This window comes from Miscanthus floridulus, chromosome 18 (genome assembly GCF_019320115.1).
Source record: "Miscanthus floridulus cultivar M001 chromosome 18, ASM1932011v1, whole genome shotgun sequence".
Taxonomy (NCBI): Eukaryota; Viridiplantae; Streptophyta; class Magnoliopsida; order Poales; family Poaceae; genus Miscanthus; species Miscanthus floridulus.
The window spans coordinates 66,904,736-66,976,824 of NC_089597.1; the positions used below are offsets into that span (position 1 = coordinate 66,904,736).

General features: G+C 41.3%; 1 protein-coding gene and 1 long non-coding RNA gene across 8 annotated transcripts; one reads left to right on the forward strand and one right to left on the reverse strand.

The window, feature by feature from the left end:
• Window positions 1-13,664: 13,664 nt before the first annotated feature.
• Window positions 13,665-18,183, reverse strand: LOC136522595 (uncharacterized). 5 transcript variants are annotated; one of them, XR_010775937.1, is made up of 8 exons: window positions 17,868-18,182; window positions 17,657-17,771; window positions 16,933-16,988; window positions 16,079-16,130; window positions 15,933-15,998; window positions 15,532-15,822; window positions 15,312-15,448; window positions 13,665-13,898 (listed from the first exon to the last, which is right to left on the reverse strand). It is a non-coding gene; the product is annotated as an uncharacterized lncRNA (long non-coding RNA). The 5 variants fall into 5 exon arrangements; XR_010775936.1 differs by having other exon boundaries at window positions 15,532-15,998; XR_010775939.1 differs by lacking the exon at window positions 16,933-16,988 and having other exon boundaries at window positions 15,532-15,998.
• A 17,487-nt stretch (window positions 18,184-35,670) lies between these two features.
• Window positions 35,671-43,579, forward strand: LOC136522321 (uncharacterized). Of its 3 annotated transcripts, none has more exons than XR_010775857.1 (5): window positions 35,671-36,052; window positions 36,129-36,221; window positions 42,327-42,397; window positions 42,861-42,962; window positions 43,386-43,579. XR_010775857.1 is itself a non-coding variant. In XM_066516153.1 (4 exons), exon 3 carries the CDS (start codon window positions 38,401-38,403, stop codon window positions 39,463-39,465), a length of 1,065 nt encoding a protein of 354 aa, XP_066372250.1. In that variant the 5' UTR covers window positions 35,671-36,052; window positions 36,149-36,221; window positions 38,341-38,400; the 3' UTR covers window positions 39,466-40,032; window positions 40,106-40,379. The 3 variants fall into 3 exon arrangements, 1 of the variants encoding a protein (XP_066372250.1); XR_010775856.1 differs by having other exon boundaries at window positions 36,149-36,221; XM_066516153.1 differs by lacking the exons at window positions 42,327-42,397; window positions 42,861-42,962; window positions 43,386-43,579 and adding exons at window positions 38,341-40,032; window positions 40,106-40,379 and having other exon boundaries at window positions 36,149-36,221.
• The last annotated feature ends 28,510 nt before the right edge of the window (window positions 43,580-72,089 follow it).

The window sequence follows — 72,089 nt, forward strand, 5'->3', positions numbered from 1 at the left end:
GGGCTCATGATGGACGCTCTGGCCTATATATATCAGCCCCTACCCCCTCCCCTCAGCAGATCCCTGAAACCCTAATTCATATCTTCAGGATCAGAGCCAGCAATCAAGAGAAGATTAGTCCTCTATAGGATCTAGTCTTATAAATAGAATAGTGAGATAGAGAGTGAGGGAATGGTTTGGAGGAGGTGTCGGCCTGTCGGTGCTCACTCTATGGCTTCTACCTTAGTAGATCCAAGTTCTACTAGAGCTTGCCTTTGAGATCTCTCTAGTAATCAACTTCTAATTCAAGTAAGCATCGTGTTTATATTGCTCATCAGGTTCACAACTCTTTGAGTGCTTTAATCTATAGGACTCTCTAGGTTAAAGTAGTAATTGTAGGTGTAAGCGTGGTGCTTAGACCGGGTTACTTGTGGATTTACCCTACATTCTAGATCGGTAGTACCTCATGAGGGTGACTCTTATAGCTTCGTTGAATCCTCTGTAGTCCACCTCCTGTTTGTAGGCCTAGCAGGATTTAGTTACTATAGGAAACATACTCTGTTTATGCTTCCCATAGTAATATCCCCAGTTGAACAATAGAAGACATAGTTTACCCAAGTCAGAACTAGAGAACCTTACTTATCCTCTCTACACTCCTATTTTCTCCTAACCTTGTTGCTACCCCTAGTTAAGTTAGACCGTAGTTAGTCTCGCATGTTTCCCTATGGATACGATACTTGGAATACCTCTGGGTGAAAGCTACAGTGGTATCTGTGCGCTTGCGGATTTATCTGTGTGCGTTAAAATATACCAACAAGCTTTCTGACGCCATTGCCAGGGAAATAGTTACTGAATTAACTTCGAGCCTAGCTTAACATTTTATCTTTTGTTCTTTGTTTTGTTTTACTTTTTCATTTAGCATGGATTCCACTCCTATGTATCAATATGCTAAACCCACAAGCGCAAGCCTAAAACCACTAGAATCTTCAGAGCCTATCATAACACCAGGTTATGAGCTGCTCCTGAGTTTAATAAAATTGATTTGGGATCAATCCTTCTCGGGAGAAGGTAATGAAAACCCATACTGATACCTACAGGAGTTTGAACAGACCTGTGCATGCTTGTGTATCACTGGCAAGTATGACAAAACCTTAAGATGGAAGTTGTTCCCATTCTCTTTGACCAGAAGAGCTAAACAATGGTATAGTCTAACCATAGGAAGTATGCGAGGAGATTGGGAAACGTTATGCTCTAAATTTTGTTTACGTTTCTTTCTCATCTCTAAAGTAGTTAGCCTTCGAAGAGAGGTTCTAAATTTTAGACAACTAGAAGAAGAATCTCTTGGTACATCGTGGGATCATTTTAATGAACTCATCATCCCTGGTCCAGACCTTGCATTCAAGACCCTATACTTCTTCAACATTTTTACATGGGTCTTAGCAAGGATTCCAAGGAATCCCTTAATGCAGCCACTAGAGGAGCTTTCCTTCATTTGTCTACTAGTGAAGCAAGGGCTATGCTTGATAGAATTAGTGGAAAGACTCCCTACACTAGCATTCATTATGAACTCCTCAAAGAAGAAAAGGAATCATCTCCCGAACAGGAAGAGAAAGTTTTGATAGCCAAATCACAACCACTCTGATTCCAAGATTTAGCTATCAATTCTGAACCACCAATACCCCTAAATCCCCCAAAAGAATAATGAATTCCACCTTTGGAAATCCCTATTAAAATTAAGGACCTCTTTGGTGCTAATTTTGGGAGAGCATTAAATTCTCAAAAGAAACCTTCAAGCGAATATAATTCAAATCCTCTCAAGAAGGGATCTCTTAGAAAGCGTCATTATTCCCATGTGGGACATTGGGAAGAATTCAAGGATGGCATGTCTAGTAATGCCATAGAAGGAGAGCCAAGCCATTTAGAAGTCAATCCTATCTTCTCCCCTTCTATACCCACATTAGATGTCTTATTTGAACCCATCTCTCAACCCATCCTTGACCCCGATGATCCCTCTTATGCTCTTTCTCCTAAGTCTCATGATGACCCTAGAAATCCATTAAGACAACCAAAGAATAGGAATCATGAAGACCACAAGGATGACCAAGAAGAGCAACGACAATGGATGGAATGTATTAAGAATTGGCTACAATGTATTAAGAATTCATATGCCATTGCTAAAGATTGGATGGACAAGGATGAAGCCTTATGGGTAGAATCCAAACTTGGCTTAGATCCAAACGGTGAGCTTAAATCAACCTCTTTAATAAACATGACTCATCCAAGTTTGGAGAAGGCTTTAGAGAAGATCACCCCAAGAGTCTCCAATCCAAGGAAAATATTGCACATTCAAGAAGAAACATCCTTCGAGCTTAAAAAGGAAGATGACATCGATGAGCATGGAAGTTATTTCATGAAAACCTCATCAAATCCATGCTCACATGAGAAATCTCCTAAATTAATTAGTCTCTCCAACATTGCCACACACAAGATCTTCAACCCCGTCATCCTTCTTGTTCATAAAGACTTTGAAAGAGTGGTTGTAGATGCATATGTTTATCATAAGTATTGCAAATCTCGTTGGCATGAATCTTGAGACAAGTACACGAAGATTGGTGTTGGAGGGGAAACCACTTCACCAATTAGAAGCGCAATTAGAAGGTTTCCCGAGGATGAGCTTTTTGTCCTAAAGCAAGAACTTTCAGAAGAAAATATGAGTTTTCACCTTCTGCTGTGATACCCTTGTGAAATGAGCATAGAATATAATTGTGAAAATATTCCTTTGGGTATTTTTATCACTAACCATTTTAGGTTTGAAGCAAAAAATGAAGGATGATGACGTAAGGTACGTCCAACCAATTATCATGCAACATTGAATCATATTCACACATGAGAGTTCTATCCATCCAAACTTGATTCTGCCTTGCAAAATTCAAGTGTGGGGGATGAACTTCTCTGAAAATCTTATGCCATACTGCTAATTTTGGTTGTCTCTACCTTTAATCCATGCTCAATTTGCTAAACAACAACCATACTCTTTCATCTCTATTTGAATAAATCTCTACAATACTTTCATGCTACTTTTTTACGGTAGTATGCATAGGTTTTGAAGTATTTTCATACACCTTTTAATTTAGGCATGGTGCTTAGTTTAAACTATTTTCCTAAATCAGATTAGATGAGGTGTTTAGTTTGATTTTTGAACCAAGAGGTGTGTTGATCTTACTTCTAAAGGCTTTTTAAATTAAGCTTGGTGCTTAGATTAAAATGCCTTCCTAAATCAAATTAGATGTGGTGTCTAGGTTGATTTTTGAGCCGATAAGTATGTTGTAGTAGATACTGGTTATTTTGTTGGACTAACCCCTATAGGAAACTCTCAATTCAATTTGGGTAAATCACGAGATGAATTCAAATCAGAGATGAAGCAAGGCACATGACGAACTTCAATATGCACAAGAAAACATAGCTCATTCATCATAGATATTAAAGAGTAGAAAGATGGCATGATAAAAGGATGAGAAACAAAGGGTGCAATCTAGGAGACAAGAAGCTCATGAACAGCTCAAGATGCGAGGCTAGCCAAAAAAAGGAAAACTTCAAGCAAAAAGGGAAGGACCATCATGAGTCATCTACCCTTCGTCATATGGTGTCTTCACACTCCAATGACAAAGGTAACATCCTAAGGTAAATGGTCATTATTTAAAAAGCTTTTCCTTGATTCTGGTAGGCACATAAATAAGAAACAAAATATGTGAGTTACAATTTATTTGATCAAACCTGACTAGATCAACATGTTTTGTTCTTTAAGCTTGTTCCTAGCACTACTTTCTTGATCCCATAGTCTTAACCAAATAAACTAAAAAATGCACATCCTATCTCTAGAAGCTAATAGTCATAATCATGTAAAGATTGATACATTATGCACAGATAGACAATCCTTCCATGGGTTAAGCAACTCAATCTTTTGTGCCAAATGAACTTAAATGCTACATTCATGCTCAACCTTCTGATCTTACCACCTATATTATAATTGAACACAGCACTTAACATCAACTTCATCTTGTTCAATGTGCCTAAGGTTAGAGAAGAATAAGTAAAGTTTTGGTTTCTGTTGGTGTTTTTCCACCAACAGAGCACATGCACTTGATCTCTACCTTGTTCTATAGCATGCCACACTTCAAGCAAAATGTGGAGGAGTTAGTCAATTCCCTAATTTCTACAAGTGAAGGTCCTGAACCTGTCAAACCAAAATCAAAACTCCAAACCAAGACAGGTTTGGTGGAAGAAGGTGGCATCACCATTAGAGGCATCATCATAAGAATCTTCGTCTTCAGACAAACCGAGGTATCAATGAACTTCACAAGGAGAAGTCTAGTTTGAAGGACTTACAATACCGAACCCTCACTGAAAGAGCTAGCCTTGGGGGAGAAGCACTCCCATGTATCCAGGTAAGTATTCTTTCTCCTTTTGTTTTAGATTTTAGTTTCTTTTCAATAGTTAAAAAATGATGAATGAAACAAAATCAAAAGTTATCTTTATAATAAATATATATAGCTATAGTAATAATGCATGATCTAGTAAAATTAAAAACAAAATAAAAGGTGTGTCTAGTTTGCTTTAATTTATTTTTAAGAGTTTAATAAAAACAGAGTACTCAAAATAATCTCTTGAATGGAAATGATGAATAGTTGCTCTGTTGTAACTCCTTTCAAGTACCTAGCTTTCAGCCTTGAATTCTCCTGAATTTTGGATAAGATTGTTTTGATATAAGGATTTGCTCTGAACTTGAAACTCATGGGTAGCATATGCTTGATCTAAGTCTAGGTAATTAATGGATATGATATGAGAAGGTCTAAGCTGATGTTTATCTTGTTCCAAGTGACACTAAAGTTCTAGAGATTTATCTTTTGAAAAACACAAAAATACTACATGATGAGTTCTTATATGATAAAGCTTGAATTCCCACCAGAGCCATACATGTTATTTAGGCTAGGAAAACATCCACATATATGATGCTTGCTTTTGCATTGAGTTTTGTCAAGCTTTATTGACCCTTATGAGAGGTTTGTCATACTCTTAAAATCAAGATCACGTACACGCCACCCACATATGCATTACTCCTACAATGGGGGTAGGCGCAAAAACATGCCTTCCATCTAGATCCATCCAAAAATGTTCTACTCCTACAATGGGGGCGAACACAAAAACATGTTTATTAGGTTTTCCATCCACCAAATAAATGCTCCAAATTTTTGTTGCTTTATCTCAAAAGTTTTGTTGCAGAAAAGAGGCATGGGCTATGCAAAAGTTATTCATAAAAACAAAAAGAGAAAAAAAAAGTATTGAAAAAAATTAGACAAGTGTCCAAGATATCTAAAACAATGGGTACTTAGATGCCTGCCTAAAAAGATGAATAAGATAGCCCCTGCTCTCTTGCAAGTGTTTCCACATTTCAAAAGAGAGATAAGTTTTCAAGGAGCAAAGTAGAATTAGGATTAGCCACCATATATTCCACACACATGCACATCTTGATTTGATTGTATGACTCAACTCTCTTTGGATCCATTGTTTAACTTTACAATATGCATTACAAGTATGCTCTAGTTTTCTCCCTACCTATGAACTCCACATAAGCCTTAGTTGTAGGAAGAGAAAAAGGCATAACATCTTCATTGCCTTGGTGAGGATCCACAAATACCACATATATTAAGAGACTTGAGAGTGTCATACAAAGGAATCTCAGAGTTTTATTTTAAAAACTTATAAAAACTCTAGAATAATAGTTGAGCAAAGAACTTGAGACATAGTGCTTGACTTAATCGTTCTGTCTTTCAATTGCTCAAGACCCAAGTGAAGGCTAAGAAGCCCCATGGTTGAAGGTAATATGGGTAAGTTTGAAGTCCGATCGGTTCATTCTAATCCAGAGGAGAATTCTTGTTTGAACGCATGTGTACTTTTGAGTGAAAAGCATCATAGCAACTCCTAATCCATTTCTGTTGAGTTTAGCTTTGCTAAGGGACTAGCAAAGGTTAAGCTTAGGGGAGCTTGTTGACTGTAGTTAACAACCATTATAAACCATCAATAAAACATGTATAAGGGCACAATTGTGATCACCAACAAAAATCTAAGGGTTTAAACTAACAAATTCTATGAGTTTTGGTGAATCTGTATTTTCTACAGGGTTTATCTAGAAAACCGTCAAGGCAAACCTACATGTCAGAATTAATCGTGCTTATCCACTGTGAAACAGGCACCAAAAGGTTCTAGAGGACTCCAGAGGACACCACACCAAAGCGGGAGCTGAGGGGCTACCATGTGGGGCTGCCATGTGAGGCCTAGCAAGATTTAGTTACAATAGGAAACATACTCTGTTTGTGCTTCCCTTAGTAATATCCCTAGTTGAACAATAGAAGACATAGCTAACCCAAGTTAGAACTAGAGAACCTTAGTTATCCTCTCTATACTCCTATTTATCCTAACCTTGTTGCTACACCTAGTTAAGTTAGACTGTAGTTCGTCTCGCACATTTCCCTGTGGATACGATACTTGGAATACCTCCGGGTGAAAGCTACAGCGGTATTTGTGCACTTGCGGATTTATCTGTGTGCGTTAAAATATACCAACAACGGTCACTAACATCAATTATAAACCATCAACATAACCTACATATATACTTAATTCCATCACCAAACATAGGTCTAGAGGTTTAAACTAATAAATTCCACGAGTTTTGGTGAATCTGTGTTTATAGGAGGGTTTATCTAGAAAACCGTCAAGGTGGACCAAAACGTCAGATTTAATCACAATTATCCCTAATGAAAACAACTCCAGAAGGTTCTAGAAGACTCCAGGAGGCAACCCACCGAAGGAGACCCCGAGGGGCTACCATGTCGGGGCCGGCCGGCCCTAGGGCCCCTCCCGTCAGTCTCCACTTCGAATGTCAGTTCTCCACCGCCTCCTAGATCGCATCTACACCATTTATTCAAGTCAGATCATCCAACGGTGATCGAGGGAGTTGACGCGGATCGATGACGTGGTGATTCCTTGCCCTCTACTCCACCTCGATTCCTTGCCTCCTACTCCACCTTTGCCTATATATAGAAGCCCCTACCCCACCTCCCTGGAGCCATCCTAAAACCCTAATTCATATTCATCCTCATCTAGGATCAAAGCCAGCTATCAAGAAAAGATTAGTCCTCCATAGGATATAGTCTTATGAATAGAAATAGTGAGATAGAGAGTGAGGAAAGAGTTTGGAGGAAGTGCCAATCTATCGATGCTCTCTACGGCTTGTACCTTGGCGGATCCAAGTTCTATCTGAGCTTGCCTCTGAGATTTCTCTAGGTAATCACTTTTGATTCAAGTAAGCATCTTGTTTATATTGTTCTTCAGGTTCATGACTCTTTTGAGTGCTTTTATTCCTGTTCTAGAGGGAGTAAAGTATTAATTGTAAGTGTAAGCATGGTGCTTAGACTTAGGTTAATCATGGATGCACCCTGCATTCTAGATCGATGGTAGCTCACGAGGGAGACTCTTATAGCCTCGTTGAATCCTTTGTAGTCCTCCTCCCGTCTTTAGGCCAAGTAGGACCCGGTTATGAAGGAAAGAATCCTCTGTTGGTGTCATTCCTTAAGTAATGTCCCTGAGTTAAATAGTAGAAGACATAGCTTACCCAAGTCAGAACTAGAGAACCTTAGTTATCCTCTCTACACTCCTGTTTATCCTAACCTTGTTGCTACCCCGTGTTAAGTTAGACCGTAGTTAAGTCTCACACATTTCTCTGTGGATACAATACTTGGAATACTTCTAGATGAAAGCTACAGCGGTATCCAGTGCGCTTACAGATTTATCTATGTGCAGTTAAATATACCAACAAGCTTTTCTAGGTGCCATTGCTGGGGAAACAGGTTGCTAAATTAACTACAAACCTAGCTTAACTTTGTATCTTTTATCTTCTTTCTTTTATTCTTTTCCTTTCCACTATGGATTCCACTCCTATCTATCAATACGATGCACCTACTGAGCGCACGCCTAGAGCCACCAAAATCTATAGAGCCTATCCTAACACCCAGGCTATGAGCTGTGCTCATGTTTTATAAAATTGATTCGGGAACAATCCTTCTTGGGAGAAGGCGATGAAAACCCATACTCACACCTACGAGAGTTTGAACTGACCTGCGCATGCCTGCGTATCATGGGCATGTCTGATGAAACCTTAAGATAGAAGTTGTTTCTGTTCTCTTTGATGGGAAGAGCTAAACAATGGTATAGTCGAACCATAGGAAGTATGCAAGGAGATTGGGAAACGTTATGCTCTAAATTTTGTTTATGTTTCTTTCCCATCTCTAAAGTAGTCAACCTTTGGAAAGAGGTTCTAACTTTTAGACAACTAGAAGAAGAATCTCTTGCCACATCATGGGATTGTTTTAATGAACTCATCATCACTGGCCCGGACCTTGCCATTCAAGACCCAGTACTTCTTCAACATTTTTATATTGGTCTTAGCAAGGATTCCATGGAATCCCTCGATGAAGCCTCTAGAGGAGCTTTCCTTCATTTGTCTGCTAGTGAAGCAAGGTCTATGCTTGATAGAATTAGTGGAAAAACTCCCTACACTAGCATTCATAATGAACTCCTCGAGGAAGAGAAGAAATCATCTCCTGAGTCAGGAAGAAGAAGTTTCGATAGCCAAATCAGAACCACTCCAATCCCAAGATTTAGCTATCAACCCTGAACCATCTATACCCCAAAATCCTTCAAGAGAAGAAGAAATTCAACCTTTTGAAAATTCTTGTGAGGATGATCTTTTCGATGTTGATTTTGGGAAAAGCTTAAGCTTTCAACCTCACAAGAGACCTTTGAGCGAATATAATTCAAATCCTCTCAAGAAGGGATCTCTCAGAAAGCGTCCTTATTCCCATATAGGACATTGGGAAGAATTCAAGGATGGCATGTCTAGTGAACCCATAGAAGGAGAGCCAAGTCATTTAGAAGCAATTTCTATCTTCTTCCCTTCTATGCCCACATTAGATGTCTCATTCAAACCCATCCTTGACCCCGATGATTCCTCTTATGCTTTTTTGCCTAAAACTCATGATGATCCTAGATATCCACCAAGACACCCAAAGCATTGGAGTCATGAAGGGCACAAGGATGACCAAGAAGAGCAACAACAATGGTTGGAGGATATTAAGAACTTATGTGTCATTGCCATTGAATGGATGGACGAGGCCTTAGACGAGATCAACCCGAGAGTCACCGATCTATGGGAAATCCTGGACAATAAAATGTCCAATGAATGTCATAGGCATGAAATGATAGGAAACAATGTTTCTGCCTATAGACAATCATGAAGAAACAACCTTGGAGCCTAAAAAGGAAGATAACATCAATGAGCATGGAAGTTATTTCATAAACACCTCATCAAATCCATGCTCACATGAGAAATCTCCTGAATCAATTGGTCTCTCTAACATTGCCTCACATGAGATCTTAAACCCCCTCATGCTTCATGTTCACAAAACTTTTGAAAGGGTGGTTGTAGATGCATATGTTTATCATAAATATTATAAATCTCATTGGCATGAATCTTGAGATAGGTACACAAAGGTTGGTAGTTGGAGGGGAAACCACCTCACCAACTTAGCGCGATTCGAAGGTTTCCCAAGGATGAGCTTTTGTCCTAAAACAAGCACTTTCGGGAGACAATGCGAGCTTTCACCTTTTGCTGTTTGAAGTAAAAAGAATGAAGGATGACAACGCATGGATGTCCAACCCATCATCATGCAACATCGAATCACATCCATCCAAACTTGATTTTGCCTTGCAAAATTCAAGTATGGGGGATGAATTTCTCTAAAAAATCCTATGCCATGTTGCTAATTTTGGTTGTCTCTACCCTTAAGCCATGCTAATTTGCTAAACAACAATCATGCTCTTTCATCTCTATCTGAATAAATCTCTACAATACTTTCATGCTACCTTTGTTTACTATAGTATGTGTAGGTTTTGAAATATTTTCATACACCTTTTAAATTAGGCATGGTGCTTAGTTTAAACTGTTTTCCTGAATTAAATTAGACAAGGTGTCTAGTTCGATTCTTGAAAAAAAAAGGTGTGCTGATTTTACTTCCAAAGGCTTTTAAATTAAGCATGGTATTTAGGTCAAAATACCTTCCTAAATCAAATTAGACGTGGTGTCTAGGTTGATTTTTGAGACGATAGTATGCTTTAGTAGATATTGGATATTTTGTTGGACGAACCCCTGCAGGAAACTCTCAATTTAATTTGGATAAGTCACGAGATGAATTCAAATCGAAGATGAAGCAAGGCACATGATGAACTCCAATAACTTTGTAAAAAGAAGACACACTCATTCATCATGGGTGGAGGAACTCAAGTCTACAGCTCCAACTGAATAGCATCTCGTCAACCAAGAATCAACGAAAATCATAGAGAGGCTGACGAGAGAAGAACATGCAACTTGTTGCGTCCTCATCTCCTAGATTAGATGATGCAAAGAAAAGCTAAATGCAAGGAGAGGTCTTGATCAATGGACCTAATCAGCCCTCACCAATAGGAGATCATTTATGAAAACAAATCATTGAGGCATAAAACAAAGGGTGAGACAGGAAGACCCAACAAAATGTCAAAGATCAAAGAGCAAAAAGATGGCATGATAAAAGGTTGATAAAGAAAGGGTGCAAGCTAGGAAACAAGAAGCTCATGAACAACTCAAAATGCAAGGCTAGCCAAATAAGGAAAACTTCAAGCAAAAGGGAAGGACCATCACGAGTCATCTACCCTTCGTCACATGGTGTCATCACGCTCCAATGGCAAAGGTAACATCCAAAGGTAAATGGTCATTATTTAAAAGAGTTTTTCCTTGATCCTGGTAGGCACATAAATAAGAAATAAACATGTTTGGGTTACAACTCCATTACTTGATCCAACCTGACTAACTCAACATGTTTAGTTCTTTAAGCTTGTTCCTAGCACCACTTTCTTGAGTTAAAAGTTGCACATCTTATTTCTGGAAGATGACAGTCATAATCATGTAAAGATTGATATATTATGCACGACAATCCTTCCATAGGTTAAGAAACTCAACCCCTTTTTGCCAAATATACTTAAATACTACATTGATGCTCAATCTTCTGATCTTATCACCCATGATATAAATGAACAAAGCATATAATATCAACTTTATCTTGTTTGATGTGCTTAAGGTTAGAGAGGAATAAATAAAATTTTGGTTTTGTTGGTGTTTTTCCACCAACAGAGCCCATGCGCTTGATCTCTACCTTGTCTTTATGAGCAGAACACACATCAAGCAAAGTGTGGGAGAGTCAGTTAATTCCTCAATTTCTACAAGTGAAAGTTTTGAACCTGTCAACCTAAAATCAAATTCAAAACCCAAGACGGGTTTGGCAGAAGAAGGTGACATCACCATTAGAGGCGCCACCTCAAAAATCCTCATCTTTAGAATGAACCGAGGTACTTGATCAATGAACTTCACAAAGAGAAGTCCAGTTCAAAGAACTTATAATACCGAACCCTCACCGAAAGAGCTAGCTTGGGGGAGAAGCACTCTCGTGTATTGAGGTAAGTATTCTTTCCCTTTTATTTTTAGTTTCATTTAAATAGTTAAAAATGATGAATGGAAACAAAATAAAAATTTATCTTTGCTTTAGTCATTTATAGTAATAATGTGTGATCTAGTAAAATTGAAAACAAAATAAATGTGTGTCTAGTTTGCTTTAATTTGTTTTTAAGAGCAGAATAAAATAAAGAGGACTCAGAATAATCTCTTAAATGGAAATGATGAATAGTGCTCTGTTGTAATTCCTTTTACCTAGTTTTCAGCCTTGAATCCTACCGAGTTTTGGATAAGATTGTTTTTATATAAGGATTTACACTGAACTTGAAACTCGTGGGTAGCCTATGCTTGACCTAAGTCTAGGTAATTGACGGATATGATGAGAAGGTCTGAGCTATTGTTTATCTTGTTCCAAGTGACACTAAAGTTCTGGAGATTTACTTTTCGAAAAAACATAAAAATGCTACATGATGAGTTCCTGTATGATAAAGCTTGAAATCTCACCAAAGCCATACATGTTATTTAGGCTAGAAAAACTTCCACATATATGATGCTTGCTTTTGCATTGAGTTTTATCAAGCTTTATTGACCGTTATGAGAGGTCTGTCATACTCTTAAAATCAAGATCACGTACACACCACCCAAATATGCACTACTCCTACACTGGGGATAGGCGTAAAAACATGCATTCCATCTAGATCCACCCAAAAATCACTACTAGATTTTGACCCTATTGCCACTTGACGTCATTTACATCACCACAAATTGTGTTGTAATAGGGGTGTGTTTTGCAACGTTTATCCAAAAAGGTGGCAACAGGGGGACTGTGTTGCCACAGAAATAGTGCATTGCAATATTTACGTTCGGTATTGCAAGAGGTGAGATCTATAGCAACCCTTTTTTAAAAAGTATTGCTATAGGTTAAAAATATTGCCATGATGACATTATGTTGCATTAGTATTGATTGGCGTTGCAACTGTGTGGTGCTCATGCAACCATGTAGAACAGTGTTGGTATTGGTTGAAAGTATTTGCCACGGTGTTATTAGGTTGTAATGTTTCTCATGATCATTGCAATAAGTAGACCGTGTATTGCAACTAAATTTCCAAGGCGATGCAATAGTTTGTTGCTATTGCCACGTTTTGTTTGGTTGAAATATTTATCACCACCAGCAATAGATAGCTATTTATTGTAACTAAATATCTAAAGCGAGGCAATAGTATATTGCTTTTGCCACGAATATATTGTGTTGCTATAGAATATTGTGATTCGTTGCAATATGGTATTGTATTGCAACATGGACCTTTCAGTATGCAAGGACAAGGAAAATAGTATGTCACGTGATGTTAGGAGCTAAATGCGCATGAATAAGTCAACAATTGAGTGGCAAAAAGGATTCAATGTTTTTATTCAAAGTACATTTGGAGGCACATTTGCACAAAGCCAAAGATAACGATTCAATTTCCGTACATGAGATTTTCACATAGCAATAATAGATAACTATAAATAATAATTTCTTGCTTCTTGGTCAACCTCCAGCAACAATAACAACTCATGAAATAATAAAAGAATAAGCAACACCTCAACTAGAAAAAAATAGTACATTCCTTCATATGTTTGTTGTCTAAAGATCTTGAATCAACACTGGATCGACAGCCATGTTCTCAATTCAGGTTTTTACCAGGAAAATACTTGCCAGCCACAACACTACAGTGAACAGCATGGCAATCCCAATACTTCTGACTTCAGCAAGAAAAAATGCATATTTTCAGTTCATATATAGATATACATACAATTACTTCTTGTGCTACATCACTATATCCCTTTGTCTAGCTAAACTAGCAAATTATTTTACAAGAACAGATTATGCATCATTGCAGAAAGCATTTAGAGAAATCTGACTTCAGCCTGTTCGCTGGTTGGTTTCTGGACCGATAAGCCCGACTGGTGCTGGTTTGTTGTAAGAGAAAAACACTGTACCATGGCTGATAAGCCCTGGCTAAAACCAACAAGCGAATGACTGCATTGGCTAACACCACATGTGTAGCATCAGCCACCACTTTGCACAATATAAAAAGGCACAAGAATGTAAAATGAATATATTGCAACTGTAGAAAATTATTATTTATGCAACCGCTCAATACTTCAAGCGTATCTTTGCAACAGAGAATCAATCAGAGACATGAAACTAATAGTGTGACTAGACCATTCCTATTTTAAAGAACTAGCAGCAGTAAGTCTGCTTGAATGCATCGACGCATCATAGGCCTCCTCACGAACAATTCCCTTGCCATGCTTCTAACATTCTTCTCCATCCTGATTCCTACAGTATGAACTTTTTATATCAGTATACAAACAAACGAAAGAAAACAAACAGATCAAGTATGCATCAATCATCTTTTCGGGTGTACATGTCTAGAACTGATACCGTTGAAGCAATCTAGAGTAATAAAACTTAAGCACATTATGTATGAGCTGGTTAAATAGTTTGCACTCTAAATAGGAACACATTTCCAAATTTAGTTTGATTCCAAAGGATTACTCAATTAAGCTTCTATATCAATTATGAAATGTCACACCTTCATTGTAGATTAATTTTTTACAGAAAAATAAAATCAAATGAGTAAACCCATATTGTCATGGCTTTCATTCAGTTGATCTGATATGGAAATTACAGACAAGAGCCCTTCTAAAAAGAATTTAAAGAGCACAGAAGTAGCATCCCGTACTCCTAACTGTGACTTTTTATTGAGAAATTAGCCATGGATCAGATCTCAGTTGCAAGGGCAGAATTTCCAGTGATTCCTGACAAATGTTTTTGCAAATACGCATTTTAGGACGATAAATTTCCTAGTACCCTATCCAATACAGATCTATCAGTTATAGACTACATTATATTATGAATAATCCATGGATCAGATCCTTGAAGAAGATTTTTCACCTAAGGCATAGGAAAATATTCAGGTGCGAAATCAGAGTATGTGTGCATCAAAATTGCTTGTATTTTTTATATAGACTAGTATAGTGCCCGTGCTAACGCTACAGGAAACAATACTTACAATTGATTTGGTGATAAAAGCTACAAAGAGAAATTTACGCTTCCATTAATCAATGTTATATAAGAAGCCAACTAAACAGCTATTTAGGATTGGCTAATTCCATGCTGCAAACTCTTCACTTCAAGAAAAAAATTGCAAACACACACCCCAATTGTTAATAGAATTCAATATCAACTAATATCACTACATGAACATAGGCTTAACCAATGCTAACGCTACAGGCCACATTAAGTCCAAAGTTCACATGGCAAAGAAGGAAATGACATATTGATATGATTTGGCAGAGTTTCTCCTCGTTTCAGTTCTACAAACATATGCAGACAGTATCAACTGGTGAAGGGTTCATGATACAGATGTTGGGAATGATAAGCTCAATGAAAAGAAAATGGCTTTGCCATAATATCATCAATGATAATTAACATAAACTACAACATCAGAAAACACACAGGTAGTTGAACAATGAAATTGATTTATAATCATGTTTCATATTAAATAAATAAATTGCCATCAAAATAATTCTTTGATCAGGTTGTTGGATGTTGCTTGAACTCAGCACCCACATGCCAACCAGAATTATCTCAAAAAAGAAATGGAAGCATTTACTTTGGATAAGGCCCTATTTTGTACATACACTGGCCAGTGAACACATTACATATTGTCAAAAGGAAAGTACTTGCCAGAGGTGTAGCAAGCAGCGACAGTCGATGCAGCATATTCTCTGCTGACCTAGTTTCACCTGTTCAAGTTGCCCTTATATTTTGTGTAGAGTTCCTTCAAGCCCTTTTTCTCAGAATCTGACCCACTGGCTATAAATCTGAATGAGAGCCAAAAGGACATTCTTTTAGAGACGGAGCTCGCTGCATGAGAGCCAAAAGAATGGTAGATAACCATACTTACTCGTATCTTGTTACATCCATGCTCATTACAAGATCAAAAATGGCTTCGCATGTGGCTTCAACTACACCAACAGCCCTCATAGCTCGGCTGCAGCTTGGTGCCTACAGTATACTGCCACTTACGTGCTGTCATGATCTGAAAACAAAAACTGCCCTCCAAGTTCCATAAAGTTCAGATATAGTACTGGATAGTGGTCCATTGTAGGTGATTGCTCAATTGCATTCGTTTCTAAGAATTTGAGATAGGCCAGGGACCTCATTAAGAAGCACATAGCACATCCTAACTCTGTAGCTGAAAAGGATTATTGATGTTGAAACTCAGCTTTCTTCAAACATGTTTTACGTCTACTGCGTCATATTTGTAAAAATTTAAAACAGGTACAGCCCAGAGTTATACTACACCTCATCAATGATGAGTTCTTTCTTCTTTTTCCATGCCATTGCATCCTCGATATCATACGCACCCATCTGTTAATTCATTTTATTTGTCATCTGATGGTGGATGCACAAACAGGGAGAAATGTTGAAGGGTTGGCTATAGAACAAACTGTAATCCGGTGCTCCTTTTCTTTCTTGTTATAAATGCACGACATAAATCATCTGAAAGAACACAGAAAGAAGGGTATACCCAGAAATTAATTAATGTAAGCAAATAACTCCTCATCTGCAGGTGTTGTATCTCTTGCTAGTGATATCTGGTAATACAAATCAAAGAACCAAAGTATATATATTTTGCTGGTGCCCAAAAAAATGTATAGATTTTACAACAACAACAACAACAAAGCCTTTAAGTCCCAAACAAGTTGGGGTAAGGCTAGAGTTGAAACCCAGCAGAAGCAATCAAGGTTCAGGCACGTGAATAGCTGTTTTCCAAGCACTCCTATCTAAGGCTAAGTCTTTGGGTATATTCCATCCTTTCAAGTCTCCTTTTATTACCTCTACCCAAGTCAACTTCGGTCTTCCTCTGCCTCTCTTCACGTTACTATCCTGGCTTAGGATTCCACTACGCACCGGTGCCTCTGGAGGTTCTCCGTTGGACATGTCCAAACCATCTCAACCGATGTTGAACAAACTTTTCTTCAATTGGTGCTACCCCTAATCTATCACTGTATATCATCGTTCCAAACTCGATCCCTTCTTGTATGACCGCAAATCCAACGCAACATACGCATTTCCGCGACACTTATCTAAAAAATTGTATATATTTTAGATTATAAAAAATTTAGAGGTTAAGGTATTTAGATGATATTTGCATTCCTGTTCATAAAAAATAACTTTTGTAATTCAATTAAGTAATTTCTTATGCAATATATGTCCCAGAAGAGCTCAAGCATATTTGCATTTCTGTGCAGGGAAAAAAGATAGTTCTCAAATTCAACTTAGCAAAAGCAGAGGAGTCTACCGTTCCAGAAGCATCCCTTACCACCAGAAAGTAAAAGCATGCCATCGTCGCGTGCACTGCCATAGTGATTTAAATTAAAACCAGCTAAAAGGAAAACACTGTATACTTATAGAAACATTTGAAATTCGATGCAGACACGATAACTAACAGACCTTAATCTAAATTGATGGTCGTTCCATATTTCTTGGAGATGGTTCACACTGAGGGACACATTCCTAAACAAGCAAGCGACATAACAAGCACTAAATTATGGATGGAAAGCATACAATTCTATGTAATTTTGATCAGGGTTAAAATTACATACAAAGCTCACCACACTAAGCTGCAAGATCATTTTCATGAAAGAACTTGCCTTGGTTATCCATAACACTAAGAAAATTATTTCCCTTCGATGGATTCATGGCTAGAAGCTTTGCTGTAATACTGCTTATTTTTCTTTCTCACCTTTTTTGTTTCTTAGCTTCTTAACTATGCTTGTTTTGTTTTAATTGTAACATTGCCATTCTTTTCTCTAATAATTTAATGTTTCCTAACTTATCTGAAATGGTCAGTTCAGTTTAAAGAATAAACCACCGGTTCAAAGAACAAAACATATTGATATTAGAAGTAACAAATCAACTTGTAGTAAAGCAGATTTAGCTATTTGTATCAGCATTAACAATTGAAACAGTTCACTAAGAAGATTAAGAAAGGAATAATCGTTCAAAAAGAAAGCTGAACTAACCAGTTAGTGCTTCACAAAGATTTTAGGTCGGAAAGTTAGCACAATTTATCGCTCGGTCTCAGGTCGACGGTCGATACTCAAGAAATCTTATCTCGGACCATTTTCCTCTCTTCCACTGGTTCAGGCACATTACAAATCACAACCTACTTCAGAAAAAAAAAAAAGAAATACCCTAATACAAGCAAGATGACAAGCAAATGCTACAACTTACTCAAGGGAGGGAGAAGTGATTGTGTTCCTTCCTGGCGTTTGTGCAGCGATGACGACAAGCAGATGGGGCGGAGTACGTGCGACAGTGTAGGCTGGAGGCCGGACAATGGGATGGTGCGGAAGGGGCTGGGGGAGGGCTGCGCCGGCAGGGGTGGATGGACTGCAGGGGCGGCGGCGGCGGGTGGATGGCGTGCGGGGCTGGGCGGCGGCGGTGGGTGGATGGAGTGCGTCGGGTGCTGCAAGATGCGAAGACGAAGGAGGTGGATTTGGGGCGAGTAGATAGGTAGGCACGGGTGGTGGAAATTTCCAATTGCGCGCGCAGACTCTCTGCAGCAAGGGAATTGGTAAAACCAAATCTCCATTTGTGGTGGAGATGCGCGCGGCACGGCGGGAAAAAGAAAAAAACGGCTGCGACGTCTCCCAAAATTTAGTGCGGGTGGTTTATTACTTTATTAGTGTCGAATGAAGCATATGAATATCTTAGTTTAATCTTCTTGACTGAAGCTTTTTTTTAATGTCTCCGAGTGGAAAATCTATCACCACGGTAATCTTGTGGCTTTTAAAATAGTGGCGAAGCTTGCGTGAAGTGATTAGGAGGGCATAGAGTAGTTTTTGCATATGCGGGTACCAGGATTTTTGATTCTGACAGTACTTCGCTGACGTAGTATACGGGGCGTTGTACTTTATATATACGTCATTCTTCTTCTCAGTCTGTCTACCTAACAACCATGTGTTTTATGCAGTTTCAACACATGATTTTTTTTTGCACCATAGAATTAAGATCCAACAACCTCCATCCTCCTTCTACCTTCAGCTTTCTTCTACCTCTAGCCTTCTTCTACCTCCTAGACAATCATAAATCATAAGATCACAGATCCACAGATCACAAGAAATAAATTTTTTCTATAAAGAACAAATCACAGAGGAGGAGGAGGTACCTGGAGCCGGATCCCTTGGGTGGACCAACCAAGACATCTGACCATCTGGACCGCACCACCATGACCATGCAGTGCAGGACGACATGCATACTGTTCCAGCCATTGATGGCCTTTGGAGTTTGGTGGCAAGCCTGATGCTACTCCTCTGCGGTCTCTGGATTGCCCTGGTCCTGGGTGCATGCGTGACCGTGCTGGGAACGGCGAAGGACGAACGACGCAGCGGAGGAGGCCCACCGGGTGCGATCCGAAGTGCGGGCAGGCCCGACGCCGATTGCCGAGCACCTGGGAGCATCGGTGAAAAAGGAGAGAAAAAATCCATGCTGTTTTTTCTCCTAAAACACACGTGTGTTGTATAGTATTTCTGTTTTTTTTATCGGATGTCTCCGGAAGAGACTTGATGAAACTGTTTTGAGGATGTAACAATGATGTAGTTTCGCAGTTAACACGGTTTAGATTTTTTAAGAAAACTTAGGCACTGTTATATAAAATAATTAAGTAGGTAATAAAACTATATACCAAAATATGCAAGTAATTTTTTTTTCTTCTAAAATCCTATATGATCTTAAAATGGAGGTACGAAGTTCTCATATTTTGAATTTTGAATTTTTTAAATTATTTAAATAAACTCGGATAGCAAAATGATCAAAACTAAAGTTGTATAACTCGATGAGATATACAATTTCATAGTTGGTGTCATTCGAAAACATTTACGGACAAAAAATTCTTTTTGTAGTTCTTCACTATTACATAACTGACTTTCACTACCGGCCTTTCACTGTCGGCTATCACTGCCGGTTTTTTGCTTACCAGTAGTGATATTAGGTCATCACTGTCGGTTTTTCGCTTGAAGTGACAGTATAGGCTGCACGAAAAACTTTATAACTTTCTCATATGATGTTCGATGAAAATAAACTTTATACCAAAGTAGTTTATAGAGTTAATACCAAAATATGTATCGTAAGATTTTATAGAGTTAATAGCAAAGTAGTTTATATGCTCTAAAGTCATAAGTGAGTGTATAGCGGTAGAAAAGGATTTCAGATGGAGAAACAACCAAAACAAAAGTTGTAGATCTCAAAAAGTTATGCAACTTTGTAGTTTGTAACTTTTTTATTTGATGTTGTTTTGATGCTAAAATATTTTTCACAAGATTGTAGTTGATAACTTGTTTGAAAACATCTATCCAACGAAAATTATGTTTGACAACTTTTTTCAAACCATTTTTTGGGTTCCTTGGAAACCTCATCACTGGCAGTGACTGAGGTTTTGAACCTGCAGTGAAGGTTGATTCTGTAGTAGTGCTCATATTTTGAAATTCAATTTTTTTGAATTGTTTGGACGAGCTCAGATGGATAAAGAATACAAACCAAAGTTAAAGATCTCGTTGAGATATACAACTTTTTTTAGTGAACAACTATTTCATTTAAAATAACATCATTTTGGGTCTCAAAATTCTTTTTGAAGTTGTCATATTTTAAAATTAAAAAATTCGAATTGTTGGAACAAGGTTAGATGGGAAAATGACCCAATGAAAGTTGTAGGTCTTGCCGAGATAGATTATACTTTTAGATAAAATTGGTACCAATTTTCATATTTTTGTAATTTAAAAAGAATTGTTTATGATTTAGCGATTTACATGTTGTTTTATTGTTTTTAGAAAATACATAAATACTCAAAATTAGCTTTTAAACTAGGAAAGGGCTAAAGTTGTCTGGTTTTGATGGTTACAGGATAAGAGGACTATGCATATCTAGGTTTTGGAGTCCGAGAGCTAAATCTAGACATCCGCAAAAGTTTCTGGGCTAGAAATAGATTTTTTTCTAAATTAAAAGAGGGTATTTGTCTTATAACCTACGCTTGTATTTGGTTATTATTTTTGTTATGTTTGGTGTTTATAATAGGCCCTATCCATTTTAGAGCACGTCTCTTTAATTTTCCCTGTACTCACTACCATGTTTCGAGATCGCTCAGGTTTTGTGGGATTCAAAAACAAAATATTTAAATAAAAGTTACAAGAAAGTGTATACATGAGTACAAAAATTGTTTTAAGGCATACTCCTAGAGATCCAATTCACTCCTTCCCCGCTTGATGTGTTTGGCATTTAGGATGGTCATGGTCCTTTCATCTTTAAATTGCAAACAAATATATATATATATATATATATATATATATATATATATATATATGAGAGAATAGCACACTAATACGTTATTTAGCAACTTTGGCGTGACAAATCAAAAGTTTAAACCTCAACCCTATAGTTTTCTTAGTCACTTGTATAGTATTGATTGTTATCGGTCTTCCAAATATTCTTTTGTTAATAATATTTGTTACTTTTGTAGTAGTACTAGGTATTTTTAGAAAATTATAAATTTCGGTATGGAATCAAACTACAATCTAATTAAAACCCATCAATTTTTATAAGAAAATCAATATGAGGTGATTAACATAACAATAAACTCTACCATTTTTATTGAAAAGTGTAGTACTTCCTCTATTTCAAATTTTAAGACATTTTGGTTTTCTTGATACATAATTTTTGCTATGCACAAAGCGCGAGCGAGTGAAAAGCGATGGATGAAAGTGACGTATGTATTCTCTGATGAATAGTAAAAGGTATATACATAGTGTAGGATCTCTGATTGGCCTGGAGGGGGTTAATAGGCCTGTCAAAATAAACACTCAAACTTTTATCAAATTCACCCTGCGGCACTACCGCTCTGGAGGGCGGCACTGTCGCACCTGCAGACAACTTTGAGTCGCAGTTCAAAAACAGTGAACGAAAACTTAGTCGGAGAAATTTCTCAGCTTACTAGTCGGTATGATAGTCACAGATCAAGAGCTAGAATGAGTAGGAACACCCCACACAAGTAGATCAACTAGAAACCCTAGAAATCACCTCAACCAATAATATGAAATGCAAGTAATGTAAATCAAGCATAAGTGACACAATGATTTATCCCGTGGTTCAGCTCGCCACCAAGGCTTGCCTACCGCCACGTTGTTGAGGTTAGCCACTAAGGCTTAGGGCTTTCCAATCCTTCCTCGTTCTCAAGTCAAGAGACCTAACTCTTGGGATAAGGGGTGAGTTTACTAGCTTCAAGAGATGATTACAAACCTCTCGGGGCTGCCACACAAGTTGGCAAGCTCCACTGGATGACGCTCTAGTCGGCTAGGAGCCTAAGCTCCAAGAGTAACAAACACAACCGTCGGCCAAAACAGTGAACCAAGTGCTCTTTTGAGTTGAGGAATCAATGGAGCTGCTCTTTAATCGAGTTTTGGACCCTTTTTTCTCAAGGATTGATGGGAAAATCAATGGATTTGCTTGAGAGCTCAAGGTCACTAATAGGAGGAAGAGAGAGAGAGAGCTCCTTTCTATTTTGGATGAGCTGGAGTGAGGAAGAAGAGGCTAAGAGCCGTTGGGGAGGAAGGGGAAGGGTATAAATACCCCCAAGCCTCCAACGATCACTTAAGTCACGGCAGTGCCGCAGCTCAAGTGCGGCAGTGCCACACCACGCAAGATAGCAAGGGTAAGAATGAAGTGCAGACTGTCTTAGCTATGAATCTGAGGATACATGTGTATGTTTGAGCACTTGGTAGCACATATTAGCTTAAGCATTGTGTCCCCCTACGGTTTTTCCTATACTCAAATTCAAAATATAAAAGAATTTAAACCTCTTTTGAGTTTGAAGCCATCTATATTTATAATTGGGGACTCCTTCAGTTTCATGTAGCATCCTCGAAAATGAATTCCCTGCTTGTCATCTCGATAAATCCCAATAATTCTCTAATTGTGTGGTCATTATCACCAAAACCCCACAATTAGGGCTTGATTGCACTTTCCAATCTCTCCCTTTTTGGTGATTGATGATAACCCAATTATAGCTTACAAAAGATCTGAAATAAATACTGAGATTTTTGAGCCATCGGTGTAGAGCCTCCCCCTAAATGTGTGAATAGAGAATTGAATTCTCAAATTGGCATAATAAGCCAAGATCCACATTTTAGTGAAAGTGAATGGGGCTCTCCCTACATCCTATGCTCCTGTAGGATGCTGCTTACTGTGTCAGATATGTAAAACATGATGCGAATGATAGTTTATGCACAACATGGTTTGCTGTTATAGTTGGGTGCAGCACTGCCGCACTTACTGTAATAGCACAGATCAGAATAGACACCACACAGCAATGTGATACATATAAATATATACATTCTAGCACAATTATATCACAAGCGACATCATAGATTAATATATGTCCATATTCTACACATATAAAAAGTACTTAAGTAGTGTTATTACATAAATAGAGTTTCTAATGGACTCTCAAACTCTCACCTACGAAGACTACTCTAAACGGATACGAACATGACTCTAGCTACAGCAACCTCCTCTCCATGGCATCAAAAAAGTTATTGACCCCTCTAATTTTCTTCCCTTTAGCATAAAGCACCAAAAAGAGAAGAAAAGAAGAAAGACCAACACTCACTCCTCATCCTCTTGGATGATGTCTCAATCGACATCATCCCCATCAGCAGCTCTACTAGCACCTGCAACGTCCTCCTTTCCACCATATCATCGTCGTCGTCAGGAGGAGGAGGAAGAAGAAGACACCACCGCCCTCCCTTGGTGATGAGTGGTCGAAGTGTGGCGCTCACACTTGGTGCTCCTCCTCATAGGACTGCAATGTGCACCTCAAACTCGTGTGAGGATCAAGCTCTGGCTGCTCCTACTCCTACTCCTCCACATCCGAATTTGTCTCAGAAAGGCTAGGGAGGTCATCAAACCTCGGCGGTGACTGAACTAGAGAAAGAGGTGGCAGCCCTACACGCTCTTTAGTCCTCCCGATTGGCTTCATGGTTCTCCAACCAGGTCCTGATATGCGGTCCTCGCTGCATAGGTGCATGTGGTGAAAATAGCCTTGATCTACTTCCCAAACTTCTCCATCTTCTTTTCCTTGCGAGGCCTAGAGTAGGATGACTTCGAGCACGTCCACAACTGATGGAGAGCGTCTCACTGCCCTGCTAGCACCTGCTCCTCGGGTCTTCTTAATCTTAGTAGACGGTGTGAAGACCATCTTTCTTAAATCTATAGCCTAGTGACTCTCTCAATCATAAACATGAGATAGGGGGCATAGGGTATTCCCTTTCTCCCATCCTCCATGGCGTTCCTTAGCTCACACCACATGAAGCGAGGGACATTAAACCTGTCACCTCTAGGAGCAAATCTAGCAAGCACATTCCTGATATAGCCATTAAGATTCAGAGGCTGCTCTATCCTCGAGATTGATAGTATGCCTGATCAAATTATTCAGAATGTAATAATAGCTCTTCATGCCACTGACCTTCCCATCTGCTCCTCTCCTGTCAATCCACATATATGCAATATCACAGGATATTAGCTCTAGCCTCATCATGAATATAAGTGAAGCCCCGCTCCTCCTTTCCAAAACTAAGGATCCAGGGTGAAAGTCACAAAATCAACTCTATAATGTCAGTCCCTCAGTCATCCAGTGAATCTTATCAGTGTAGATGCTATAGAAGAAAGTGGCATGGAACTTGGGCTAGCACTTCCTCATTCCAATTATATCTGAAAGCTCATAATATCAGTGAGGCCAAACAACTCACAAGCCTTGATCACCTTATTGAATTATGGCTCATTCTTTGCCTTCATCTCCTCTCAATCAACATACTACATCTTGACAACTTTGAATTTCTTGGAGTTGCAATTCATAGATGCATAGAAGTTGGAATGAAACTCATTCCAAAACCTATAGTCTATCCCCAAATCCTTTGGTTGCTCATAGGGATTGTTTTCCTATACTTCTTCAACCATCTTTAGCTTTCCCGCATAATTGAGCACGTGATAAGGACGTATGTCAACAGGACGCCTCATGACCACATCCTTAGAATACTCTCTGATGTAGCTCCTGTAGAACTCCTCAAGATGAGGTGGAGTATCTAGGCAAGCACCTAGAGGAATAGTGTGGCTAGCCCTCTCCAAGTTCTCCTCATCCTAGATCATTTGATCTCTCCTCCCCTTGTCTCTGGCAACATCTCTAGCTGCTACACTGCTGCTGCCCCCTATGGTCCTGCCACGACCATAATGAGGCATCTGCTTATCTCAAGGCTCAGTCATCTTTCTCTTCCCCCTCCGGTCATCATCACCTCCAGAGGCCATCTATGCAAAAAAAATATAGGTCCAAATGAGAAACTGTACATAAAGGGTGTAGAAGAACACTTGTAAAACACTCTGGATAGATGAGATGATTCAAATCTCAGGTTAGAAAAGCACCCTGAACCAATCTGATCAGAGGGTACGGCATTGTCGCACCCTAGGAGCGGCACTGCCGCACCTAGTGCTTCACCTCTCCCATGATTCATTTCTTCTCAACTATTCAGACTATTTCTCAACCATTCTCCTAAGCCACTAGACAATCTCAGAATGAGTAGACCTAAACAAATACATGGAGTTGTCTACAATGTAGGTAAAGTAGCTACATATTTAAGATAGAAATACATCTGGTGCACAAATCCAACCAAAATAGAGAGTCATTGATGGAACAACATCTGTATTTACAAAATGATGAGGAAGACTAGTAGCACGGTGCTAGCACTACCGGAGGTGGCAGCGGCAGCAGGGCTGTCGGCGTGGTGGCTGCTATTCACGAGAGGGAGAGAAAGGAGAGAGAGAGGCGGCGACTATAGGTGAGAATGATGAGAGAGTTACCCTAGCGCTAGATGAAATAAGAAGAGTAAATGGGCCCCACTGGTAACTGCTATCATGGGTTGAATTTCGATTGAAATTCAAAGTGCGGCACTACCGCTCGCCACACGTGGCACTGCCGCAGGGCAGGCGCGGCACTGCCAGCACTCCCTAGTACAACAGATTTAGCTACTAGCTAAATACCTCTATATATAGGATATGGACACATATCTCAAGCACATTATGATCAGCAACAAATAATCAATACAAACAATGATCACAATGCACTTGTTTCTTATGATAAAACATTTTAAGCACAATATTTATACTTTTGCAATTCATTTCTCCTATCCATGCTAGTTCATCAATCAAGGTGTGCTATAGTTCAAACCACATTATAAGAATCAAGAATATTTAGCTCACTACGCAAAGCACAAAATCTTGACTCATCAAGAGGCTTAGTGAAGATATTGGCTAGTTATTTTTCGGTGTTCACATGGCGAATTTCGATATCTCCTTTGGCTTCAGTGGTCTCTCAAGAAATGATGTCGGATGTCTATGTGCTTAGTTCTTGAGTGGCTTACGGGATTGTTGGCTAACTTTATGGCATTTTTGTTGTCACACAAGAGTGGGATTTTAGTAAAGTGACATCCAAAATCTTGAAGGGTTTGCCTCATCCAAAGTAGTTGAGCATAATATGCACCGGCTACAACATACTTGGCCTCAGCGGTGGAAAGGGCTACACAATTTTACTTTTTAGAACTCCAAGACACTAGGGACCGTCCAAGGAATTGACATGTCCCTGAAGTGCTTTTTCGATCTACTTTGCAACCGGTGTAATCAGAATCCGAAAACCCAAGTAGATCAAACTTAGAGATGTTAGGATACCATAAGCTAAGGTTAGGAGTGTGTACTAGATATCTCAAGATTCTTTTAACGGACACTAAGTGGCACTCTTTTGGGTTAGCTTGAAATCTTGCATACATGCACACACTAAGCATAATATCAGGGCCTAGACTGCGCACAAATAAAGTAGAAAGCCGATCATGAAGCGATATACCTTAGTATCCATGGCTTTCCCTTCATCATTGAGATCTAGATGTCCATTGGTTGGCATGGGAGTTTTGATAGGCTTGGTATTCACCATGTCAAACTTCTTGAGCATATCATGGGTGTACTTCATTTGGTTAATGAAAGTTCCATCCTTCACTTGCTTGATTTGAAATTCGAGGAAGAACTTTAATTCAACCATCATCGATATCTCAAATCTTTTGGTCATGATCCTACTAAATTCCTCACAAAAAGAATGATTAGTACTACCAAATATTATGTCATCGACATATATTTGGCACACAAATATATCTTTGTCGACTTTGTGAGTGAAAAGGGTAGGATCGGCTTTGCCTATTTCAAAGCCTTATTTAAGTAAGAATTCCTTAAGGCATTCATACCATGCTCTTGGTGATTGCTTAAGCCCATAGAGCACCTTTTGGAGTTTGTATACATGGTTGGGAAAAGTTGTGATCTTCAAATCCTGATGGTTGTTCAATATAGACAAGTTCTTGAATAGGGCCATTGAGAAATGCACTCTTCACATCCATTTGATATAGCTTGAAGTTGTGATGAGCGGCATAGGCTAGAAGCATTTGAATTGCTTCAAGCCTTGCCACCGGTACATATGTTTCTTCAAAGTCCAAGCCCTCTACTTGAGTGAAATCCTTGAGCGAACCAATCTTGCTTTGTTCCTTGTCACCACTCCATTCTCATCTTGCTTGTTGTGGAAGACCCACTTGGTGCCAATGACATTGGTATTGGGTCATTCCACTAAGGTCCACACTTGATTTCTTTCGAAGTTGTTGAGCTCTTCTTGCATGGCCATCACCCAATCCGGGTCTCCAAATGCTTGTTCTAACTTAAGAGGTTCCAAAGAGGAAACAAACGAGTAATATTGGTAAAAATTTGCTAAATGTGAACAAGTTGTTACCCCTTTCAAAGACTCCTAAGGATGTTGTTAATGGGATGATCCCATTGTATGGTTTGCCTTAGCCTTGGATGCTCAATAGCCTCTTGTTCATCTTTTGGATCTTCATCATCTTCTTGCTCAAATATGGGTTGTAGGTCTTGTCCACAAACGGGAGTCAAATCAACTTGCTACTGACTATGTAGGTGCGGCACTTGCCGCCCTCAAGTGTGGCACTACCATGCTCTGGAGTTGTAGTAGATGCTTGCTATAGTGCAGCATCAGGTACGTCAAGCAGAAATAGGTGTAGCAACAACTTGAGGAACCTCCACTTCAGTGACTTCTTCTTCTTGTGGTCTAATATCACCAATAGCCAATTACTTGATTGCTTCACATGGTGGATCCTCCTTTCCTTACAACACTTGAATCAACTTGCTCTACTTGAGAGCCATTAGATTCATCAAATGTCACATCTACCGCAATCTCAACTCTCCCGGAGGTTTTGTTGAAGACACGGTAGGCATGCTAATTTGATCCATAACTAAGAAGAAAACCTTCAACTTTAGGTGCAAACTTAGAGGTTTTGGGTTTCTTGTTAAGTATGAAACACTTGCGCCCTAAACACTCTAAAGTAAGACACCTTAGGCTTGTTATCGGTTAGAAGCTCATATGAAGTTTTCTGCAACTTCTTGTGTAGGTAGAGGCAGGTTGATGGCATGGCAAGCGGCAGTTGACAGCGTCACACCAAAAGATGTATGGCATCTTGTACTCATCTAGCATTGTCCTTGCCATGTCAATGAGTGTACTGATTCTTCCTCTCTACTACACCATTTTGTTGAGGGGTGTATGGAGTTGAAAACTCATGCTTGATGCCCTCTTCATCAAGAAACTCCTCAACTAGAGTATTCTTGAATTCGGTTCTATTGTCACTTCTCACTTTCTTGATGGGAAGACCAAACTCCTTTTGAGCTCTTCTAACAAATAACTTCACCTTCTCTTGAACTTGGCACTTGTCATGCAAGAAAAATACCCAAGTGAAACGAGAATAGTCATCAACAATAACAAGACCATATTTGTTACCCCCTGATACTTAGGTAGGCAACCGGTCCAAAGAGATCCATATGTATTAGCTCCAATGATTGCTTGGTGGTCATGATGCTCTTTGGTGGGTGAGGTACGCCAACTTGCTTTCTGGCTTGACAAGCGCTACAAATCCTATCTTTCTCAAAGTGAACATTTGTTAGTCCAAGGATGTGTTCATCTTTTAGAAGTTTGGCCAAGTTCCTTATCCCAACATGGGCTAGTCGGGGATGCCAAAGCCAACCCATGCTAGATTTTACCACTAAACAAGTCTCAAGCTTAGCTTTACTTTTGTTAAAATCAACTAAGTAAAGCTTATTCTTTAATTGACCCATAAAGACAATAGAGGAATCCTCCCTTCTAAAGACTTCCACACCCTTATCCATAAAGAGATAATTGTAGCCCATCTCACACAATTGAGAAACTGAACAACAAATTGTAACTCAACTGAATCAACATGTAATTCATTTGTAATTGAATGCTCAAAAGTTATAGCAACTTTACCGAGACCAATCACATCCCCCTTTGAATTATCTCCAAAGACAATATTTTCATTTTAGTGCGTCATTAGGGAATATGATGAGAACATACTCCTTTCTCCGGTCATGTGATTTGTACATCCGCTATCAAGCACCCAACTTGATCCACCGGAGGAGTATGCTTACAAAACAAGTTTAGTTGCTAGATTTAGGTCTCCTAATTTGACTTGGGGCCTTGCATGTTAGTCATAAGAAACTTAGGAACCCAAATAGAAGTATTCCTATATATGTTGGTTTCCTTTCCAACATATTTTGCAACCAGTTTTCCACTGTTGTTGCTCTTCAAAACAAAGCATGATGTCAAGCTTTGTCGAGGTGCATAGATCTTTGGTTGATAGGCATACTTGTTCTTGTTGCCCCATATTGATTCCTTAGGCTTCTGGAAAACCTATTTTTGCTGGAACACCTTCTTGGGCTTAGTTTGATCAGGAACAGAATTGGTAGCCTTCCTATTTTTGCGGGGCACGGCACTGCCACTCAGGGACGCTGCACTACCTGCGGTCTATGTAGGCTGATCTGTACCAATTTTGCCCTTGCTCTCAAACTGCACACACTCATAGTCATTCACTATCCTTCTTCCATTTGTCTTGGCTCCTTTTGTGTGTCCAAGCCCATGTTTAATTGAGGGATGCCTTCCTTGCTTGAATTGTGGCCCTTTTGATTCATCAACCTTCTTGTCATTGGATTGGGTCACACTTATTCACCCTTTTTCAATGACTTCATTGAGCCTAGCAATCTCCTTTCTCATAGCTTCCATGTTTGCAAGGTTAGTGGAATAAGCATTGAAGTCAAGATTAAAATATTTTCCACAACCTTGACTAGTGGAGGGAATAGAGGTTTCCTTTGTCTTAGGGAGATGTGAGTTGCTATTCCAAAGAATGCCATATTGCATCTTAAGTTCTTTGTGCTTTTCATCCAAGTCACAATACTTTTTCTTGAGAGCTTTATTTGCTTTCTTTGTAATAGCATGGTCCTCTTGCTCTTTGGCCAAAGTCCTTGCGCAAGAATTCCACCTCACTTTTCTCTAACGCAAGAGCTTCTTTGCTAGCAATGTAGAGATCCTCTTGTTGGATAAGAGTCTCTTCTCTAGATTCTAGCTCGGCTTGGACACTCTCTAAATCCTCCATTAACTTAGTGATGAATAATTTAGTCTTTGCATCTAAATTTTTAGTTATCATGTTTATTTCTTCATCACTAGAGCTATCACTAATATCACTACTAGAGATATCATTAGGAGGTGGAGGAAGATTTGACCTTCGATTTGGATTTTACCTTCTCACTCTTTGTCATGAGACAAATATGAGGGGAGTAGTAGTCATCATCTGACATGTTGTTGAAGAGCCTTGGTGTAGGGGATGACTTGTGAATAACAATGGTTGCAACCTTCTCATCCTCCTCACTTGTGCTCTCTCTAGTTGAGTCTCATTCATGCCTAATATGAGCATCTCCCATGTACTTCTTGCTCTTTCTACAACCAGCCTTCTCCTCTTTCTTGTCCTTCTTGTATTTGTTGTCCTTGATCTCATATGGACACTTGGCAATGAAGTGATTGGTGCTACCACAATTGTAGCATGTCCTCTTTTTCTTGTTTGGAAAGTTTCTCTTCACTACCTTGTAGCCTTACTGAAAGCTCTAGTTTGGTTTTGGTGAATTGATGAAACCCTAAGTGTTAACGTAGTTTATCAAAGTGATTATGAGATAGGTAGCACTACTCAAAGTAGTGAAGCAAATGAAGATCATGACATGATAATGGTGATGCCATAGTGATGATCAAGTGCTTGGACTTGGAAAAGAAGATAATGAAATTCAAAAAGCTCAAGGCAAAGGTGAAATTGAAAAGAACTTTTTGGTTTAGTGATCAAGACACTTAGAGAGTGTGATCACATTTATGGTCAATAGCCGTACTATTAAGAGGGGTGAAACTCATATCAAAATGCGGTTATCAAAGTGCCACTAGATGCTCTAACTCATTGCATATGCAGTTAGAATCTAGTGGAGTGCTAACACCCTTGAAAATGTTTGTGAAAATATGCTAACACACATACATAAAGGTGATACACATTGTGTTTAGCACTTGGGAGCAAGGGTTCGAAACTTCACTGGCGAAGTGTATATAAAAGACAGGGTTTCACAGAGTGCATCGGACGCTGGTCATGTGGTGACCGGACGCTTGGGAGAGCAGCGTTCAGGTCAATTATAAAACAAGATGGTACTCTCGGTCTCTTGACCGGACACTAGGTGACCGAACACAGGCTGAACATTGTTCAGCATTCTGGTCATGCTACTGTGGTGGCACACAGAGGAGACAGTGAGTGATCAGACACTAGGCGAGTCCGGTCGGTCGTGACCGAACGCGTCCGGTCGTGAGTGGAACCATACTAGAAACGACTGGAATGCTGGGGTCCTACGTTCGGTCACTTTGAGCAGCAGTGTTCGGTCATAACTTAAATGTACTGATGACCATTGAGATCGGGCGATCAACATTTGAAGCAGGGGCCACGTGGCATGCATCGCGCGACCGGACGCTGGGGTCCTACGTCCGGTCGATCTGACCGGTGCATCCGGTCGCCCCGACTTTTCAGAGAACAGAGAGCTAATGGCTCTATTTTGTGGGGGCTTCTATTTAAGCCCCATGGCCAGCTCAAGCTCACTCTCTTGGCTATTTGCATTGACATAGCAACCTTGTGGGCTTAGTCAAAGCCCTTTCACTCATCTCCATCATTAATTCATCATCTTTATGAGATTGGGAGAAAATCCATGTGCATTGCTTAAGTGATTGCATCTAGAGGCACTTGGTGTTCGTGTTTCACTGCCGGATTCACTTGTTGTTCTTGGTGGTTGCCACCACCTAGACGACTTGGTGAGTAGAGGAGGATTGGCACAAGTTGGTGATTTTTTGTGGCCATCCCCGGTGATTGTGAGGGGACTTGTGCCTTACTTGGCGGAGCGTTAAAAGGTAACACTAGTGGATTGCTTATGTCATTGAGTTACCTCACTTGTGGGTAGGTTCTTGCAGTGTCCAATTGTGTGAACGAGGTTCGTGCAACACCTCTTAGTCAGTCGAACCACTAAGTGTTGGTCGACACAATGGGGACGTAGCATGTTGGCAAGCATGTGAACCTCGGGAGAAATTTGGTTGTCTCTTGCCCTTTGGTATTTTCCTGGTGATTGAGTTACTATTCGTCTTGTGATTGGTTCACTCCTCTACACGGCGGTATAATCACCTTACTCATTTACATACCCGCAAACTAGTTGTAGTAAGCTCTTTTGTGTAGCTAGAATTAAGAGCTTGCTTTATAGCTTAAGTTCATCTAGTGGAGCTCTTTAGTGTAGCAAGTGTGAGAGCTCTTAGTGAATAGTGACTTAGTAAATTATGTGTCTAGTGATCATAGTAACTAGAATTATTGGATAGGTGGCTTGCAACCCTCGTAGAGCTAGAGCAAGTTTGCTTTTTCGCTACTTGTCATACTAATCAAATTGATCTAATTGGTTTATAGATTTTTAAATAGGCTATTCACCCCTCCTTAGACATATTAGGACCTTTCACTTGCTTCTTTAGCCCCTTGTGAAACATCTTCATAAAGAGAGCAATATTATCAATCTTCTCATTTTGATCATCATCATTTTCACTTTCACTTAAAGATGATGTGGTTTCTACTCTTTCTTGGACTTGCTTGATTACTTTGGGCTTGCTAGTTGAAGCTTGCTTGTTGATCTTGGACTTGCTTGTAGAGCCTTGCTTACTTGATTTGTTGGCCTTGAGAGCTACATCATTGATCTTGATGCCTTCTAGCTTTGCTTGCAATTCACCAAGCTTCTTCCTCTCGTTTGCTTCTTCTCTTTGCATGTCAAAGGTCAAGATCCTTCCAAGTACATCATTTGGTGTGAAGTATCAAACTTCTTCTTATCTCTAATTAGAGTCACTATGGTCTCATTTCTAGGTGAATAAGCCTCCAATATAATCTTGACAACTTTATGATCATCTAGCTCATCACAATCATAGCCTCTAATCTTGCCCACCTTTGTCATCAATCTATCAAACATCTCTTATGGCCCTTCTCCATCTAAGATTACAAAACCAGTTGAGCTTTGACATGAACAGATCAATTCTTGCCTTTCTCACTTTATCAACCCCTTCATGTGCTAGGTGCAAAGTGTCCCATATTTACTTGGCAATATCAACTCCAATCACTCTATTGTACTCATCACCATCCAAGGCACTAAGCAACACACTTGTGGCTTGACCATTGAGATGAATGATTCTCATCTCTTCTAGTGTTGGGTTTTTGGGATCAACTGGTGGCTCAAATCCATTGCAAATAATTTTCCAAATGCCGGGGTGAAAACCTATAAGATAGGCTCTCATCAAGTGCTTCCACTTGGCAAAGTTAGTCCAATTAGAAATGAGGTAACTTTCCTGCAGGTACATTGATGAAAGACCTCCGATCATGGTTAGTCATAGGAATAGAAGAATAGTTAAAGGATACGACGGCATATTTGTTGTTGTCGCCCTTGCCCTTTCCTTTCTTCTCCTTCTTGTTCCCCTTCGACACTTGGTATGACTCATCATCATCTCCTATCTTCGGAACTACTTGATATGCTTGATGATGTACTTGTTGCCTTCTCTTCTTCTTCTTGCTTCTCTCTTGAGCCTTCTTTCTTCTTTTCTTTGCTTCTTGTCCTCTAACCACTGCTCCTTCTTCTCTCTTGCTTCTCTTTTTAGCTTTCTTGCTTTCTTTCTTTTTCTTCTCTCATCATCATTGAGAGCTCTTTCGACATCGGTAGCCTCAAGATGTGGTAGCGTGGTGTTGCTTACTAGTCGACACGCTCAACTCGCTGATGTCGGTGTCGTGTAGATCAACCCACTCCGGATTGACATCCACCGGCTTCACGCCACTAGTTCCTCCTTCAGGCTCCATACCTCACACGGTGAAGCGCACACGAGGTAACCTACTGTGATACCACTTGTAGGATCTTTGATTGACCTAGAGGGGGGGTGAATAGGCCTGTTAAAACAAACACTCAAACTTTTATCAAATTCACCCTGCGACACTGCCACTCTAGAGGGCGGCACTATTGGACTGCGGTACTACCGGACCAGAACAGCGGCATTGCCACACCTGTAGACAACTTCGAGTCATAGTTCAAAAACAGTGAAGGGAAACTTAGATCAGAAAAAATTCTCAGCTTACTACAGGTATGATAGTCACAGATCAAGAGCTAGAATGAGTAGGAACACCCCCACATAAGTAGATCGACTAGAAACCCTAGAAATCACCTCAACCTGTTATGAAATGCAAGTAATATAAATCAAGCACAAGTGACACAATGATTTATCCCGTGGTTCGGCTCGCTACCAAGGCTTGCCTACCTCTATATTGTTGAGGTTAGCCACTAAGGCTTAGGGCTTTCCAACCCTTCCTCGTTCTCAAGTCAAGAGACCTAACTCTTGGGATGAGGGGTGAGTTTACTAGCTTCAAGAGATGATTACAAACCTCCCGGAGCTGCCACACAAGTTGGTAAGCTCCACGGGCAATGCTCTAACCGGCTAGGAGACAAGCTCCAAGAGTAACAAACACAACCGCTGGCCAAAATGTGAACCAAGTGCTCTTTTGAGTTGAGTAATCAATGAAGCTGCTCTCTAATCGAGTTTTGGACCCTTTTCTCTCAAGGATTGATGGGGAAATCAATGGATTTGCTTGAGGGCTCAAGGTTACTAATGGAGGGGGAGAGAGCTCCTTTCTGTTTTGGACGAGCTGGAGTGAGGAAGAAGAGGCAGAGAGCCATTGGGGAGGAAGCGGAAGGGTATAAATACCCCCAAATCCCCAACGGTCACTTAAGTCTCGGCAGTGCCGCAGCTCAAGTACGGCAGTGCCGCACCACGCAAGACAACAAAGGTAAGAGTGAAGTGCAGACTGTCTTAGCTGTGAATCTAAGGATGCATGTGTATGTTTGAGTACTTGGTAGCACATATCAGCTTAAGCATTGTGTCTCCCTTTATAGTATGACTTTTCCTATACTAAAATTCAAAATATAAAAGAATTTAAACCTACTTTGAGTTTGAAGCCATCTACATTTGTAATTGGGGGCTCCTCCGTTTCGTGTAGCATCCTCGAACATGAATTCCCTGCTTGTCATCTCAATAAATCTTATTAGTTCTCTAATTACGTAGACATTATTACCAAAACTCACAATTAGGACTTGATTACACTTTCAACGTACCCAGAATGAGCAATTGCTTATCAGGGACATAAGTCAACGACACTCTCTATATGGCCAAAAGGAACCATCACTAGCAGTTGCTAATGAAATGGATAATCCTAATTGATCATTAAAATAAATTTTAACAATCTGGAGGAGTACAACCTTACTTTTGCATATATTATTTATGTAAAATAAATTTAGTTATAATTTTGTTTCGTAGTATCTTTTAAAAACTTAAAACCAATTAAGTAAAAAAACCTATGAATAAAAAATAATAAAATAATAGAAAATTTTGGACGGCCGCTGAGAATAATAAGGTAGTACCAAAACTTTTGGCGGCCAAATTGGCGCCCGTCAAATCCAAATCCCTTTTCTTAAATATCTGCCGTGCCGCAAACCTCTTCATCTCCCGCTCTCCCCTCAGATCCGCCCGGTGCTCCAGTCCCCAGTCCGCCGCCGGCAGGCTCACGAGCAAATTTTCGGCCACTACCACCCGCCGCCGCGCTCTGGCTCTAGGCATGGAGGTCCCTACCCAGGAGCGGAGGCACGTCCTCGGCGGCACAGGCGTGGACGTGGAGGCATGTCCCAGAGCGGAGGCACGGCCTCGGCAAGCACAGAGGCGCATCCCCGGTGGCAGCCCTAGCGCGGGCGCCGGCTTTCCCGGCCCGGAGCTCGCGTGCGTGCGCGGCACGCGGCGTTGGCGCTAGCGTTGTTGTGTCCGCCCTGACTTCTACGACTGGCCACAACGACGACTCTAGACGGTTGGTTATCCTTTTTTTTTCTCTTTTTAAACGAAGTTATCCTTTTCCCCCCTCCGTCTCTCATTCCATTGAACAGGACAAATCACAAATCTACAGGAGGCATGGCGCAGCCCATCGTATCTTGTGGCGGAGGCAAGAGTGTCGCTGTGAGACTGAGGTTGGTGTTGCGGTAAGTCCTAGCATCATGACCATTGCTGAGATGATGTATTGGTTGGTACTACATTCTTGTTCAATTGTTTTGCTGCTAGGTTCCATCTACCGCTGGTCAAGAGATGTAGGCCATGCTTTTTTGCAGTTCTTTTCCAGAGATGAAACTACTAATACGAATATACGATTAGCACCATAAGTGCTGAGTGCTGACTGAACTGAACATTACTTTTTTCTTTAATTTGAGACACTTCATCTATACAGTGCTAATCATACCTTTCTCAAGAATGATTGGAATCACCTGGACCGAGAGATGCATCAGCAAGTGCTGAATCATCTTTGGAGTGTTGCAGTAAAATGTTGTTCTTTATTATTTTTACCTTCAAGCAGTGCTGCCTGAACCTGCTGCCGGTTATATGCAGCTCAGGTTTAGACTTCTAGTTCGCTTAAGGCAAATTTTGGGCTGGCACACTGGGGAAACGTTGTTTTGGCTGCGGCACACCGCCAACTGCGTTATTGGCTGAGACACATTGCGAATTCGGGTTCCTTTGTTGTAACACACCGTGCGCAGTAAACAATCATTTTCCCTGGTTTTGGACAGAGAACTTTTTGGAAATGACAATGGGTGCCCCTGGGTCGACTTGACTTGCCTGGTTGACCTAGCTGCTCTTGCAATTCCCCATCCCTGGCCGCCATCAGTCTCACCGCCGCCACCAGTTTAGCCGTCGCCCTCCTCTCCGCACCCGCGCTACCTCCTTGTCCACAATCGGCGCCACCTTCCTCTCCGCAGCTATGTGTCCATAGATCCAAGCAGAGGAGTTGGATGAGATGGCACCAGAGAAAGGGGAGAATCGCTTGGGACTGAGGAATGAATCGCCATCGAAGGGCCTAAATCTTGGTTGGGTTCCAGAAGGGTAAGCATTTTTGGCCATTTGATGTGCCAGTTGTTCAATTAACTATTTCAGTGTATCTCCATCAAGTGATTTGGTTCTATTTGGCGTTATCAATATGCGTTAAAGCCTCGGTCGATTTAGGGTCGATTTAGGGTTTCAATTATGAATCACTTTTCATTGTTCCCTATCATTTGTTTCATTTGTTTTAGGATGGATAGTAGTTCGGCGTGCAGAATTGTTGCGCGCGTTCCAAATTATGTCGAGGTTTGCGATGATGGTAGTCATGTAGTGCACCCAGATTCAAATCTTGAGCTTGTTGTTGATCGTGATTCAACCAACTTGATGGACCTAAAAGATGAAATAGCAAAGGAAGTGAAGCATGGTTTGAATCAAGGAATATCAATTTGCTATTGGAACAGGACTGTCCGCTTTCACCAATGTAACTTCTGATGCCAGCTTGATGGATGCAATGGACCTGTATTGGGAGATGAGGAGGTTGCCTCTGTTTGTGGCAGTTTATGACACAGTGACAGTTGAGCACAGCCAAAGTGTATCTGTTGAACCTTCTGCACATCATGTCGGCAGTGCTAGTGTTGCCACAGAGCCCCTCCCTCTGGCTTTGATTGAGTCTGTTGCTGAGGATGAGACAGAAGATGTCGTAGCTAACAATGCAGAGACATGGACTACCAAAACCAAGGCTAAGTCTAAGAGAGGTAAGGGAAGGAAAAGGGATCTCTCAGATGATGAGGAACCATGGGATGAGGATGATGTAGAATATGTGGGTCTAAATGATGAGCATCCATATTTATCTGATGTTGAAGAACAACTAGAACATGAGGGGCAATCAACTGATGGTGACTGTAGTGAGTTGGATGACCTTTTTGTTGATGATGAAGCTGGATGTGAGATTGTTGAACATGTGACTGACCTGGAGAACCCAACCATTGCTCTTGGTGTCACATTTGAAGATGGAGATACTTTTAAGAGGGCAATTAGGTAGTTTGCTGTTCTTAATGAGTTCAAAATTGATGCACATTACAGTGAGGCTAAAAGGTACAGAGGGTTCTGCAAGGGCAGAAGTAGCAAAAAGAAGAAGTGTAGGTGGAGGATTCATGCTTCTGAGCTGTAGGATGGCAAGACATGGCAGGTCACCGTACCTGCTTTTAACTATGTAATTTACAGTTATATGCGGTGTATTGTTTGTTTCATGCCCTTGTAAGCTAATTTAGCCCTTCTTTTTTGTTGCAGATAAAAAAGCTCCATGCTAAGCATAACTGTGCTAGCACTTCCAAGCTTGACCAGAACTGCATGGCTACCAACAAATGGGTCAGAGACAGAGTCATTGACATTCTTAGGGATCAACCAAATACTGGAGCTGCAGAACTAAAGAAAGATCTGGAGAAGAAGTTCAAGATCATGCTATCTTACTACGTGGTTTGGGATGGGAGAAGGTTGGCTTTAGAGCAAATAATGGGAAAGTGGAATGACAATTTTGCTGATGCTTTTAGTTTCAAAGCAGAGGTAGAGAGGACCAACCCTGGAAGCATAGTGGAGATAGAGTATGCTCCTGTTGGTAAAAAGATGAGGTTTACTAGGATGTTTATTGCATTGAAGGCTTGTGTAGATGGGTTTCTCAATGGCTGCAGGCCATTTTTAGGTGTTGACTCCACTGTTTTAACAGGAAGGTGGAGGGGTCAATTGGCATCAACTTCAGCAGTTGATGGTCACGGCTGGCTATTTCCAGTTGCATATGGGGTGTTTGAGTTAGAGTCCGCAGATAATTGGAAGTGGTTTTTTGAAAAGCTTCAGACTGCAATAGGCTCACCTCCTGGACTTGTGATATCCACAGATGCAGGCAAGGGTATAGATAGTGCAGTTACAGCTGTGTTTTCAAATGGAGTGGAACATAGAGAGTGTATGAGGCATCTAGTGAAGAACTTTCAGAAGAGGTATAGAGGGGCTGTTTTCAAGAAACACCTTTGGCCTGCATGTAGAGCTTTTAACAAGAAGCACTATGATCATCACTACAAGACCATGCAGAAAGCTTCTCCAAATGCAATAAAATGGATAGAGGAGAACCACAAACATTTGTGGAACAGGTGGAGATTCTCACCGGATAGCAAGTGTGACTATGTTACAAACAATATTGCAGAGACATTTAATAGTTGGATCAGAAAGGAGAAAGCACAACCAGTCATCCCACTGATGGACAGGATAAGGCAGATGATCATGGAGAAGCATGACCTTAGAAGAAGGTTATCCAACAAGATGACAGATAAGATCCTTCCTCATGTAACTAAAGATCTGAATGCAAAAAGCAGAAACCTGAACTATGTCATTCATAGAGGACACAACAACACAGCTGAGATTTAAGGCACAACTAAAGAGCTGAAGACCTGGAGACACACTATTGATCTAGATAACAGAACATGTAGTTGTAATAGGTGGCAGATCACTAGGCTCCCCTGCACTCATGCCCTTTGCTTCATTAACTCACTGAGAAACAAGAGTGCAGAGGACTATATTGATGGCTACTACTCTGTTGATGTGTTCAAGAAGGCATATGCCGGAATTGTAATGCCTATGACAGATAGGAACCAATGGCCCAAGGTAGACATGGGTTTCAAACTGTGGCCACCAATCCTAAAGAGGGCAGCTGGCAGACCTAGAATAAGAAGGATAAAGGGTGCAGAAGGAGGGAGAACCAGTGGAATGAGACATTGCAAGAGGTGTGGACAATTTGGTCACATGATGAAGACTTGCAATGAGACAGTGTATGACAGTGATGCTCCACCTCCAGCCGCACCTAAGCCAAAAAAAGAGAGGAACAAAAAGATAGGCTGCAAGCACTGCATCAACCCAACAATCCCAAACTGGAGCATGTTCCATCACCATTACAACCCCACTACTAACCAACAGTCCTGTAGGCAACACTAGGAGGTTACATATCTCACTACCCTTGAACTTGTAACAATTTGCTTCTACTGTACTAATGTCTTTCATTTGTTAACAGTCGCAAGAGGAAGATGGAAAGAGATGGTGCAGAATCCACTGATGGACAGAGTACGAAGGGAGTGAATGGAAAAAAGGCAAAACAATGCAAGGGAGACAAGGTGCAGCCGAAGAAAGATCTGGGCAAGGCCAAGAAGCAGCTGGTGATGGATGTGCTTGTTGAGTGAAATAATTGCAAGTGTAGTGTTTGCAACCTGCTGATGATGCTTTTGGAAGATGACTTCTAATGTTGTCTAGAACTATGCTTTTGTAGCCTTTGTAATGTAATCAGCCATAATTAGGCCTAAATTCAGACTTTTCGTTGTTATGTGACTTGGCTATAAGCCAAACTTGAAGGCTTAAATTCAGACTTGTCGCTGTTATGTAACTTGGCTCGAAGCCAAACTTGATGGCTTGTAATGTTAAGACTAGATTGACTTGCACTTGATCTATTTTGTAGTTGCCATGCACTGAAACACATACATTCATTGACAACCAAATTAGAACATCAGAACATACAGTAGCATTCATTGACACATAAGGGAGACATAAGTGATAGATATCAACTAAAAGTTCATACAGGATGCCTACATTAACTCTGACAAATCAATGCTCACTTCACTAACACCACCAAGAGAAGTAGCACTACAATGAACATAATTGCTAGACCTAAAACAAGCAAACGATCGCCTATCTTGTCGATGTTGCTCCCTATTGACTGATTGGCATCAACAATTTTCTTCAAAGCGGCATGTGCATCCTTCATAGATGCGGTTGTGCTTTCTAACAGGGTAGTTCATCCTCCAATTGATTCCTTCAAAGACTCCATGGCTTGAATTAGCTCCTGAGAGGACATCCTTGGATCCATGGCTTGAGTCAACCCCAGAGACGGCGACCCTCTACCGATCTTTGAGAAACATCGTGGAAGCTTGGATTTGCCGATGAGGTACTCAACGTATTGGTCCTCCCACATGTAGAACTAACAAAAGAAGATGAAGAATAATGCTCAGATGAAATCGGCCATACAACTACATCAATAGGCGGATAAAATTGTAGATCTACCAACTTACATGGTTAATTAGAGGACACTTGTAGAACCTCTGCCCAAAGCTCTTGTCCTAGCTTCGACACTAGGCTAATCAACTGAGCTCCACACTTGCTGCAATCGACCAGGGGAAGGTTGCTTGTGCCATCCCTAAACGCGTCCAAAGATGGCGCGCTCGAGGCAGCCTCTGTCTTCGAGCTCGAAGCCATCTTCCCCTCCTATCGGGGCCTCGAGTGCTAGGGTTTCACGGGACAAGAGCGAGAGAGAGAAGAGAGGAAGACGACCGACTGGGGAAGAAGAAGACGGTGTGGGGGATGAGGCAGCGACTGGGTGGGGCTTATTGGGTTGGGTCGCACCACTTGACTCAGCCAGGGGCAAACTCGTACAATCACCTAATGTTCTCTCTCCAAAACCAGGGAAAATGATTGTTTACTGCGCGTGGTGTGTTACAACAAAGGAACCCGAATTCGCAATGTGTCTCAGCCAATAACGCAGTGGCGGTGTGCCGCAGCCAAAACAACGTTTCCCCAGTGTGCCAGCCCAAAATTTTCCTTCGCTTAATTGTTGCCGGTGAAAGTATGCCTGTAGTAGGTAAGCTATCACAGGCCTTATGCCATTGCAAGGTCAGTCTTGCTATGATCCATCAATGGCATTACCTTATGCATGATCTGAGCATCTCATTTGTTAGTTCAATATTTTCCAAATGGCAGGCTTGGTATTATTGCTGTGAAAGTGCTTTGCTAAAATGCTAAGTGTTACAGTAGTTGTTAATTTGGTAAAACCTAATAGGCTAGTATTAAAACTGAAAATAGAAAAATGTCTCAAGCTAATGGATTGATGCCTACCTATGTGTTACCGAGGGTCTTTAACAAAGCAAAAGACTGATTTTGGGAACTATTAAAAAAATTACAAAATGGCGTATGCTTTTCCTAAATACATTATTAGTTTAATTGTTCATGCTTCTCATGATATATGCTTTGAGCAAATATGATAGTTTGACATGTGGTTCCTAGTTATTCAATTTCAGATTTTTAGTAGTTGGGATTGGAAAATTCAAGAAACGTCATCCTACCCTTTCGTGTTTGCAAACAATAATAAATGGTCAATTTGGACTGTTCATTCTTATTATTTAGCTTTTCAGTTTCAATATATGTTCTTCAATGCAGATTCAGAGTACTAATAGGAGTTCACTTTGTAGGCGAGATGGTTGAAATTGGACACACTTTGTAGGCGATATGTGGTTGAAATAGGACTCACTCAGAATACAAGGTAATAGCAATTGAGTTACTCACAAATTGCTAAAATCCATGAGGTTTCAATAAATTCCTTGATTTGTTTGTGGAGTTGTTTCTTCATTTATATTTAATATTTTTTATGTTCTATCAGTTTTTTTGCTAGATTCACTTGAAATTCATCTACATAATTTTCTTATTGAAATGGCATATAAAAAGTATAGTCAATTATCTTCCTAACAATAACATTTTAGTTTCAGCTCTTTATATAAATCGATGGATGCTTTAACCAGTTAACTAGTTCTAGAATTGGCAACCTGATATACTGGTGTTGCTGCAAAATAGGAATTGATTAGTACAAAGATATATTTGCCTTGCAGCCTTGCATTGAAGCATTGATTAGCATGGTTTCCATGAATTTCAATAGTATGATAAAACCATAACCAATTCCAGTAAACTGTTAGAGAGCTAATTATTACTAATCAACTTTTAAAATGCAGGCTAACCAAGGTACCAATGAAACCACAGATTGAGGTTCCTGCCGAACCAACCTTGTGGGAAAGAAATGAAATGACTCCACAGATTGAAGAAACATGCAGCAGGTAATTTCATATTGCAACTTGTTTACAGCCGTCATGAATTAGTGCACAGTGTGAGTCCTATTTTTTTTCATGGAATTTATTGAGTTGCAGACTAACCCACCCATGAATCAGAAAACACAACTTGTATCTTCGACACCTGCATGTACCTCTGCACCACTAGAGGTAGTCTTAACCGAAATCATTCCTAAAACAAAGAAGGGAATGCTACACCGAATTATATTTCTTCGAAATAATTGAATGATGCTCTGGCTAAGAGACAATCAAGCAAAGCAAAATTAATGTACAGGTTGATAATATATAGGTGATTTTTTGCAGCTTCATTTTTTCTATGACAATCACATATCCTTATGAACATGTGATTTGCAATGTCACTATGCTGAAAAACTGAAGCCTATGTCAAATGTCAATGTTCTTTTTTTCTAGGATGAACGTAGAGCTTGAGTGGAGTGCAAGAGTGATGGGACGGTCCAAATCAAGCCAAGCTGAGCCAAGCTTCAGTGCTGTCTAGGCATTTTAATTGTTGCTGTTTAAGAACAAATGTGTTGAATATCTTTATTCTGGTTTGGTTTGAATATTGTGTGTAACCTGAGTTTCAAATTTTGGATCGTTTAATTCCAGAGGGGAACAAATTAAACAAGTTAATATTTTGGATTAATGGCTTTATTCAAATGCTTTGTTATATCTATTGAGTTTCTAATTAATTAATGGCACTGCAATATTGTTCGGTGGCACAAAACCAAAAGGGTTGTAAAAGTGGTATTGACAACCACAATTTTTGTGGCAATATATCCTATAGTAACGAACAATCTGTGTGGCAATAGACGCTGCACCGTATAGCAACGATACGGTGAACGTGGCAATTGCACATGTTGTCACCACTTCTTCGTGTTGCCATATAGGTCATGTTGCCACACTCGTTATGTGATGCAATAGCGATTGTACCTTATAGCAACCAAATCTTAGACGTGGCAATTGAACATGTTGCCACACTCATTATGCGATGCAATAGAGGCTATACCTTATAGCAACCAAACCTTGGGCATGGCAATTGCACATGTTGCCACCACTTCTTGCTGTTGCGACATAATCCTTGTTGCCACACGCGTTATGCGTGGCAATACATTATCTTGCAACACACGTTTGTTGTTGCTAGTATACCATTTGCTACAACATGGGCAAGTTGCCATTACAAGGTCTAGCAATGCCTAAGGTGTTGCATTAGTTGCTGTTGCCACACCTACAACCGTAGCAAAAGCTTATGTTGCAACGCCTAGGTGTTGCAAATCCAAAACACATTTTGCAATGCTAAGCAGAAAAGCATTGTCCAAAACTTTACCCACGCAAGCGCTTGCAATGCCTTCCAACGAAAAAAAGTGTTGCTATTTCTGATATTGCAACTATTTCGGGCCTATTGCAACACTTTTCGGGTGTTGAAACAGGGTCAAAATTTAGTAGTGAATGTTTTACTCCTACACTGGGAGTGAACACAAAAACATGCTTGATATGTTTTCCATCCACCAAATAAATGCTCCAAGTTCTTGTTGCTATCTCTCAAAGTTTTGTTGCAGAAAAGAGGCATGGGCTATGCAAAAGTTATTCATAAAAAAGAAGAGAAGGAAAAAATTGATGAGAAAAAATGGACACAAAAGTGTCCGAGATTGAAAACAATGGGTACTTAGATGCCCGCCTGAAAAAAAGAAAAAGGAGATGAATAAGATAGCCCTTGTTCTCTAGCAAAAGTTTTCAAGTTTTAAAAGAGAGATATGTTTTCAAGGAGCAAAGAAGAATTATGTTATCCACTATATATATCCACACACATGCACATCTTGATTTGATTGTATGACTCAACTCTCTTTGTATCCGTTGTTTGACTTTACAATATATGCATTGCAAGTATGCTCTAGCTTTCTCCCTACCTATGAACTCTACATAAGCTTTAGTTGTAGGAAGAGAAAAAGCATAACATCTTTATTGCCTTGGTGAGTATCTACAAATACCACATATATTGAGAGACTTGAGAGTGTCATACAATGGAATCTCTGAGTTTTATTTTGAAAACTTATAAAAACTCCGAAATAATGGTGGAACAAAGAACTTGAGACATAGTGCTTGACTTGATCGTTCTGTTTTTCAATTGCTCAAGACCCAAGTGAAGGCTAAGAAGCCCCATGGTTGAAGGTAATATGGGTAAGTTTGAAAGTCAGATCAGTTTATTCTAATCGGGAGGAGAATTTTTGATTGAACGCCTATGTATTTTTGAGGCGTAAAGGCATTATAGCAACTCCTGATCCATTGCCGAGTTTAGTTTTGCTTAGGGACTAGCAAAGGTTAAGCTTGGGGGAGCTTGTTGACGGTTACTAACATCAATTATAAACCGTTAACATAACCTGCATATATACTTAATTCTATCACCAAACATAGGTCTAGGGGTTTAAACTAATAAATTCTATGAGTTTTGGTAAATCTGTGTTTGCAGGAGGGTTTATCCAGAAAACCATCAAGGTGGACCTAAACGTCATATTTAATCCCAATTATTCGCGACGAAAACGACTCCTAGAAGGTTCCAGAAGACTCCAGAAGGCAACCCACCGAAGGAGACCCCGAGGGGCTGCCATGTGGGGCCGACCAGGCCCCACCTATGGGTCGGCCAGCCTATGGGCCCCTCCCATCAGTCTTCGCTTCGAATTTCGGTTCTCCACCGCCTCCTAGATCGCATCTATACCATTTATTCAAGTCGGTTCATCCAACGGTGATCGAGGGAGTTAACGCGGATCGATGACGTGGTGATTCCTTGCCCTCTACTCCACCTCGATTCCTTGCCCCTACTCCACCTCGGCCTATATATAGCAGCCCCTATCCCCCTCCCTAGAGCCATCCTGAAACCCTAATTCATATTCTCCTCATTAGGATCAGAGCCAGCTATCAAGAGAAGATTAGTCCTCCATAGAATCTAGTCTTATGAATAGAAATAGTGAGATAGAGAGTGAGGAAAGAGTTTGGAGGAAGTGTCGGCCTATCGGTGCTCTCTCTATGGCTTGTACCTTAGCGGATCCAAGTTCTATCTGAGCCTGCCTCTAAGACAATTTCTCTAGGTAATCAACTTCTGATTCAAGTAAGCATCTTGTTTAAATTGTTCTTTAGGTTCACGACTCTTTTGAGTGATTTATTCCTATTCTAGAGGGAATAAAGTTTTAATCGTAAGTGTAAGTGTGGTGCTTAGACTTAGGTTAATCGTGGATGCACCCTGCATTTTGGATGGTGTAACAGAACCGACCAATTATACGAAATTAAGTAAGAAAATCACCCGCCAGAGCAGACGATTTAGCAAACTTTAAGCCCGTATAACCCGGTAGTCCATGAAATCATGAAGGATTTCAAACCAACTCACATACCAGCCAAGATCGTAATAAGTTTAGCAGTCACCATCACATATTACACAAAAAGTTTGCATCACAGGTACATCAGAGTTTAAACATAGTTATTATAAAACGAGTTCAAATAAAAGTAGCAGAAGCCATTTGTTCAAAACCACACACACTCACACGGAGTTCAAATACAGTGCCAGCTAATGATCATCTCCAACAAAAGCATTAGACGAGACATAAGGAATGACCATGCCCATGGTCCTAAGCATCACCCATCGCAGGATAAAGGCAGTTGATACAGTAGCCGTAATACATCTGCCCATCTATAACAAGTGGGAATAAAACCCTGAGTACGAGAAGGTACTCAGCTAGACTTACCCGACATAACCGAAAATATAGTGACACCAAGGATTATGAAGGCTTTATAGTAGGGTAGCTGACTCATTTGCAAAAAGGCATTTTTAGTATTTCAAGAACCTTTCCAAAAGCATTATTATCAAGTTAATTATTGTTAACCTGTCGACTACATTTGCAACTATACTAGAGCAAGCATGTGATTAAGCAAATAATGATAACCAATGATCATTAACAACTTCCATAATGTCATATTCATTATAACTGTCCAAGTGTTCCATCAACATTACTACGATGAAGTCACTCAAGTCAAGTGCTCACTATCCAGGAGCGATGGCGATTCGAATCGATTCCTAACCAGCTGGTGATTTATTCCTTACACAAACCTCACTCACCCGCTAAAGTGAGGTATCGGTCACCGAGTCAACTATCCAGGAAAATCTCGAGTTTGCCAGGAACCACATGTACCCGAGGGCCGACCGACTGCCTTTTGGTCTTATCATCGCACCCCCATGTCCTACCACACCTGCTCCGGTACAGTGCGCTACGGGCAATCTACTCGACCCGAATAATCTCCCAGCTTCACGATCGAAAGGTACTTTATTCGGCCAGCTAAATGTAAGGCATGCGTTCAACATGACTCGAGGCCCAACAACGGTCGGTCCTTAATCAACACAGACGGAAAGCACTACAGTCCAAAACCTTGTAAGTCTCCGTCCGGTCTCAACTTCAAATTAACACTTAGTTATACCATGACTACATAGTTATCCAAGCAGATCCAGGTAACCACCTATAGCTCGCAGGTGACAGGAAATCACCCGACTTCTACCGGTCTAAGCCAGCTAAGCATTGACTCGACTGCAGATACCAGGGTAACAAGGATATAGTATAACAAAGGTGAACAAGGTATAATGCAGCAATGGTTGCAAACAACTCCTGAACGTAATGCATCAATTAAAGTAAAGCATGTAATTAATAATCGCAAACCAGGGAGAAAAAATGCTCCGAGGCTTGCCTCTCTCGATGGAGCTCGGGTGGTGATCGGGGCACTTCGGAAGTTCCTCAACGTCCTCCTCGTCTGCTTTGGTCACTTCCTGCGGCTGCACCTCGAGCAGCTCCTCGGGCTCCTCAGGTATGATAACCGGGCTCTCGGTTTGTGATCCTGTATGATGCAGGTGCGTAAGTGCTTATGCAAAAGGTGCATCGGATGAAATGAACATAATGAATATGCTTGCATGCAAGGTAGTCAACATCATCCAAGAACATGTACTACAAGCACATGTTATCTACTGCATTCTCTTCTACTACCAATATGCTACGTCAACACATCTCATTAAATGCTTCAAAGATACACCAAAGCTTCACTAATTTCTTAATCATGCATAAAGCATCATTTGATTAAACCCTAATTAATAATAGGTTTGAATAGCAACATCTATTTTTATAGCATAGAAAAATCTTAGAAAATTACCATAGCACAGTACTACCCTAAGTAGTCTACCATCAAATTTTTATGGCATTTGAATAAGTGGATTAGCCTACACAAAAATGACAAGCTATGGCATAATTATGAATATGAAAATACTTTGTACTGTGAAAAGTGTCAAACAACAGATGTAATATTTTTCCTATGTTCTACACAGTAAATAATCACTGCACAAAAATTATCACATGCATGTTTTATACCAATTTTGCTCTCTAGCAAAAACAACAAAAATCAGCCATTAAAGGCACTTGAACTACACCTCATAATTTTTCTACAGGACATGCATGACATACATTTTTCCTAGGAAGTACATTACACAAGAAGAGTAACAAACTTGGAATCATATTTTTCTGATACATATAGGATTTACTAAACATTTTATAAGATATCAACAATATCAAGAATTAAATAAAGCTCTACATTAAAGTATCTCAAAAATGACATGCAATATTTTTATCATGTAGATCTGGTGACAAGGAACACAACAAAATTTGTTTCAACAAATTTGGAGCCATTTTGAGCAAGTTATAAATTCCTAAAGCATTTAAATAGAAATCTGAAAATCATTTCTTAAATACTTTCAAAAATCAGCCGATGAAAATGCTGAGTGCACCCGGTGCTGTGCACCCAGACCTGAGTCAGGGCGCTGACGAGCGGGCCCCCACGATCAACGGCCCCCACCTATCGGTCAGACCGAGATAGGGGCGGAGCTGACCGGCCGGCTCTCGCCGACGGTGAGCTCGCCGGCGGCGCAGCCACCACCAGCAGCTCACCCGCGACGAGGCAGACACGGTGCACCAAGAGAAGGCATGGGAGGAGCTCGGAATGGGGCTCGACGGTATGCATGGCGAAGCGGTGGCGCGGCTCACCGACGGCCAGCCATCTCCGGCCGAGAAGGGGCGCGAGAGGTGGCGCGGGAGCTTCACCGAGTTCGTGCGGTGCTCGTGCACGTGAAGGGAGAGCGAGAAGGAGGACGGAGAGGCGAGGTCCACAGAGCGGAGCGCTCCGGTGAGCTCGGCCACAACTCCGGTGAGAGATTCCCGGGGAAGGGGAGCTTCCCATGGCTTACCGAGGTGAGCACGAGGTGCGCGAGGAGGAGGCGATGCTCAGGGCAAGATGGAGATGGCTCCGGCGCACTGGAGCGGCCAGAACGGCAAACTCCGGCGATGGTGCATGGCGGAGGCAAGTGTTGCAGCTGCTGCTTGCGCTGGCAGAGGCGAGAGAGCGAAGTGGAGGAGTGAGGAGGAGCGCAGCGCGGTCGGGCAGGTGAAGGCGTGACAGGAGGGCGCGGGGCAGGCCGGGGCTGCAACGCGGCGTGCTCGCCGGCGCATGGCGGCCACGCGGCGTGCGCGCTCTGACGTGGCCGGGCGCGTGCGCGGCAGACAGGCGCGGCGCGCGGGAGCAGGGGCGTGGCACGGAGGCAGGCCGGCCTGTGCGGCTAGGCCGAAGGCGAGGCGCGCGGCCCATTTAAGGAAAAATGTTCTTTTTCAAATTATTTTCAATTCCTTTTTCATTCAAACGAATTTTTGAACCATTTTAAAGCAGTTTCAAAAGTTGTTGTAAAAATGAAAGTTGTTCCATTTTTCAAGATCTACAACTTTGCTTTTATGACCAAAGTCCAATTCCAAATACATTTTGAATTACAAAATAAAAATCAATATTAACTCAAAACCCTAATTTTGGAGAATTATTTTTAAAGGCAAAATTTGGTAAATATTTAAATATAGACTTTGCTCCAAATTGTATCCTAAATATTTATAAGCTATCCTAGTGATCAAAACAAGAAATCATGGCATCCAAACATGAGCATGGCATTTCACATTGTTTTAAACATAATGAAGTTCAATCAACTTAAGCACCACATGAAATGATACTTCATTTCTTTCGAAATGAAATGCATGAATGATGCTTATGCATGAGGTGATGATGATTATGCTCATGGGATGAAATGGTAATGCATGCTTAACACCGAGGTGTTACAGCCCTCCCCCCTTATAAAAATCTCGTCCCGAGATTTAGGTTACGAACCATTTGTTATAAAAATCTTCATAAGCTTTTTATAGATATTCTCCTTGTTTCCCAAGTTGCATCTCCCTCATCATGGTGATTCCACTGTATCTTGTATGTTTTCACCACACTATTCCGAGTAGCACATTCTTTAGTGTCTAACACATGGACCGGTTGCTCACGATACACCAAATCTGATTTGAGTTTGATGCCCCGAGGTTCTGTTCTTTCCTCCAGAACACGCAAACACTTCTTGAGTTGCGATACATGGAAAACTAGAAAGACGGTACTCATTGTCTCAGGTAACTCTATCTTATAAGCTACTGGACCTCTTTTTTCCAAGATCTTGTATGGTCCTACGAATCTAGCGGCAAGCTTTCTTCAGACTCCAAACTGTTTCTTCTTCATTGGCGTGACCTTCAGATAAACATAGTCACCAACTTCAAACACAAGGGGTCTCCTTCTTCTATCTGCATAACTTTTCTGACGTGATTGGGCCGCCTTCATATTTTGTTGAATAATATGAACTTTCTTCTCAGCCTCTTCTACAAAGTCAATGCCATAATACCTTCTTTCTCCTGGCTCGACCCAATTCAGTGGTGTTCTACATTTTCTGCCATACAAAGCTTCGAATGGAGCCATCTTGATGCTTTCTTGATAACTGTTATTGTAAGCAAACTCAGCTAAAGGTAACCATGACTCCCATGATCCCCTAGAAGACAACACACATGCTCTTAACATATCCTCTAGAACAACATTCACTCGTTCCGTCTGACCATCTGTCTGAGGATGATAAGCAGTACTACGAATCAAACTAGTTCCCAAGCCTTTGTGCAAATGTTCCCAAAAGTGAGCCATAAACTATGGCCCTCTATCAGATACTATAGTCTTTGGTATGCCATGCAACCTCACAATTTCTGCAATATACTTCTTGGCATATTGAGGTGGTCGATAATTTGTCTAGACAGGTAAGAAATGAGCGGTCTTGGTAAGACGATCCACAATCACCCAAATCGAATCATGTCCCTTTTGAGTACTGGGTAAACCCGAGATAAAATCCATACTTATATCATCCCACTTCCAACTAGGTACGGACAAAGGTTGCAACAAACTGGCAGGTTTCATATAAATAGCTTTCACTCTACAACCTATGTCACATCTGGCAACATAGGCTGTAACTTCTTTCTTCATCTTGGTCCACCAATAACGAGGTCTCAGTTCTTGATACATCTTACTACTTCCCGGATGGATAGATAGCTTAGAAAGGTGAGCTTCATCCATGAGTTTATTCCTAAGCTCTCGATCCTTGGGAACCACAAGACGGTCATCAAACCACAACATGCCCTATTCATCCACTCTAAAGTGCTAAGACAACTTTTCTTTTATTTTCTCTTTGATGTGGAATATTCCCTTGTCTATTTTCTGGCCTTCTATTATCTTACTCTCCAAAGAGCAACTAATCTGAATACTATGTAACACAGCAGGATGCATCAGAGCGAACCCATCTTCAAGTAATGGCTGCACATTCAAGCAATGTGACTTTCTACTCAAAGCATATGCCACTACATTGGCCTTTCCAGGATGATACTGCACTTTCAAGTTATAATCCTTGATCAATTCTAACCATCTCCGCTGTCTCATGTTCAGCTCTAGTTGGATAAAGATGTATTTAAGACTCTTGTGATCTATGAAAATATTGCACACATTACCAAGTAGATAATGTCTCCAAATTTTTAGGGCATGCACAACTACAGCAAGTTCAAGATCATGTGTTGGATAGTTGACCTCGTGCTTTCTCAATTGACGTGAGGCATAAGCAATGACTCTTCCTTCTTGCATAAGAATACATCCCAATCCAGTTTTCAATGCATCGCAAAACACATCAAATGGTTTCTCAATGTTCGGTTGTGCTAGAACAGGAGCAGTGGTCAACAGTTTCCACAAGGTGTGGAAAGCTGCTTCACACTCCTCTGTCCACACGAACTTGTTATCTTTCTGCAGCAGACTTGTCATTGGCTTGACAATCTTTGAGAAGTCCGGTATAAAACGACGATAGTAACCGGCTAATCCTAAGAAACTTCTAACCTCAGGAACTGTGGTCGGTGCCTTTCAATCCATAACCTCTTGCACCTTGCTTGGATCGACTGAAACTCCATTTTCTGACAGAATGTGACCAAGGAAAGGGACTTCCTTCAACCAAAATTTGCATTTGCTAAACTTAGCATATAGCTTATGATCTCTAAGCCTGGTCAAGACAATTCTCAGATGCTCTTCATGATCCTTCTCGTTCTCGGAGTACACCTAGAATGTCGTCAATGAACACAACCACAAACTTATCCAATTTTGGCATGAAAACTGTATTCATCAAAAATATAAAGTATGCAGGAGCATTTGTCAAGCCAAAAGACATGACAAGATACTCATACAACCCGTATCTGGTGGAAAATGCGGTTTTCGATATATCTTGGGGCCTAATCTTGATATGATGATAACCGAATCTCAAATCTATCTTGGAGAACACCTTAGCCTTGGCTAACTGGTCAAACATAACATCAATATGAGGGAAGGGATACTTATTCTTGATGGTTACAGCGTTAAGTGGCCTGTAATCCACGCACATTCTCAACGTGCCCTCTTTCTTCTTCTTCACAAACAAGGCGGGACATCCCCATTCAGACTTGCTTGGTCAGATAAACCCCTTTTTCGATAACTCTTCTAGCTGCTTCTTCAACTCAACTAATTCATCCGGAGGCATCCGATAGGGTCTCCTTGAAATCGGAGCTGTTCCGGGGATTAACTCAATTCCAAACTCAATATCCCTATCTGGCGGAAGACCAGGTAACTCATCTGGGAATACATCTGGAAACTCACACACTACCGGAATCTGATGAATAGAAATAAGTTCAGTAGCACATGTCACACTTATAAGGTCTGTTCTCTGAGGCAATGGTACTTGGAAAGTACCCTCACCCAGGGGATCCTTAAGGGTAAGTACCCGACTTCCTATATCTATAACTGCCCCCCAATCCTTCATTCCAATTCATCCCTATAATGACATTCCAAAACTAATCCAGGCATAACTATCAAGTTCACTCGAAACTTTCTGCTACCTAATTCAAGGGTTGCCCCTTGAACCATCCGATTGGTCAAAACATCAGCCCCTACTGAACTTATACTGGTAACCATAACCCAATTATGTGCATAGTTGTTCATGTTTCCGTGCAAATGCTTGACTCATAAAAGAATGCGATGATCCTAGAATCAAATAGAACAACTGCAGGGTATTGGTTGACAGGAAACTTACTAGCGGTTATGGGCTCTCCCTCAGGAATCTCATCCACTAGTCATACTATGCACCCGAGCAGTATAGGTCTGCTGCTTCTTCTTGGGCGGATAAGGACAGAACCTTGAGAAGTGGACCGGGTTGATCACAATTGTAGCAGGGTCCCCTGACTGTACCAGCAGATCCCACAGCTCCCTTGGAACTGCCCTGTATCGTAGTTGCGGCTGCCTTGTTGGACTGCACTGCCATCTTGTAAGGCTTCTATGGTACCCTAAAATTCTGACCTCTCTGCTGAGGTGGCCTGAACCTAGCGCCAGGTGCAGATGGACGATAGGGAGGACGACCTCCCGTAGGTGCTCTTGCTTGGGACGGACCACCTTCTAGTGCTCTCTTGCGAGTCTTGGCTGCAGTGCTGGTGTTGTTGTTCTTTTCCTGCTTCAGACAATCACTGATAAAGTCATTGAATCTGGCACGGGTGTTGGTACCCACATGCTTCATCATCTTTGGATTGAGTCCTCTCTTGAAACTGGCGATTCTCTTAGCATCGGTGTCAACCATGTCGGGAGCATAACGACACAAGTTGTTGAAGGCATGCAAATATTGCGTCATAGTTTTGGTGCCCTGATTCAACGCCAAGAACTCTCCCAACTTCATCTCGGTCAGCCCAGGTGGAATATAAACTCCATGGAAGGCCTCAGTGAACTCTCTCCACTGTAATCTGAGCATTTGGAGGGAAGGTGGTGCGATGGTGCTTCCACCACATTCCCTGCTGGTCCTTGCAACTAATGTGCAGCATACTCAGTTTTCAATACCTCAATCATCCTCAACACACTGGAATTTATCTTCCATAGTGTTGATCCATTCTTCAGCATCGAGTGGTTCTGTTGCTTCCTTGAATATTGGCGGCCTGGTGTCCATAAAATCTTTGAAGCTGCTGTACTGATTCACCCCAATGCCACCACCCTGATTGTTACCGCGCTGAACATTAGTTGGCGATGGTACGCTAGAAAATCCTCCATGTTCTTCTGGGATTGTTTCCGTGTTGTGCCTGACTCCCGAGCAACTGTGCGAAGAACACCTCTAGGGGTGAGCGGGGGAGGAGGTGGCAAATGCGGTTCATGGGGGGGCTCATTGTTGTTGACGTGGTTTCCACCACCACCACCGGTCCCAGCACCATTAGCACCGGTCTCAGCGGCCTCATAAGTGGTACGGCGAGTATTTATCATCTGCATATTTCAGCAACAAGTAATGATTGAGTGAAGCTGTAATAATTGTGAGTGAAGGAAAAATTATGCCATACTGAATTTACTGGAGAGAATAAATTCATACAATAAAACAGAGGCACAATAATCGCATCCCAATTAAAACAACATCACTAATTAAATTACTTCAAAAGCAAACATCACGTCCATACAACTAAATTGCCAGCATACATATACTGGACTTTTATGCGTTCAAATATCGCATTACTAGCCAAGTTCCAATCACATGACAAGTCTCATAAGTTCGAAGCAAGATACATTAGGTTACATGCCAACAAAAGAAAGGTCATCGTGATAGGACCTAAACACTAGCGCAAGGCAACTAGCCTACTCCTCAGGGCCGTCGTCGGGGTCAGAGACGTCACCATCGCCCCCTAGGTGAAACTACAGGCTCGTCCTCCTCATCGTCGTCGATGTCCATGCCAGCGGCGTCTGGAGGAGCATATGGGCCAACCCCATTGTAGAGCGTGTGAAATTCCTCGTGCAGGTTGACATTGTACTCCTCTAGCTCGTCGACCCTCTGCAGCAGAAGGTCCCTCTCGTTCCAGGCTTCATTCCTTTCCTGCACCAACTGTCCAATCATGTGGTCTGCATTGTTGTTGGCCTGAGTCAACGTATGCACCCGCTGCATAGTTCTATCACCTCTCTCTACCGCCTGGTCCCGCAGTAAGCTCATATCAGCCAACTATTCCTACAAACTAGCTATAGCACGCGCCTGCTTCCTCTTCTGCTTTCTTACCTTGAGCTTAACATGACTACGCAAGCCAGTGAAAGTCCAGTAGGTACACTCAAGACCCTGATATGCTCTGATAGCGACAAACATAGCACTCATAGCATGGTTGTCGCTAGCCTGTCCCTCAGCTGGACCTCTGACCAAAGCACTCCCCTGAGGCTGAACCCAAATAGCATCACTGAGGATCATCCCTAGGAAAGGTGCCAGCTAGAGCTGCTGCTAAGCTCACTGGGAAATCTGCTCATGATGTCCCTGATGACTCGGAAAGCTGCTCCCTCTGCACCCTCAATAGGAGTGCGACCCTCAAACTCCAAGTGCCAACCATCCCATTCTAGGAGCATCACCAAGAGTAGGAACTATGATCTCTACCATCGCAAGTCCATCCTCTGCTAACTGGCTCTCATTCCAAGAGTACACCTGGCTCTTGACCCTCTGGGTACCCCACATCATGGAGCACTCTCCAAAGCAAGGTCGGCATGCCAAACTCGCTCAAGAAGGTGTCCGTGGTGCGGTGCTCCCTCAGGGCCAACTGACATCGAGGTACTCTTCCTCCGGTGGACTTACGAGCGGTCTGCTTCGTGCGGGCCATCTGTAGCAAAATTTCTTTTATTACCCGTGGGAACATACTTTAGGTGATACAACTTTTATCAAAAGGAGATAATCAATTTATAAGGGGAGGAATGCATGACATGAATGAAATGCACAAGTAATATGATGTATGTACGTGCCGTACGTTCTCACAAACTTATGAAATAAATAATTTCTAGCGATGAATTCGGTGGCATACAAACGATCTCTCAAATACATATCTAATACGTTCTACACGATAATGTTGTTATGTACCTGTAGAAGATTCATTTCAGCCCAATTTCCAATGAATGCATAAAAGCAGTAATCTTTATCTACACGCTCTACACGAATCCCCAGATACGTGTACAATGGTAGTAACTACCCGAACCATCGTCCTATTGACGACATTGCCTCAACAGACAGAATACCCTCACATGAGATACCTTTGTAAAATATGCGTAGAACATGTAATTACTCCAGCATCATATAAGCATTCACCCTAGATTGGTGATGTATCCGACCATGCTCTCACAACTCACACTTACCAAGGCGTAGAGGCAAATGATCCATACACTACCACTCAAACAAGTGGCACTCATACAATAGCACGCCGTATGAGCAACGAAAGAGAAATATGATGCAAGAACCCCAAGTCAGTACTTAATTAAGCCACCTAGAGTCCTTAACTGGGCATAAAGGGTATGACCACTGGCACACTTTTTAGTTTGGAAATCACGTTTTTCAAACGCCTTTTTGTTTTAAATACACTTGTGAACAGTAACACACTAAACCATGCTCTGATGCCAGCTATAACAGAACCGACCAATTATACGAAATTAAGTAAGAAAATCACCCGCCAGAGCAGACGATTTAATAAACTTTAAGCCCGTATAACTCGGTAGTCCGTGAAATCATGAAGGATTTCAAACCAACTCACATACCAGCCAAGATCGTAATAAGTTTAGCGGTCACCATCACATATTACATAAAAGTTGCATCACAGGTACATCAGAGTTTAAACATAGTTATTACAAAATGAGTTCAAATAGAAGTAGCGGAAGCCATTTGTTCAAAACCACACACACTCACACGGAGTTCAAATACAGTGCCAGCTAATTATCATCTCCAACAAAAGCATTAGACGAGACGTAAGGAATGACCATGCCCATGGTCCTAAGCATCACTCATCGTAGGATAAAGGCAGTTGATACAGTAGCCGTAATACATCTGCCCATCTACAACAAGTGGGAATAAAACCCTAAGTACGAGAAGGTACTCAGCTAGACTTACCCGATATAACCAAAAATAAAGTGACACCAAGGATTATGAAGGCTTTATAGTAGGGTAGCTGACTCATTTGCAAAAAGGCATTTTTAGTATTTCAAGAACCTTTCCAAAAGCATTATTATCAAGTTAATTATTGTAAACCTGTCAACTACATTTGCAACTATACTAGAGCAAGCATGTGATTAAGCAAATAATGATAACCAATGATCATTAACAACTTCCATAATGCATATTCATTATAACTGTCCAAGTGTTCCATCAACATTACTACGATGAAGTCACTCAAGTCAAGTGCTCACTATCCAGGAGCGATGGCGATTCGAATCGATTCCTAACCAGCTGGTGATTTATTCCTTACACAAACCTCACTCACCCGCTAAAGTGAGGTATCGGTCACCGAGTCAACTATCTAGGAAAATCTCGAGTTTGCCAGGAACCACATGTACCCGGGGGCCGACCGACTGCCTTTCGGTCTTATCATCGCGCCCCCGTGTCCTACCACACCTGCTCCGGTACAGTGCGCTGCGGGCAATCTACTCAGCCTGAATAATCTCCCAGCTTCATGGTCAAAAGGTACTTTATTCGGCCAGCTAAATGTAAGACATGCGTTCAACATGACTCGAGGCCCAACAACGGTCGGTCCTTAATCGACACAGACGGAAAGCACTACAGTCCAAAACCTTGTAAGTCTCCGTCCAGTCTCAACTTCAAATTAACACTTAGTTATACCATGACTACATAGTTATCCAAGCAGATCCAGGTAACCACCTATAGCTCGCAAGTGACAGGAAATCACCCGACTTCTACCGGTCTAAGCCAGCTAAGCATTGACTCGACTGCGGATACCAGGGTAACAAGGATATAGTATAACAAAGGTGAACAAGGTATAATGCAGCAATGGTTGCAAACAACTCCTGAACGTAATGCATCAATTAAAGTAAAGCATGTAATTAATAATCGCAAACCGGGGAGAAAAAATGCTCCGGGGCTTGCCTCTCTCGAAGGAGCTCGAGCGGTGATCGGGGCACTCCGGAAGTTCCTCAACGTCCTCCTTGTCTGCTTCGGTCACTTCCTACGGCTGCACCTCGAGCTACTCCTCGGGCTCCTCGGGTATGATGACCGGGCTCTTGGTTTGCGATCCTATATGATGCAGGTGCGTAAGTGCTTATGCAAAAGGTGCATCGAATGAAATGAACATAATGAATATGCTTGCATGCAAGGTAGTCAACATCATCCAAGAACATGTACTACAAGCACATGTTATCAACTGCATTCTCTTCTACTACCAATATGCTATGTCAACACATCTCATTAAATGCTTCAAAGATACACCAAAGCTTCACTAATTTCTTAATCATGCATAAAGCATCATTTGATTAAACCCTAATTAATAATAGGTTTGAATAGCAACATCTATTTTTATAGCATAGAAAAATCTTAGAAAATTACCATAGCACAGTACTACCCTAAGTAGTCTACCATCAAATTTTTATGGCATTTGAATAAGTGGATTAGCCTACACAAAAATGACAAGCTATGGCATAATTATGAACATAAAAATACTTTGTACTGCGAAAAGTGTCAAACAATAGATGTACCGAGAAGGGGCAGCGAGAGGTGGTGCGGGAGCTTCACCGAGTTCGTGCAGGTGGTCGTGCGCGTGAAGGGAGAGCGAGAAGGAGGACAAAGGGGCGAGGTCCACGGAGCGGAAGCGCTCCGGCGAGTTCGGCCATGACTCCAGCGAGAGATTCTCGAGGAAGGGGAGCTTCCCATGGCTTACCAAGGTGAACACTGAGGTGCGCTGAGGAGGAGGCGATGCTCAGGGCAAGATGGAGATGGCTCCGACGCACTGGAGCGGCCGGAACGGCCAACTCCGGCGATGGCGCGTGGCGGAGGTGAGTGCTGCGGCTGCTGCTTGCTCTGGCGGAGGCGAGAGAGTGAAGCGGAGGAGTGAGGAGGAGCGCAGTGTGGTCGGGTAGGTGAAGGTGCGACAGGAGGGCGCGAGGCAAGCCGGGGCTGCCGCGCGGCGTGCTCGCCGGCGCATGGCGGCCACGCAGCATGCGCGCTCTGACGCGGCCGCGTGCATGGCGCACGGGCGCGGCACGCGGGAGCAGGGGCACAGCGTGGAGGCAGGCCGGGCCGGCCTGTGCGGCTGGGCCGAAGGCGAGGCGCGCGGCCCATTTAAGGAAAAAATGTTCTTTTTCAAATTATTTTCAATTCCTTTTTCATTCAAATGAATTTTTGAACCATTTCAAAGCAGTTTCAAAAGTTGGTGTAAAAATGAAAGTTGTTCCATTTTTCAAGATCTACAACTTTGCTTTTATGACCAAAGTCCAATTCCAAATAGATTTTGAATTACAAAATAAAAATCAATATTAACTCAAAACCCTAATTTTGGAGAATTATTTTTAAAGGCAAAATTTGGTAAAAATTTAAATATAGACTTTGCTCCAAATTGTATCCTAAATATTTATAAGCTATCCTAGTGATCAAAACAAGAAATCATGGCATCCAAACATGAGCATGGCATTTCACATTGTTTTAAACATAATGAAGTTCAATCAACTTAAGCACCACATGAAATGATACTTCATTTCTTTCGAAATGAAATGCATGAATGATGCTTATGCATGAGGTGATGACGATTATGCTCATGGGATGAAATGGTAATGCATGCTTAACACCGAGGTGTTACAGATGGGTGGTAGCTCGCGAGGGTGACTCTTATAGCCTCATTGAATCCTTTGTAGTCCACCTCCCGTCTGTAGGCCAAGGAGGACCCGGTTACGAAGGAAAGCATCCTTTGCTGGTGTCTCTCCTCAAGTAATGTCCCCAGTTGAATAGTAGAAGACATAGCTTACCCAAGTCAGAACTTGAGAACCTTAGTTATCCTCTCTACACTCCTGTTTATCCTAACCTTGTTGAAAGCTCTAGTTTGGTTTTGGTGAATTGATGAAACCCTAAGTGCTAACCTAGTTTATCAAGTGATCATGAGATAGGTAGCACACTCCAAGTGGTGAAGCAAATGAAGATCATAACATGATGATGATGATGCCATGATGATGATCAAGTGCTTGGACTTGGAAAGAAGAAAGAGAAAAACAAAAAGCTCAAGGTAAAGGTATAAATTGTAGGAGCTATTTTGTTTTGGTGATCAAGACACTTAGAGAGTGTGATCACATTTAGGTTTGATAGCCGTACTATTAAGAGGGATGAAACTCGTATCGAAATGCGGTTATCAAAGTGCCACTAGATGCTCTAACTCATTGCATATGCATTTAGGATCTAGTGGAATGCTAACACCCTTGAAAATGTTTGTGAAAATATGCTAACACATGTGCACAAGGTGATACACTTGGTGGCTGGCACATTTGAGCAAGGGTGAAGAAGTTAGAGGTGAAAAGGAGTTAGTCTCGCTGGTCACAAGGTGACCAGACGCTGGTCCTAGAGGAACCGGCGCGTTCGGTCAGTTGTAACAGCGGAGACACTAGCGTCGGTCAAACGACCAGACGCTGGGTCACTCAGCGACCGGATGCTGGCAGGGTGTGTCTGGTCCTATTGTCGGGCAGCATAGTGAAAAGTCACTGAGTGACCGGATGCTGGCAGGGTCTGGTCAAGCATGACCGGATGCGTCAGGTCGAAGAACATCATTTCTGGAACCTTATTGGAAACGACCGGACGCTGGAGGCTCAGCGTCCGGTCAGTTTGTGCGCTACGTCCGGTCAACTGATGACCGTTGAGATTGTGTGAATAGTATTTAAAGAAAGGGGACACATGGCGTGTATCATGTGACCAGACGCTGAGGGCCAGCATCCGGTCGATCGGACCGGAGCGTCCGGTCACCCCGCGTTGTGCCCAATGAAGGGGTACAACGACTCTATTTCGTGGGGGCTTCTATTTAAGCCCCATGGCCGGTTGAAGCTCATACCTTCGGCCATTTCCATTGACATAGCAACCTTATGAGCTTAGCCAAAGCCCTCCCACTCATCTCCATCATTGATTCATCATCTTTGTGAGATTGGGAGAGAATCCAAGTGCATTACTTGAGTGATTGCATCTAGAGGCACTTGGTGTTCGTGTTTCGCTACGGGATTCGCTTGTTACTCTTGGTGGTTGCCGCCACCTAGATGGCTTGGAGCAGCGAGGATCGTTGAGCGGAGGGTGGTGATTGTCTCTTGCTCTGATCGTGGGGATTGTGAGGGGTTCTTGACCTTTCCCCGGTAGAGAGCTAAAAGGTACTCTAGTGGATTGCTCGTGGCTTATGTGATCCTCATCTTGTGTTGGTTGTATGGCACCCTATTGAGGGTTTGGCGTGTGAAGCCAATTAGTGCATGAACCTCCAAGTGAGTGAATCGCCACAACGAGGACCAGCTTGCCGGCAAGCAAGTGAACATCGGTAAAAATCATTGTGTTCATCATTGATTCCGAGGTGATTGGTCTTCATTATTATTCATCCTTGTGATTGATTGATTCCTTCATCTACACGGCGGTATAACCTTCTTGATCACTCTCTTTACATTACCAGCAAACTAGTTGTCAAGCTCTTTAGTGTAGTTAGTTGTGAGAGCTTGCTTGCTTGGTTGGTGTGGCTCTTTAGTTAGCCTTTGAGAGCACACTAACATAGGGTAGTGTCATAGCTATTGTGTGAATAGACACTATCTAAACTAGAATTGTGGTAGGTGGCTTGCATTTTGAGTAGGCTAGCGCAACACTTGCTTCGCCTCATAATTGTCTAACCATTTTGTTAAGTGTTGTAGAAATTTTTATTAGGCTATTCACCCCCCTCTAGCCATTAGGACCTTTCAAGTGGTATCAAAGCCGAGGTCACCGTGATTTGAGGCTTAACAACCTTCGGTGTAAAAATGGCTCAAATCAACAACACCAAGAAGCCACCCCAATTTGATGGCACAAATTGTCCATATTGGAAGTCAAAGATGACCACACATATCAAGTCAATCAATAGAAGAGTGTGGAAGGTGGTAGAAACCAAAATTGAGATTGAAGATCTGGAGAATCCCACCGCGGCCAAAGAAGTGCTTCTCCAAAATAATGACATTGCTCTAAGTGCTATTCATGATGCAATTGATGAGAGAACATTTGAGCAGATCAAGAATATTGAGATGGCTCATGAGGCTTAGAAGAAGTTGGAAGAATCATTTGAGGGCACTCAAGCCGTGAAGGGTGCAAAGGCTTACATTCTCAAGGAGAAGTTTGTAAGCTTCAAGATGAAGGAGGATGAGAGTGTGCCGGAGATGTTTCATAGGCTTCAAGTGCTTATCAATGATCTCAAAGCACTTGGAGAAGAGGTGAAGGACAAGGACTTCTTCCACAAGTTCTTGAGGTGCTTACCTTCAAGATTTGGCACATTGGTCACTATTCTAGTAAGGAGTGGTTTGGACACCATGACACCAAACTAAGTGTTGGGAGACATCATGACCGATGATACATATAGAGATGAAGATGAGAAGGAAGAAAAGAAGGAGAAGAAAGATGAGAAGAAGGATGAGAAGAAAAAGAGTGTGGCATTCAAGGCCACATCATCCAAGGGCAAAGCAAAGCAAGAAATATCTAGTGAAGAAGATGATTCATGGGATGATGATGATGATGAGAAGATGGCTCTATTTGTCAAGAGATTTGGCAAGTTCATGGTGAAGAAAGGCTATCGTGCTAGAAGAAAGAAATCTTCATCTAAGAACAAAGAAGAGTCAAGAAGGTGCTTCAAGTGTGGAAGCAAAGATCATCTTGTTGCTCAATGTCCATACAATAGCGACAATGATGATGATAACAAGAAGAACAAGAAGGACAAGAAGGAACAGAAAGAGAAGAAGGACAAGATGGCCTTCAAGAAGAAGAAGGGTGGTTCATATGTAGTCACTTGGGATAGTGATGCTTCCTCAAGTGATGATGATGATAGTGATGATAACAAGACCACCAAGAAGAAGGTTCTTGCAAGCATAGCTATCAATGAGAAGCCTTCTCTCTTCGAATCTTCATCATGCTTCATGGCTAAGGCCACTAAGGTACAAACTAGTGATGATGAAAGCGATGAAGAACATGATGATGAAAATGAAAATGAAATAACCATGATAGTGATAGTGATGAACCCACCAAAGATGAATTATTTGACATGCTAGAGGATGCTAGAGAACACTTTGATATTAAGAGAAGGGAATGCAAAAGCTTGCGTAAGGAACTAAAAGCCCTTAAGCAAGCCTTTGATGAGCTTAATGCATCTCATGAGAGGCTAGAGGAAGCCAATGAGAAGCTTGGCAAAGCTCACAAAAAGCTTGAAAAAGCTCATTCCTCTTTGCTTGATGAGCAAAATAAAAAGAAGCATGTTGAAACTTGCAATGTAGGTTTAACTTGTGATATAATTGATGAATCACTATCTATGCCTATCATTGTTGCTCCTACTAACCCTTCTTGTAGCACTTCCACTTCTACCTCATCTAGTAGTGATGGTCTCACTTGTGATGCCTCACTAGTGGTTGATTATGAGAACCTCAAGAAGGAGGTCAATAAGCTCACTCACACCTTGGCTAAGACCTATGGTGGTGAGGACCGCTTGCTTATGTGCTTGGGTAGCCAAAGAGCTTCTCTCTACAAAGAGGGATTGGGATATACCCCCAAGAAAGGCAAGGCGGCCTTTGCTCCTCACAAGACTAGTTTTGTGAAGAACAATAGTCGGTTTTGCACTAGTTGCAAGCAAGTAGGTCATAAAGAGCATGAATGCAAAAACAAGAGCAAAAATGCTAATGTATCCTCCATTAAGCTTGATTCTTGCTATATGCTTACTAAGGGTACAAATGGTGTGAATGCTAAGTTCATTGGTAAACCATGGATGGGCTCAAAGAAGAAAGCCATTTGGGTACTAAAGAGCTTAGTGACTAACCTTCAAGGACCCAAGCAAGTTTGGGTACCTAAAAAGAATTGATCTTCTTTTGTAGGTCAATTACAAACTGGAGGAATGCATTGGGTTCTTGATAGTGGGTGCACTCAACACATGACCGGTGATGCAAGAATGTTCAACTCAATCAACACCAATGGCAATGATGGTTATGATAGTATCACATTTGGTGACAATGGCAAAGGCAAGGTCAAAGGGCTTGGTAAGATTGCAATATCCAATGACATGAGCATATCCAATGTATTGCTAGTAGAGAGCTTGAACTTCAATTCGCTATCCGTGGCTCAATTGTGTGATCTTGGATTCAAATACATATTTGGGGTAGATGATGTAGAAATCATAAGTGTAGATGGCTCTAACTTGATCTTCAAAGGCTTTAGATATGAGAATCTATACTTGGTTGATTTCAATGCTAGTGAAGCTAGATTATCTACATGCTTGTTCACTAGGTCTAGCATGGGTTGGTTATGGCATAGAAGGCTTGATCATGTTGGAATGAAACAATTGAATAGATTGGTTAAGCATGACTTAGTTAAAGGCTTGAAAGATGTTGTATTTGAAAAGGATAAGCTTTGTAGCTCTTGTCAAGCCGGCAAACAAGTTGGAAACACCCATCCTAAGAAAAGCATGATGAGCACTAGTAAAGCATTTGAGTTATTACACATGGATTTGTTTGGGCCAACACAATACACTAGTATCGGTGGAAACAAATATGGCTTTGTGATAGTGGATGACTACACTAGATACACATGGGTATTCTTTTAGTGGACAAAAGTGATGTGTTTGCAACATTCAAATCATTTGTCAAGGGTATTCACAATGAGTTTGAAACAACCATCAAGAGAGTTAGAAGTGACAATGGTAGTGAGTTCAAGAATACTAGAATTGATGAGTTATGTGATGAATTTGGAATTAGACATCAATTCTCAGCCAAGTACACACCTCAATCAAATGGCCTTGTTGAGAGAAAGAATAGAACACTCATTGATATGGCAAGGTCTATGCTTAGTGAGTACAATGTGAGTCAATCCTTTTGGGCCTAAGCTATCAACATGGCTTGCTATTGTAGCAACCACCTCTATTGTCACCGATTGAAAGAGAAGACATCATATGAGCTCTTGAATGGTAGAAAGCCCAACATTGCATATTTTCGAGTCTTTGGTTGTAAATGCTATATCTCGAAGAAAGGCACAAGATTGGGCAAGTTTGACAAGAAATGTGATGAAGGATTCCTACTTGGTTATTCCACTACAAGCAAAGCATATAGAGTTTGGAATTTGGGTAGTGGTACTCTTGAGGAAGTTCATGATGTTGAATTTGATGAAACCAAGGGTTCACAAGTAGAGAATGAGAACTTGGAAGATGTTAGAGGCATTCAACTTTCAAATGCCATGAAGAACATGGATATTGGTGAATTGAGGCCTAGGCAAGTAAATGATGATGAAGATGATCAAGTGCAAGTGCTCTCCAACTCAAATATGCAAGATGATACAAATCAAGCTAGTGCAAGTGGCTCTCATAATAATAAACAAGATCAAGTGGCTAGTACATCATCTCAACCAAATGATCAAGCAAGTGCAAGCAATCAAGTTCCAATCCTCCAACCAACCAATGTTGCAAGGGATCATCCTTTGGACACTATCATTGGTGATATTTCAAGAGGTGTACAAACAAGATCAAGATTGGCATCATTTTGTGAACACTTCTCATTTGTGTCATCCATTAAACCAAAGAAGATAGATGAAGCATTGAAGGATGTTGATTGGGTGAATACTATGCATGAAGAGTTAAATAACTTCACAAGAAATCAAGTATGGGAATTAGTAGAGAGACCAAAGGGACACAATGTGATTGGAACCAAATGGGTCTTTAGAAACAAGCAAGATCAAGATGGGATAGTAGTAAGGAACAAAGCATGATTGGTAGCACAAGGCTATACACAAGTTGAAGGTCTTGACTTTGGAGAAACATATGCCCCGGTTGCTAGATTGGAAGCTATTAGAATCTTGCTAGCCTATGCTTGTGCCCACAACATCAAGCTCTATCAAATGGATGTTAAGAGTGCATTTCTCAATGGATTACATCAATGAAGAAGTATATGTTGAGCAACCTCCCGATTTTGAAGATGATAAGAAACCCAACCATGTATACAAGTTGAAGAAAGCATTGTATGGCTTGAAGCAAGCATCTAGAGCATGGTATGAGAGATTGAGGGATTTCCTACTCTCTTAAAGGGTTCACAATGGGTAAGGTTGACACCACTCTTTTCATCAAGAAGATTGGAAAAGACTTGTTTATGTTGCAAATCTATGTTGATGATATCATATTTGGATCAACCAATCAAGACTTTTGTGATGAGTTTGGAAAGATGATGGCTAATGAGTTTGAGATGTCCATGATTGGAGAGTTGAGCTACTTCCTTGGTCTTCCAATCAAGCAATTGAAGAATGGTACATTTGTAAGTCAAGGCAAGTACATCAAGGACATGATCAAGAAGTTTGGCATGAATGATAGCAAAGTCATTAGTACACCAATAGGAACCAATGGCAACTTGGATAGTGATGCAAGTGGCAATATGGTGGATCAAAAATTGTATCGATCTATGATTGGAAGCCTACTCTATGTGACCGTATCAAGGCCGGATGTCATGTTTAGTGTATGCATGTAGTGTAAGATTTCAAGCCTCACCAAGAGAAAGTCATTTGAAGGCTATAAAGAGAATATTGAGGTACTTGAAGCATACACAAAATGTTGGTTTGTGATATCCTAAAGGAGCAAAGTTTGAGCTAGTTGGTTACTCCGACTCGGATTATGCGGGACGCAAGGTTGAAAGAAAAAGCACCTCGGGCACATGTCAATTGTTGGGAAGATCACTTGTTTCATGGTCATCAAAGAAGCAAAATAGTGTTGCATTGTCAACCGCCAAAGCCGAATACATATCCGCCGGTAGTTGTTGTGCACAAGTACTTTGGATGAAGGCCACTTTGAGTGACTTTGGTATCAAGTTCAAGAAAGTGCCATTGCTATGTGATAATGAGAGTGCAATCAAGTTGACCAACAATCCGGTTCAACATGCAAGAACAAAGCATATTGATGTCCGCCACCATTTTATAAGAGATCACCAACAAAAATGGGGACATTTGCATTGAAAGTGTAGGCACCGAAGATCAACTTGCCGATATATTCACCAAGCCATTGGATGAGAAAAGGTTTTGCAAGCTAAGGAATGAGTTGAACATATTGGATTTCTCAAATATGTGTTGATGCACCCCCCCCACTTATATGACATGCCTCTCCTTCGAGCTATTCAAGGTAAAAGTTGATTGGCATGGCATACATTCTTGCTAAGGACATGTTTAGTGCATCTAGTCACATTTTCAATTTATTAGGACCCTTCAAGTGGTTCAATTTTATTAGGCTCATTCATGACACTCAAATGAATTTGATGATTATATGGTACCCCTATTGCTTCTATGCTTATTTTAATCTAGTGGTAGCATATGACATGTTTGTGGGCTTGTAAACCTAGTGTTTGATCTAGAAAATGAGCTCTAAGTGTTTAACTCAACATGGTACAAGATAACCCTTACTTAGAGGTGTGAAGAAGCTTGTCCTTGGATCAAACCGAGTTAAATATCTTTGGCAAATATTCTAGTTTGAACCAAATTTGAGAAAAAATGATCCTCACCCCATTGATTGACATTGATAATCTTGACCCTACAAGTGGTATTATCTACATTTTGAACCTTTGTGGTCATTGATGACAAGGGGGGGGGATAGTGTACAAAGATAGTGAAAAGACAATAAAGGGGGAGAACTTGACATAGGGGGAGAGATATGACAAAGGAAAGGAATCGAATCAATTAAAATTTTGAGCACACAAGTAGGGGGAGTAAGCTCATGAACTTGTATGGTGCATTTGAATGTGCATTTCATATGTTTGCTTGCATGGCACAAGTTTTAAATTTCAATATTCATGCTTGAGTGGTGTATGCTAGTTATAGGTTTGAATGATGAAATGAAAATCTAGCATGCATAGGTTATCTAGTGATTTCATTTCCAAGTGTTTCCAAGTGGTATTAAGCTAACCATGGTGCTAAGGATGGTAAAACGGTGCACTCCGATTGGTATCACGCTTCAAAGGTCCATCTTTTATACCTTAGCATCATTTGGTAGACATTGACTCCTATATTTCCTATCTAAGCATATGTGCAAACTTCAATCCAAACTCTTAGCACATATGTAGGGGGAGCAATTGCTACCATTTGGGATTCATGAAACTTGTCCATATTCTTTTACACATGGTAAATATGCTTGGGCAAGCAACATGGATTCAATTGAATTTTAATTCATATCTTTGTATAAGGGTTGTCATCAATTACCAAAAATAGAGAGATTAAAAGCTCTAGTTTGGTTTTGGTGAATTGATGAAACCCTAAGTGCTAACCTAGTTTATCAAGTGATCATGAGATAGGTAGCACACTCCAAGTGGTGAAGCAAATGAAGATCATAGCATGATGATGATGATGCCATGATGATGATCAAGTGCTTGGACTTGGAAAGAAGAAAGAGAAAACAAAAAGCTCAAGGCAAATGTATAAATTATAGGAGCTATTTTGTTTTGGTGATCAAGACACTTAGAGAGTGTGATCACATTTAGGTTTGATAGCCATACTATTAAGAGGGATGAAACTCGTATCGAAATGCTGTTATCAAAGTGCCACTAGATGCTCTAACTCATTGCATATGCATTTAGGATCTAGTGGAATGCTAATACCCTTGAAAATGTTTGTGAAAATATGCTAACACATGTGCACAAGGTGATACACTTGGTGGTTGGCACATTTGAGCAAGGGTGAAGAAGTTAGAGGTGAAAAGGAGTTAGTCTCGCTGGTCACAAGGTGACCGGACGCTGGTCCTAGAGGAACCTGGCACGTTCGGTCAGTTGTAACAGCGGAGACAGCTGGCGTCGGTCAAACTGATCAGACGCTGGGTCACTCAGCGATCGGATGCTGGCAGGGTGTGTCCGGTCCTGTTGTCGGGCAGGGCAGTGAAAAGTCACTGAGTGACCGGATGCTGGCAGGGTCTGGTCAAGCATGACCGAACGCGTCAGGTCGAAGAACATCATTTCTGGAACCTTATTGGAAATGACCGGACGCTAGAGGCTCAGCGTCCGGTCAGTTTGTGCGCTGCGTCCAGTCAACTGACGACCGTTGAGATCATGCAAATAGTATTCAAAGAAAGGGGACACGTGACATGCATCACGTGACCGGACGCTGAGGGCCAGCGTCCGGTCGATCGGACCGGAGCATCCGGTCACCCCGCGTTGTGCCCAGTGAAGGGGTACAACGGCTCTATTTCATGGGGGCTTCTATTTAAGCCCCATGGTCGGTTGAAGCTCATACCTTTGGCCATTTCCATTGACATAGCAACCTTGTGAGCTTAGCCAAAGCCCTCCCACTCATCTCCATCATTGATTCATCATCTTTGTGAGATTGGGAGAGAATCCAAGTGCATTACTTGAGTGATTGCATCTAGAGGCACTTGGTATTCGTGTTTCGCTGCGAGATTCGCTTGTTACTCTTGGTGGTTGCCGCCACCTAGACGGCTTGGAGCAGCGAGGATCGTTGAGTGGAGGGTGGTGATTGTCTCCTAGCTCCGATCGTGGTGATTGTGAGGGGTTCTTGACCTTTCCCCGATGGAGAGCCAAAAGGTACTCTAGTGGATTGCTCAGTGGCTTGTGTGATCCTCATCTTGTGTTGGTTGTGCGGCACCCTATTGAGGGTTTGGCGTGTGAAGCCAATTAGCGCATGAACCTCCAAGTGAGTGAATCGCCACAACGAGGACTAGCTTGCCAGCAAGCAAGTGAACCTCGGTAAAAATCATTGTGTTCATCATTGATTCCGAGGTGATTGGTCTTCATTGTTATTCATCCTTGTGATTGATTGGTTCCTTCATCTACATGGCGGTATAACCTTCTTGATCACTCTCTTTACATTACCGCAAACTAGTTGTCAAGCTCTTTAGTGTAGTTAGTTGTGAGAGCTTGCTTGGTTGGTTGGTGTGGCTCTTTAGTTAGCCTTTGAGAGCACACTAACATAGGGTAGTGTCATAGCTATTGTGTGAATAGACACTATCTAAACTAGAATTGTGGTAGGTGGCTTGCATTTTGAGTAGGCTAGCGCAACAGTTGCTTCGCCTCATAATTGTCTAACCATTTTGTTAAGTGTTGTTGTAGAAATTTTTATTAGGCTATTCACCCCCCCCTCTAGCCATTAGGACCTTTCACTTGTTGCTACCCCTTGTTAAGTTAGACCGTAGTTAAGTCACATGTTTCCCTGTGGATACGATACTTGGAATACTTCCGGGTGAAAGCTACAAGCGGTATTCGTGCGCTTGCGGATTTATCTGTGTGCGTTAAATATACCAACACTCATGGAGTAACTAAGGACCGTTCATTGGGATAGTGAGTCTGAGTAACCACCTGTATAGACCACATACTGCAAATGAGGTTGGTAAGCCAAGTAACTAAATGCGACCTGTTTATCCATGAAACTGGCATGAGGGTGGCACCAGGTAGATGGTGGTAGCATTACCCGGGAACTTATCAACCCTTTTGTGGATATTTTGGCTAGATTAGGGAAAGGTTGGAGACGTGAGGCAACCCTTACCGTAGCGCACGGGTATGGTGGTTAGTCCTATTCTTCCGTGTGGGTACAGTTGTATACCGCTACAGAATTTATTTGAAAGCCTAAAGTCCCTTAGGATGGAATCTTCGGTTGTTCTTACTTCTAGACCTTGGAATGGGCAATTCCAAGATGATCTGCATGTTAACTCTAATAAAGGTGAGTGAAATAAATAGAGAGTTACTATAGTGGGTTAATTATAAGTAGGGATGAAAATGGTACGGATATTTTTCGACCGTATTCGAGATCGAATCCGTTTGGAGGGATTTAGATCTGTTCGTATCCAAGTCCGGATATTCAACATCTGAAACCATATCCGTATCCGTATACTCAAATCGCATATTTATGATGTCGATATCCAATCGTATCCTATCTGGCATGGCTGACACTATCCATATTCGAATCTAAATCCGAACAGAAATATGGAAACAAATGTAATATTAGTGATATATGTCCGTATCCAATCCATTTTATCCCTGATTATAAGGGATTTGTAATACCATTTCATTGCTTTCTAGTATGAACCAAATTATTATCTATTTTGGAATCATAAGTGTGATGGCATAGTGTTTGTCTTATGTATTGGATTGCCATTTGGATGGTTTCGTGTCACTCGACCATAAAAAGATCTTGAAGAGGAGGTGCGGATGGCATTCTCCTGGGGGGCTCATGTCAGTCAGGATTAGTGTAGGTTGGTCAAGGGGATGACACCTGTATTAGCCTGGCGAGTACGGGAACAATCCCTCACATTTGCTATGATTTCTATGTCACACAAGCTCTCTAGCTAGGTTGCAACTACACAACTAGAGACCTAGCCAATTAAGAGTTACTAGGTACAACTAATTACTCTACTAGCTAAGCACCAAAGAAAGCAACTATCACAAGATAAATATATAACAAGGAATGTAATACAAGAGTGGTAGTGGGGTATACTGAACCAGGCAAGAGATAAATCAATCAATATGAATACCAATATGACACCATCGGTTGCTTGACGCCAACTTAGTCCATGTTGTGACGACGCACTCACTTGGTGGCTCACGTGCTAATAGGCATCACATGCATAACCCTACACAAGGGCGCCGTAAGAACCAACACAAGAGAGGGTACTCAATGCCATGAGCAATTAACTAGAGTTGCCAGGTTTTCCTACACCATCGTGATGAGGCTGGTGCGGAGCTCGAAGT

Excerpts from the sequence above, each read along its gene's own strand:
- LOC136522321 (XM_066516153.1), top strand. The coding sequence starts at position 38,401 with ATGGCTACCAACAAATGGGTCAGAGACAGAGTCATTGACATTCTTAGG.